At 51.3% G+C, this 70454-nt stretch overlaps 1 protein-coding gene and 1 long non-coding RNA gene across 5 annotated transcripts; both read left to right on the forward strand.

Moving 5' to 3' along the window:
* Positions 1-14743: 14743 nt before the first annotated feature.
* Kctd15 (potassium channel tetramerization domain containing 15) lies at positions 14744-29701 on the forward strand. Of its 4 annotated transcripts, none has more exons than XM_006984999.4 (7): positions 14744-14889; positions 16406-16504; positions 18086-18187; positions 18809-18984; positions 24145-24289; positions 26888-27193; positions 28296-29701. In XM_006984999.4, exons 3-7 carry the CDS (start codon positions 18113-18115, stop codon positions 28452-28454), a joined length of 861 nt encoding a protein of 286 aa, XP_006985061.1. In that variant the 5' UTR covers positions 14744-14889; positions 16406-16504; positions 18086-18112; the 3' UTR covers positions 28455-29701. The 4 variants fall into 4 exon arrangements, with proteins under 4 accessions (XP_006985061.1, XP_006985062.1, XP_006985063.1 ...); XM_006985000.4 differs by having other exon boundaries at positions 16409-16504; XM_006985001.4 differs by lacking the exon at positions 14744-14889 and adding an exon at positions 15812-16155 and having other exon boundaries at positions 16409-16504.
* Positions 29702-36999: 7298 nt separating this feature from the next.
* On the forward strand, positions 37000-44357 carry LOC143272022 (uncharacterized). Its single transcript, XR_013049397.1, has 3 exons — positions 37000-37056; positions 41145-41197; positions 44034-44357. It is a non-coding gene; the product is annotated as an uncharacterized LOC143272022 (long non-coding RNA).
* Positions 44358-70454: the final 26097 nt, after the last annotated feature.

A 70454-nucleotide genomic window follows, 5' to 3' on the forward strand; every position in this document is an offset into this window, starting at 1 on the left:
GCGGTCCCGCTGCCCCAGAGACCCTGCTTGTCCCACCACTGTGGGAAGGAACAGGGCAGTCAAATCCAGGCCAAGAACAGAAGCTGGGGGATCAGAGTTTTATTCTCCAAACCCATGCGCAGATTTTTACTTTGCCTTTTATTTATTTCTTCTTAAATCCTGTTTCTCTCCCTGAGGCATCTAATCTATTATTTAACATCGGATTGTACGATTGAAACTCCCAGGCAAATTGAAAATTATTTGTGTTGGAGGTTTCAGGCAGGATGCTAAGACTACCATTTCTGGGGGACTCTGAGATCCAAGCAAAGGCAAAGACCGGAGCATGCAGCTCTGATCCAGGAAGGGGTCGGGCAGAGCAGGGTGGTGGGCAGATCCCAGGGCCTCAGGCGCCTGGGGCCAGCTGCACTCAAGCCTAGCACACCCTCTACTTCACACAGCTCAGGGCCGTTAATCTCCATGCAGCATTTCACTCGGGAAATTCTGTGGATGCCTCCCACTGGTCAAAGTCCTCAAGAGGCCAAGCAGGTGCGATCAGTCACCTGGCTCCACGTCCACCTCAGGGGAAAAGCCTCCATCGCAGGAGAATGGATGACATGGAGACAGGAGCGCACCATCATTTTTCAGAAGTTAGCTCTCCATGGATTGGCAGCCAGGTAGGCTAGCCTCAGGGATTTGGCTTAGAACAAACGGTGACCACTGGAAGGTGACCGAGGGGCAGGGCTTGGGGTGGCCTAGAGAGGGCAATGATTAGGGTTGCTGAACCCCAAAGATGGACAAGTCATGTGACATCATAGTGCTGTATTCAAAACCAAACATCTAGGGGCTGGGGAGAGAGCTGCATAAGTTCAAGGACCTGAGTTCAGACCCCCAGCAGCCATGTGCAAAGCCAGGCACAGTGAAGGATGCCTGTCATCCTGGCACTGGGGGTGTGGAGATAAGCAGACTCCCAGAGCTGACCCGCCAGCAGCCAGCCTAAAGGCCTCAGGCTCAGTGAGAGACTTTGTCTCAAAAAATAAACTGGAGAGGAATTGAGGAAGAAGCCAGATGTCAACCTCTGACCGTGTGGATGGGTTTGGACCCACAGGAACAGCACAATGGCGGAGGGCCCCTTCCCTGGGCAATGGAACGGCATGTACAGGGAAGGAGGGAGGCTGCCGGGGAGGGCTGACCCCAGCTCCCCAGTTAACTGTTGTTAGGTCCTGATAAGGAGATGAGACTCTGTGCTGCCACTAGGAGGTGGTAAAGAGCTTCGAGGAGCACCATGATACAGCTTCCCTATCCCAAAGAGTCAGAGTGGAACCTGAGCCTGGCCTGACACTGCAGGTCTAGCCTCCAGCTGCCCTACTTGAACTCGAAGCAGGAGGATGGTCAGTTTAAGGCCTGCCTGAGCAACACTGAGAGATTCTATCCTAAAATTAAAGAGAGAAAGATGGAGATGTCCCTCAAAGGTAGACTAGTTGCCTGGAATGTGTTAGGTCCTGGGCTCCATTTGCAGAACCTCGAGGTTCTAGAATCCAAGATCAAGATGGCAGTAGCTGGCTTACACAGAGCCATCTCGCTGCCGTGTCCTCACGGAAGGCTAGCAACAGGAGAGCAGCCTTGCGAGGTTTTCATAAGGATGTTCTTGCCATTCCTGAGAGTTCTACACTCATGACCTCAGCCTTCTCAAAGGGCTCATCATGGCAGTGAGGTTTTTAACCCAGTGCCTCATGTTGGGGAGGGGCAAGTGTTCAGCCCACACCACGATCACTTGTGGCAGACACTGTGTTAAGCATTGCACTAACCCGGTGAGGGCATCTGAGTTGGGACCCAGGGCATCCAGATCTCACGGTGAAGCGTAGAGATTTCCCCCATGGCCCTTTGCCACCCAAATGGCCACTAGGGACTTCACTGTCCCTTTAGAAACATGGGTCCTCTCCCTGTCTTTGGGGATGTGAAAGAAAACAGCCTCATAGGCTCATTTGTTGAACTTGTTTGAATGGTTGGTGCCCAGTTCATAAAACTGTTCAGGAAGGATTAGGGGGTGTGGCCTTGACGGAGGAGGTTGTCTCTGGGAGTGGGCTTTGAAGTTTCAAAAGCCCATACCATGCCCAGTCAGCTCTCTCCCTCTCTGCCGACTGTTTGTGGGTCAACTAAGCTCTCAGCTACTGCTCCAGTGCCAAGCCTGCCTACTGCCATGTTCCCTACCATAACGGTGGACCCTCGGACACTGTAAGCAAATCCCCTATAAACTCTTTCTTCTGAAAGGAACCTTGGTCATGGTGTGTCTCCACAGCAACAGAAAAGTAGCCAGGACCCTGTCCCAGCCACGCTTCCAGGCAGCTGTGCAGACCCTGAAGCCATGACTCCACCCCTTTGATGCAATGACATCCTACCCTACCCCAGCCTACCTAGGGAATGCTGGGCTAACAGGCTGTGCCCACCAGCCTCTCAGGGCTCTGTACACCATGTTTGGCCCCAGGATGCAACCATCAGGCATATTCACCCCCTTCAGTGCACCCCTGCAGGGAGCTGAATAGAGTTCAAACGGATGTGAGTGCACTGGGCAAGTGTGTGTGTGTGTGTGTGTGTGTGTGTGTGTGTGTGTGTGTAACACTATTCAGAATCATCCTTGTGAATACATGCAACTTTGTCACAGACCACAAGGACACACCATGCGCACACACCTCAATAAATTCCCAAGGAGAGGGAAACGGTAGCCCCATCTTTCGATAAAAATGGTAAGAATCAGCCATTGTTCCAGCTGGCATGTAGTAGTGACCGATAGAGGCTTAAGGCCACCAACTTCACACGGAAAGGACCTGACCAAGCGCTCAGATGATGGCTGGAACCCAAGGCCTGGGACCTTGCATACAGGGGCTCTTTCTACAGGAGACCCCCCCATCCATCTAAGGGCTCTTTTGTGCCTCTCCCATTTTGGATCTACTTCCTCTGCTATTTCCACAGTCAGAAGCTTGGGCTCTGGGCCTGCTGCTCAGAAGATAAGTGGTCTCACCTTGATTCTTTATCCCAGCCTTGGAGAGACTCATGAGCCCAGATGCTCCAGATCTGGAGATCTGTCCTACAGAGGCTGCCAGGCAGGGACCACGCTAAGAAGGAAAATGGCCCTTGGAGCTTTGTATGAGTTATTCTCTCAAAGGTTCAGAAACAGCGGACAACAGCAAATGTTGGTGCTAGCCTTTAAGACCCAAAGAACCCAGGGCTGCAGGCTCGACGTATGCCTTCATCGAGTGGCGCGGTTTGCTGCTTGAAAAGCCAGACAGATCCCAGCTAGCAGTGAACTTCTGAACCACACTACCTGTTTAGGAGAATGTAACCTTCCACCCAAGATCAAAGAATGCCTTCACATGGCTTGAAGCAAGCACTCCTGGGATTTCTTGACCCTGGCTTACACAGAGGGGATCTAAAGAGGGAATCTGAGGCAGTAAACACAGAAGATTACCTTACTGCTGTGAGTACCCAGATGAGGGTTGGTGGCACCAGGCTCAGTGAGAGGTAATGATGGAGTCGTGCTTAGGTTTGCGGAGTGCCTCCCCTGACCTTAGTGACAGGCTTTCAGATGACCTCCAGCTTCTAGCCTACAGAGCTGAGTAATGGGTGAGATGGGAAGCCTGTGGTGGAGTCCAGGTTGGGAATCCAGCAAGACAGAATGCTGAGTCTGCACCAGGATCTAGTGAGTCTAAGGAATGTTTGGATATCCCAGACAAGGCTGCATCAAGTGGGCAGTGGGCTCTGCTGGTGGGAGGAAGCATGGATCTGTGCAGGGTCTAGACAGATCCAGAATGGGCAAACAGGTTGTGCAAATGCCTACACATGAGACCACCCCAACATCCCCGCAGTGACTGATGAAGCCAGGTGTAGTGACGGGGACAGCTAGCTGATCCCGAGTCACCACATTCAGGCATGCGGGACCAAGGAATGGAGAATTCCAGAGTGAACTGGATGTTCCGGGTCATTACGTCAGGTGGGAGGATGTTTGTGCTTAGCTCTGTTCACAACATTTAAATAATTAGACAATTGAATCTGCTGGTGCACACCTATAAACTGGGCTGAAGCAGGAGGGTAACAAGTTCAAGGCCTGCCTAGGCTACAGAGACAGACCCTATCTCAACAACAAAACTAAACAATTATAAAACATGCTTAAAGCTGGGAGAGAGGTTGTGGCGCACGCCTCTGATCCCAGCACTCAGGAGGCAGAGCCAGGCAGATTTCTGAGTTCCAGGCCAGCCTTGTCTAGAGAACAAGTTTCAGGATAGCCAGAGTTGGGGATTTAGCTCAGTGGTAGAGCACTTGCCTAGCAAGCACAAGGCCCTGGGTTCGGTCCTCATAATATCTGAAGAGAGAGAGAGAGAGAGAGAGAGAGAGAGAGAGAGAGAGAGAGAGAGAGAAACCCTGTCCCAGAAAAAAGAAGAAAGAAAAGAGAGAGAGAGAAAGAGAGAAAGAAAGAAGAAAATGCAACCTGGATCCTGATTTACCCTCTCAGGCTGGGCCCCAAATGTTAAGATTGGGCCAGATGGCCCTGCTGTAAAGGCATCTGCCACCCAGCCTGAACATCTAAGTTCGGTCTCCAGACCCCACACGGTGCTGAAGGAGAGAAAAGTTGTCTCCGACCTTTACACATGCACCCTGACACACATTTAAAAAAAAAAGTCAGCCGGGCGGTGGTGGCACACGCCTTTAATCCCAGCACTCAGGAGGCAGAGCCAGGCAGATCTCTGTGAGATCGAGGCCAGCCTGGGCTACAGAGCGAGATCCAGGACAGGCACCAAAGCTACACAGAGAAACCCTGTCTCAGAAAACAAACAAACAAACAAACAAACAAAAAGTCAGGCATGGTGGCATACACCTTTAATCCCAGCACTTGGGAAGCAGAGGCAGGAGGATCTCTGTGAGTTCTAGGCCAGACTGGTCTACAGAGTGAGTTACAGAACAGCCAGAGTTACATATTAAGACCCTGTCTCCAAATAAAATAAGATAAAATAATTAATTAATTAAATTTTTAAAATAAAAAAGTTTGGGTAGTGACAAGATATGAACTAACACTCATAATTTTATGTAATATCTATAGTATATAGAATTATACACAGTACAATATATAATTAAGTCATTCAGTCATAGCCTAGTATGTATACTGTTCTCATGGAATTTGTATATATTTGTGTGTCCACGAGCACACACACACACACACACACACACACACACGGCACAGTTTAGAGTCCTCCACTATTGACACATGATAAACACAGAATTCTGGAGGCTCCCAGAGGCCTTCATTTCTCCTGCACGGGCCAGTGACAGGCCCAGCCCCACCCTATACAGTCCATTCCTGGGCCTGGCCTGCAGCTGCGGCCTGTAGCGTTCTGACTTGCTGGCTGCAGCCGTCAGGAAGAAGCCCTGCAGCTGGAGGACACATCCCTATTTCCAGTCTCCGTTGGCGCCATTCCTTCCCTGTAGTGACACTGTTACGGGGTCTGAAGTCCTTTCTGCCCACCACAAAGCCAGTGGCGTGGCGGGCACAGACCGCGCTAGGTACTACAGGGCAGGGGAAATCGGAATCAATAATTTAGCCTCCTATACATCCAAACCCAGCTTCCCTACGAAGAAGAAAATGAGATTGCCAGGGTGTGGGGGATTCATTTGTAATTAGTTCTAATTACTAAAGGAATCGATGTTTTAATTTTTTACAACCTATTTGAACTCTCCAGGTCCTTCCATGATAAAGCAAAACATAAGACGCTTCCGTTCCCCTAGTTCCAGCTAAACACCGTGTGTGTGTGTGTGTGTGTGTGAGAGAGAGAGAGAGAGAGAGAGAGAGAGAGAGAGAGAGCTCTTTTATCAGTTAGCTCGTCTGAAAGACTAGCTAGCTGTTTTGAAAATTACATTTTTTTTTTCTTTTTTTAGCTCAAGGCCTCAAACTATAGGCAAAAGTTAATTCTGGAAAAGATGGGAGTCTTAAATGTAAAGACAATGGATTTTTAAAAATGTACAGAGAGATACTGTTGTGAAATGTGTCTGGATGCCTTTTCTCTCTGTACTTCCTTGGGTGACCTTCCAGGTTTTCTGCTAGAGGCTTGAATGCCCTACAGGAAAAAGAGGAGAGAGGAAGAGAGAAGTGGAGGAGGGGAGGACCTGCAGGGAGGAGGGGAGGAGGGGAGGACCTGCAGGGAGGAGGGAGAGAAGTGGAGGAGGGGAGGACCTGCAGGGAGGAGGGAGAGAAGTGGAGGAGGGGAGGACCTGCAGGGAGGAGGGGAGGAGGGGAGGACCTGCAGGGAGGAGGGGAGGAGGGGAGGACCTGCAGGGAGGAGGGGAGGAGGGGAGGACCTGCAGGGAGGAGGGGAGGAGGGGAGGACCTGCAGGGAGGAGGGGAGGAGGGGAGGACCTGCAGGGAGGAGGGGAGGAGGGGAGGACCTGCAGGGAGGAGGGGAGGAGGGGAGGACCTGCAGGGAGGAGGGGAGGAGGGGAGGACCTGCAGGGAGGAGGGGAGGAGGGGAGGACCTGCAGGGAGGAGGGGAGGAGGGGAGGACCTGCAGGGAGGAGGGGAGGAGGGGAGGACCTGCAGGGAGGAGGGGAGGAGGGGAGGACCTGCAGGGAGGAGGGGAGGAGGGGAGGGGATGCCAGTGGAGGGAGGGGGTTCAAGGCCTGAGCTGTGGAGTCCCCACAGATCAAGGGAGAGACAGGGAGGGGGTCTGCCATGCCGAGTGATGTGAGCAAAGCAAGTGGTATGTACACACACACACACACACACACACACACACACACACACACGATGCCAGAGAAGGCACATTTCCACCATTTAGATAAACCCCCTCGCTCGTGAATCCATTCTCATGTTACCCACAGAGGAGTACAACGTACGCCGCAAAGGCTGGGTTTTAACTGATTTGTATTATTACCTTTGTTTTGTACAATATCGTTACATTTCGGTGGGGGCCGACTGCCTACCTGTGATATCGTTTTCTATATCGATATCAACAAGATGGGGGGACTCTGGGGTCTAGCTCAGCAGCAGCGCTCTGTTTCCATGGTCCACACTTCAAGGGACAAGAAGAAAACAATACACAGGGGAGGAAATAGTCTGGGGTTAGACAAATGGCCTAATCCCTTATTTGATTTTATTTTTGCGTGCCGGGCCTCGAGCCAGCCAGATCGTCTGCCGCTGAGCCATGCCTCCTGCCTCTGATTCCATATTTGAAAATCACAAGTGTGTGTCTCTGCATGTGTGGGTGGTACACACTCATAAATGTGTTTGTCCCATGTGTAAGTACACGGGCATCTATTACACACATGTACAAACTGGAATCCCACTTGCCATTCTGTGTTCAGTACTGTGAATGTCTGTGTCTGTCCATGGCACTGTGCCCAGAGTTTTAATCCTCTGTGCCTTTGAGCACGTGTATTCATGCGTGTGTATCTGTGTGAGTCTAGGTGACATGAGCACACTGTGTAACGAATAAGAAAAGGCTGGGCAGACAGACTGAAGGGTTCACACCATACTTGTAGGAAGAGGAATCAGGCTGTGTCGTCTTTTTGTGCATTTCACTGAGGCTTATTGTATTTGCTTACAATAATAATGTATTAAGGGAACTGGAGGGATGGCTCAGCGGCTAAGAGCACTGTCTGCTCTTCTTGAGGTCCTGAGTTCAATTCCCAGCAACCACATGGTGGCTCACAACCATCCAGAATGAGGTCTGGTGCCCTCTTCTGGCCTGTAAGCATACATGCAGACAGAACATTGTATATATAATAAATAAATAAATCTTTAAAAATCTTTAAAAAAAACTGGGTGGTGGTGGCGCACGCCTTTAATCCCAGCACTCGGGAGGCAGAGCCAGGCAGATCTCTGTGAGTTCGAGGCCAGCCTTGGCTACAGAGTGAGTTCCAGGAAAGGTGCAAAGCTACACAGAGAAACCGTCTTGAAAAAAAAAAAAAACTTAAAAAAAACTTTAAAAAAATTATATATATTAATATTATTAATATATATATCAAAAGGGGTTTTGTTAAACTGGGCGGTGGTGGCACACACCCTTAATCCCAGCACTCCAGAGGCAGAGGGAGAAGGATCTCTGTGAGTCTGAGACCAGTTTGATCTACAGAGTGAGTTCCAGGACAGCCAGGGCTACACAGAGAAACCTTGTCTGGAAAAACCAAAAAGAAAAAAACAAAACAAAACAAATCCCCCAAATAGTTTTGTGACCTCTAAGGCTTGTACGTGACAATGGGGTTCTGGGTGAAATGTCAGCACCTGTTGTCTGCCCTCGCCCCTTCCAATATTTTTAAAGACAGTAAAGTGTTTCCGGGTTTGGAAACAGAAAAAAATAAGAACTTCCCAGAAGACGCTTAGGAACTCCTCCCTGGAGCTACGCTGCCCTTTGTCTCCTGGGCCCTGAGGACAGAACCCCAGGACACTTCCTAATCTTGCCTCAAAGATAGCGCCCAAAGCACACAGGACATTTTTCTGAAGTCCTGTATTTTATCTTTAAACCTCAGGCAAATTCTACAGTCTCCCCCTCAAGGTATACATGTTTGTCTTAATTATACAGTCACACAGCTTTAAGCCCCAACTCTAGAATCCAGGGGCTGCCCTAGTGATCTCCACCCAACCTTCCCATGATCCACTCTGTCTCTTGCAGGTAGGCAGAAGGGGTGAGGGTACAACCCAGGCTTCACCAGAGCTGGTCCAAGGGTCTTTGGAAAGGGCCGCCGCCGCCGCCGCCGCCGCCGCCGCCGCCGCCGCTGCCACCACCACCATCCCTTTTGGTGCTGGGAAGGAAAGCCAGAGCTTAGCCCACGCTGAGTGGCGCTCCACCACTTCCCAGCACTCTGTCTATCATCATTTTAAGAACTACGCGCATTCTAAGCATTCAGCCTGGGACTGGCCAAGTTCTCTGCTGTCTGTCCTTGCCTTTAATTTTCTCAGCATTCCCATTAGCTAAGGTCTTTCACCATCCCCACATCGCATGTGAAGACAGACAGCTACTCAGGTAGACACGCATTCCCCACGCAGGCTCCAAAACAAACCCAAGGAGAAGAAATTGTCTGGGAAGGGACAGAGGGCCATCCTGGGAAAAGAGCCCCGGGACTGGACTGAGAGAGCAAAGGTCACTTTCCTCATGGCCTGTAATTCTTCCTGGGAAAAATTCCCTGGAACTGGTGCAAACGTGTCTACAGAACCCTGTGTCTTATGAGACCAGATGGTCACCTGAAGACACAGAAAGTCACTCAGCAACAGGACCCAAGTGTTGGGCCTGTGTTGTCCTAACAGGAGGATCCCAAAAGAGCCTCGCCCCCTCCCTCCCCCCACAGACACACACACACACACACACACACACACACACACACACACACACACACACACAGAGTTTTACTACACGCTTGACTCTGGAGGTGGCCCCTGGGTTTCCCACCAACGCCAGGCCTGAGCTTTAGTAGAAATCCACTAGCCTGTTTTCCACTAGCAGCCCCATCCCCCATGCCTGGAGGCATTGCTGGGAGCTACTCCAGGCTCCACTGAGGCAGTTCCCTAGAGAGGTGTGAGCCTTGAGAGGAGCCCAGGTGGCGGCCTGGGGCCAGTGGCCTGGTTTGGTTGCCTGGAAGTAGCCACATTCTGCCTGTCCACCCACCCCCACCTCTGAGCATCATCACCGGAGGGTGTAGGTGAAAGGCCTGTTAAGCCATCTCTGTCTTGGACTCGAGGAACTTCTTTAGAATTAAATATGATCCTGGGCTCGGTGAAGCACGCCTTTAATCCTAGCACATCGGAGGCAGGTGGATTTCTGTAGCTTGGTCTACAAAGGGAATCCCAGGCCAGCCAAAGCTACATTAAGAGACCCTGCCCTGCCCCCCCCCCACACACACACACAAAATGTTCAAATTGTATGTATAGACACACATCTGACTTGCTTTTTAAATTTTTACTTCATGTGCATTGGTGTTTTGCCTGTGTGTATATCTGTGTGAGGTGTCAGAAGCCCTGGAACTGGAGTTACAGACAGCTGTGAATTGCCATGTGGATTCTGGGAACTGAACCTGGGTCCTCTGGAAGAGCAGACAGTGCTCTTAACTGCTGAGCCCTCTCTCCAGCCCCTGACTTACTTTTAGTGTTTTTAAATTACGTGTATATGTGTATGTGGGGGAAGTACATACATCGGAGGGCTCGTGGCCCCAAGAGTCCAGTAGAAGGTGTTCATTTCCTTAGGTGTCAAACTCCCAAGCCGTCCCTCCAGCCCTAAAGTTTTCAATATTCCCTAAGACAGGGCTTCATTATGCAGCCCAAGCTGGCTTCAACCCCCTGGTAGTTGAGGCATGTGCCACTGTGCTGGGCGTGGGCAAGGGTCCTGGAAACACCTCACAAACTGTCTGGGCTCTAAGCCTGAACACAAAGCCTATCTCCTTTGCCTTTCCCCAGGCCCAGTCCATCTTGGCCCAATGTTCAGTTCACTCTCAAGGAAATCTCCGAGCCAGGAGATAAGTCTGATTGTTCAAAGTCTGTTGGCATGAAACCCAGTTTGGGGCAGTAGGGTGTGGCGGGGGAGGCCGTGGGGCCAGTAAGATAATTTCCCTTCTGTCTAACCGTGTCTAGGTAGGTGTGAAGCTTTTGTGTTTCGGCATTTTTGTTTGGCATTTTGTCTTATGTAGCCCAGCCTAGCCTCAAATCTATGATGTAGCCAAGGCTGGCCTTATGATGTAGCCAAGGCTGGCCTTGAACTCTTGATCATCCTACCTCTGCCTCCGAAGTGCTGAAATTACAAATATGGGTTGCCACACCTAGCATATTGGAGACGGGAGCCCAGGCTAGCCTTAAATTCTTGATCCTTCTGCCTCTACTTCCCCAGTGCTGGGATTGCAGACATGGGCCACCAGCTCATTATCTCGGTCTCCATTTTCATTGCTCACATTGGTCTCCAAGTTCTCTAGAATCTTCTAAAGAAAATTCAAGCCAGGCAGTGGTGGCACACGCCTTTAATCCCAGCACTCTGGAGGCAGAGGCAGGCGGATCTCTGAGTTCAAGGCCAGCCTGGTTTATATAGTGAGTTCCAACACAACCAGGGCTACACAGAGAAACCCTGTCTCAAAAAAAAAACCAAAATAAAAATAAAAAAAAGTTTAAAGAAAAAAATTCAGGGGTCTACAAGGTGGAGTTGGGGCCAAATGAAGATCAATCTGTGAGCGCTGGGCCAGCCTGCATACCTGTTCCTCCTTCCACCAGGATGAAGGACCCTCAGTCTATCCATCTGTCGATCCAGTCCTAACAATCCTCAGGATCCACCTCCCTCAGGCCCCTGAGTGCTGGGATTACAGGCTTGCTTGCGCCCCAACACTTCACTAGTTGGATTTGCACCCTGCCGATAACAGGACTCCCCTGGCTGGTGCTCTGTGTGGAAACTTAAAGGGGGAATCAAAGCAGAGGACAGATCTGCCTTGCTCTGCAGACTGTGGAGACTTCAGCACTAGTCAAATCTAAATGACACAAGTTCTGCTTGGATTCACCCAGTTTCATCTCTTGGATTGTAGTCATGAAAGACAGAGTCCACAAGATGTCCCAAAGTGTTTCCAGTCCTGACTATACACCCTCGATCTACCAATGTACCCCTATTGCAGTAAATCCCACAGATCACTAAGCACCTGTCATGGGCTGTCTGCTTCTCCAGGTGTACGAGGTGGCTGACATTTAGCTAGCAACTTAAAAACATGCTTATTTTGTTTTAGATTATGTATTGGGGAAGCGGGGCATGTACAGGTGCCCTTAGAGGCCAGAAGAAGGGAGTTACAGGCAGTTGTAAGCTGCCACGTGGGTGCTGGGAACTGAACTCCTGTCCTCCGCAAGAGCAGCATATGGACCTAACTGCAGAGCTGTCTCCCCAGCCACTGAGCCAGGAACTTGTTACACTGGAAAGAAACTACGACCTAAGCTAATGCTCCTTAATGAGACACACACGGAGTTCAGCATTTCACTAAAAGGACTGGAGTATGGAAACAGAGCATCAAGGAAATAAAGGTCCTTCAAAATGGTCAGCCCCTGCTCTGATTAAATTGTGCATTTTTAATATAGTTGGTATCAAGTGAAACTTAAAAAAAAAAACATGTGGGAATTTAAAATAAAATGAAGCCTGCTATTTTTCGGGGTCAGCAGTACCATGGTGAGATGTGTCTCTTAAACAATGACACTTGCTATCTCTGGAGTTCTGTGAATACTTTTGAAGTGTCATATTAAAACCAATCTCGTGGCCTTGAGGCAAAGGGAAGCAATTAGTCGTGGAGTTGTGAATAAATAAAACTCCATTTATACACCCGTCCTTGACATGTGCCTTGTGAATCTTAGAAACTTCATCTAGAGGGAAAAGGAATGCTAAATCATGAATACCGGTCCTGATCACATTGCCATGTGGCTTCCTAAAACAGTTGAGTTAACGCCAATCTTTTGAGTTTGAATTTATATGTATGTATTCACCGGTACTGAACACAAAACAAAGACACAGCCACTCAGGTGAGGAGATGTGAGGGGTGCCGGGGGCCACTAGGGCCATGACAAATAGTTTTCAGAGGGTCCTTGGTCCTCACGTAAGCTTAGCGTACTTTCCTCCTCACTCTCCCCTCTTCAAAGACATGGGAAAGTTCTATTCCTGAAGCTGAGGGCCTTCGCTCTCCAGCCAGCTCCCGGGAGGACTCCAGACAGGGAGGAGTAAGGTCCTTGCAAAGTTGTTTTCACGTTGTTGTAGGGGTCAGCTTCTTCAACACTGGGGGATTTGGCTGTTTCTAAGCTCCACTACTGTCCAAAGATCGGGGAGGCCAGCCACAGAACCGAGCTGACCGTCCAGCTGGGGATCTGGACCTGCTCTGACGCTAGCTAGCCGCAAGAGTAGCACTGTTTGAAGCCAAGCTAGCAGCTAGAAGCCCAAGGGGTTCCAGAGCGTGAGAAGCAAATGTGGGCAGCCATGGCCCCCACAGCTCAGATCCCTGACCTACTTCCCGGGCCCCTTTCTGTTCTTGGAGCAGTTTAAAATCCATAAATTAAGGAAATTAACTGATGAGGCCCGCGGCATCTTTGTAAGCTATTTAAATCTATAAATTTACAACATCTTCTGCATATATCAAGTAATTGAACTAACTGCGGGGATGTAACTTTAATGAGAAAATTTCCCCCTTCTCCAGTAGTTTGAGATAATAAGTAAGTAAGTAAATAAATAAATAAATAAATAAATCCCTCAGGAGGAAAGTTTCCTATTCCCGCAAGTTACAGACGCGCGGTCGGGATGCTTTCTTGGCACTAGAGGTCCCCTGAATCAGGGGAGACTGGATCCTCTCCCTCCCCCCACATCATCTTTCCACAGTGCTCGGGTCTGGCCTCGAGAGCACCCCCAGGAGTTTGGCCAGTAGAGGGCGCCCAGGCCCGGCCGGAGCCAGTGAAGGGGACCGGGGCGCCGCTCCCAGCCGGAGCGCACCCGCCTTCCTAACCGAAAGCCTGGCTTTGGCCCGGGTGTCCCGGGAACCAGGCGGGGGCGCAGTATGGGCAAGGCGCACCGGCCACGATCTGTTTCCTAGGAGCCGGGAAATGGTCGAGGAGGAACGGGCGGGGGCGCAAGGGAAGGAGGAGAAGGAGGAAGGGGCAGCGGGGAGCAGCTAGGGGCGTCCTGGGCGCAGGCCCCGCGCCGCAGGGACCTTTGGCCGCCGCCGTCTCCATCGCGCCGCGCTCGTTCAGGAAATGGCGCGAGTGGCCCCGGGCGACCGGCCGGGTGCCCCGCGCCCCTCCCCCGCGGTGGTCACCGCGTGTCCGCAGACGTCACGGGCGGCGCTGCTCCCCGGGAGAGGGGTAGCCGGGGCCGAGACCCCGGGAAAGAGGGAGGGAGAGAGGGAGGTAAGCCGCCTGGCAGCCCAGTTTCTCTCCCCTCCCCACACCAAGTCCCGCCCTCAGCCCCGGGGCGCCGCGGCGGCGGCTGCTTCTCTCCTCTTTGTAACCGAGGAGTCGAGAAATGTGAGAAACGTGCCCTGTGTTACTTATTTGGGAGTCGAAAATTTATGCCCAGCTGAAAGCGCCCGGGGAAATATTACATCAGATGAAATGACAATGATTAAAATCAGCCTCTCCCCCGCCCCCTCCCCGAGCCCGGAGGAGGCCCGGGCGCCGCGTGGCCGGACGGCGGGGGGCTGGGGCGCAGAGGGCGCGGGGCCCGGGCGCAGCGCTCCCGGAAGGGTCCTGGCCGAGCCCCCCGGCACCCAGGCACCGGCCTCCAGGAACCACGGGTGGGGATCGTGAGGTGGAAAGGAAGTGGTAGTGGTGGGGGAACGGTGCATTTTTGTCGCCGAGCGCGGCAGGCGCGGGCGCGCGGAGCTAATTGCGACTCTAATCCTCTGCCCCGAGGCGCAGCTGAGCCCGGAGCCAGGAGTCGCCCGCGCGCGCCTGCTCGCGCTCGCCGCGCCGGGGTAATTTGGAACCGGATCGCTGCCCTTTGCAATCCGGGCTGGGCCGCGGCGAGGCGCACAGGCTACCGGCTGGGTTTGGGGGGCTGTTTTTTTTTTTTTTTTCCCCCAGCCATCGGGGGAGGCCGCTGGAGAGAGAGGGAGGAGAGGTGGTGGGAGCGGCGGGAGGGCAGCCGAAGAGCGGCGCGAAGAGGAGGCGGCGGCGGCCGCGGCGAGGAGGGAGGAGGCGAGGGGAGGGCGGGGAGGGGAGGCCCCGGCGCGGCGCGCCGCGAGGGGCCGCGCGGAGCGGGGGCCGGGGCGGGAGGGGTGGGTGGGGGGAGGGTTGGGGGCGAGAGAGAAAGTAACTCCAGGACGAGACCGGAGCGACCCGCGCGCATCGAGCACTAGGCGACGAGGCTGCGCCGGGCGCCCGACACCGGCGGCTGCGGGGGGCGGGGGCTGCGCCGGAGCCCGATCCGCCGCTCCGGCTCCAAGGTAAGCAAGCCCAGCGCGGGCGGCCACCGCTCAGCGCCGCACACCCCTGGTTCCCAAAGTGGCAGCAATGCCGAGAAAGTCACTCGGCCCGGGGCCGGGACCTGGGCTGGGAGTTGGGGTGGGGGGGCAGGCTGCTTTGTCCCTCTGCTGAGCGCAGGGGCTGGCGGCGTGGGGGCGCCCAGCACAAAGGCCTGGCGCGCACGGGGCGGGGGGTGCCCACGTGGGCTGGTCCTGGCCGCGGGTGGACCCTCCCCACTCTGCCCGGCTCGGATCTTCCTGCCGCGCGGTGTATGCGTCCAGGTCCTCCGCACTCTGGTTCCAATACCAGCTGGAGTGACCTGCAGAGCCGGTGACTTTCCTGAGTCTGAAACCGGCTCCATGTAGCTTGGATTTCGGGTTGGCGCCCAAATCGGAGAAAAGAAAAAAAAGTCTCTAACGGGACAGATGTGCGTCCTCTGACGCCCACCCCACGAGTCCCATGCTAGACGCACTGGTGGTGGTCCCAAGACCGGACCTCGGCCTCCATCTCTCCGCTGCCCACACGCACCCCTTGACCTGGATGCGGACACCCTCATTCTCCCACTCCGCGCTACTGTAGCGCCTCTCTGCCCTCCCTCTAGAAACCCCGGGCTGCAGGAAGATAAAACCTTCAAGTTTTCACTCCGTGTCTCAAATGTGCATGAAGGAATTTAACTGCACGAGTGAATAACAGCATTAGTTTCAATTAATTTTTTTAAATCCCGGCAACAATAAACTTTGAGAACAAAAGCGCTTTTACGTCCTTAATTAGACGAGCTTCCCATCTGTGGTCTTGAAGTGTCTGCCTCTTGATTTAACTTTGTCCCCGCCCCCACGGTACTCCCACCCCTTCCTCGCTGGGCCCTTAGGGTACCTTGGCCACCCCGCCCCGCGGGGCCGGAGGTTCGGCCCAGCCGGCTCCTGTAGCCCCGAAGTTCACACGGGCCGGCGGGCTCTGCGGCGGGGCTGTCGCGCACCAGGTGGCCCGCCGCGTTCCTCCCAGTCCACCCCCTGGACAGTCCTGCAGGCCCCTGGCACTGTCGCTCCGGGCAGGCGCCCAGGGCGGAGAGCTGAAGGGAACTCAGAGGCGCCTTCTGTTTACCTTTTATGGTTAAAATAACAGCTTAGCAAAGAAGCGACTTCACGAAGAAGCGATTTAGTGAAATCTCAAGCTGCCGCAGCTCAGCCAGTTTAATCACCCCCAGAGAGCTGAACAACTGCGAGCACAATGGGACACAAAATCATTTTGTGTGTAAATGAGCGTGGCATTCTGCTCACTTCCCTCTGCTCAGGCGGGCGGGGCTCGGCTGCGGGTGGGCGCGGGACCGGGGTCTCCCACCACAGCTTGGAGAAGCGGGTCAATGCTGGGCCAGTTTGCAAACCGCCGAGGTCCCTGCAACAGGCGGCTTGGCCAAGCCTCAGCCGCGTCTGGGTCGTGGTGTTTGGTGCAGTGAACTTGTGTCTCCTATCAAATTCACTTTTGTGCTTGTGATCTCAGCAGCGGTCTCGGGAGAAGGGTCGTGGTCCGCCGCAGATGCGTTTGTCGGAGGGAGCAGAGGAGATTCGGGTCAAGGCGTAAGGCCTGGGGCTTCCAATGGTGAGTTTCTGGTTTGTGCTGTGGGAAACACGCTCGCTCGGGCAGCTTGGGAGATTGGGTGCTTGATGCTACTTGTCACTTACGAGTTGGGCCCCGGTAGTGGGGAAAACATGGTGCTTTGGTGGAATTTGGGTGGGAATTCCTTCTAGTTCTATTGACCCTTAGTGCATCTTCCCTCATCCCCACCCCCTCCCAGGGCTGGATAAGCCATCGGGTCTGTTTTGGTTTCTCATAAGCTTCCTCGAGATAAGTGACCTGGAATGCCCAAAACAGGGGACTGGACAGCCACCCGCCCCCTGGGGACAGAACACCTTCCCTTCACCCCAGTTTAGGTCAGAGAACTTCCCAGGGCACTGGGGGTAGAGAACAAATCGTAGGAGGGGAGGAGCCTTTCTTACATTTGAGGGTTTGAGTCCAGTGTTTTATCATTGGATGCCGAATTTTAAGGTATAGATCCGGAAGAGAGGGTCTAATTAATAGAAAACCCAGGATACCATGTAGTTGGCCTGTAAGAGTTAAATATATGTCAGAGAAGTCTAGGTTATGTTTGTGGAAACCCCCTCCCGTGTGTGTGTGTGTGTGTGTGTGTGTGTGTGTGTGTGTGTGTGTGTGTGTGTGTGTGTGTCCCTATCTCCCTTTGAGACCGCCCAAGCCAGTGGAAGTGGTAGCTAGAAGCCAGAAACCTGCGCTTTTCCACCCTCTGCGAGGGTCCCATAAAAAGCCCCTGGGGGAGCTTCTGGGGACTGAGGCACAGTTTTATTTCAGGTGTCTGTGGCACATAGGAAAGTCTCTGAGTAGCTCTGGGGAGGAGGGGAGAAAGCCCATTTGCTGATTGCTGTCTGGCCTGCTCTGAATGCCTCAAGGGCCCGTGATCCTGAGGGGGTCTGGAATACATTAGGCTCCGGCAGGGCAGCACCATTCCAGGGGTCTGTGGAGAAGCAGGGAGGTGCGGAGTAGGCAAACAAAGACAGGTTCTGTCGGCTTTGGGAGCTCTAGGTGATTGGTGGCTTCCCCAGTGACTCGTCCGCATCTCTGTGCCCAGGCTTCTTACCAAAGAGGTGTCCTATCCAAACTGCATCTTAACTGGGTGGTAAGAGGTCCTGGGCTCCCCAGTCAGCTGAGGGGAGCTGCATTCCCCCAAGGTTCTCTCCACTGATGCAAGAGGAGACACGCTTGATAACACGGCTCTAACTCAAAATACCAAAGAAATCAGATTTGTTCTGAAACATTGCAGGGCAATAATGGCGAGCATATGTTTTAGGCTGTCATTAGCCGAATTAGCAGACATGGAGCTGCCTAGAAAACGTGTGTGAGTGAGTGAGTGAGTGTGTGTGTGTGTGTGTGTGTGTGTGTGAGAGAGAGAGAGAGAGAGAGAGAGAGAGAGAGAGAGAGAGAGAGAGAGAGAGAGAGACAGGCAGAGAGGCTATAGCCTGGAGGTCTGCTTTGGGGTATAGAGTGTTGGGAGGGCTTCCTGGGGTATATGGGATCCCAGACAGCATCTTTGTGAAAAGCACTGACCCCAGGGAAGATCCAGTGCCCATGGCTCCTGAAGGATAAGCCCCCTGTCACTGCTTCCCACAGATACTCTGGGCAGGGATGGAAGCCTAGATGCCTCACCGCAAGGAGCGGCCGAGCGGGTCCTCGCTTAACGCACACGGCAGCAGCGGCGGCGGCGCCACAGCGGTGAGCTTGCAGGGTGGGCTGGGTCAGCCCCTCGGCCCTCTGCTCTTTTCTAGGGAACCTGCTCACTAGCTGCCGGTCTTCTGGGACCCAGCACTTAGGAGATAGATATCGACTGACTGTACGATTATGTATTTTTTTTTAAACGAAAATGCTCTTAATTTGATGTGAAATTTACTACATGTATAAAGCTTGGCGCCTTAGGTGCTGAGGAAGTCACTAATTTAGAGGTGTCTCGTTACTGAGACAAACTTGCAAAAAACCCCTGAATCCCAATTCACAAATTGGTGATTCGTTTGTCAGGGGATATTTCACATCTAACACATAAGCCCGCGACCTTTAATTAGAATTTTGCAGTTTGTTTTATGCCCCTGGAGGCTGACACCTTGAAAAAAATTTTTTTTCTTGATTTCTTATTGCTAATAAGCATCCTTCTCCCCACCCCCCCACCCCCAGTACTTTGAAGAAAATGATGCAAATACACTTAATTACAGTGGTGGCCGTAATTTGTCAGCTGAATATGTGATCAGGCACAAGCAGCAGTGATCTGATTAAATCTGTGATCACATTCGAAATAAAGGGAGGTTTAGCAACCCTTGTTTTTCCATTTATTTCTATCTCTAGGAGGGAGGAAATATGTCCCGGCTGTCACTTACCCGGTCGCCCGTGTCTCCCCTGGCTGCCCAGGGGATTCCACTGCCAGCTCAGCTCACCAAAGCCAACGCACCTGTGCACATCGATGTGGGCGGTCACATGTATACCAGCAGCTTGGCCACACTCACCAAGTACCCCGACTCCAGGTAAGAGCTCCACTGCCAGGGTCAGGCCTGTGGTGCAGACCCCGGGCATTCACAGCGTACTGCACCCAGGCCAGTCGCTCCTCCTGATGATGATGCTCCTGATGGTTTGAGAGATGGCTTGTTTGTTGAAGACCACATCTGACTGGGGCTTTTGACCCTGAACTAGTAGCCTTTGTGGTATAACATGGAGTTCCTGACCTTAAAGGGCCAGTCCCACATGAGCCTGGCCAGCAGCTGGCTGGTGAGTCTCACAGAGTGACACTCAGGAGTCAGGTGTGGGTGGACATGTTTCCCATGGGAAAAGGCACGGAGCGCCAGCTGCGGTTATACCCTCCTTTGTTTAGGTGGTCACAGTTTGACCCTGAGTGCTAGGAACAATCTTTCCTTTTGGAGATGGAGGGTGTAGCAATGAGTTAGAGACTGCAGGACAGTCGGGAGTCTTTTTAACAGTGGCTGAGCATGAGTTTAACACCTTGTAATGTATGGAACTATCTGTGACCAAGGACCCTGACTGGGGACTTTCAGACCCCTCCCTGGAGGGACGGACCCTTAGCAGCATGATGCTGAGTGCCGCCAACTTGCTTGCTCTTACTTCTCGTGGATTTACTTCCCAAGGACACACCTGGGCCTGGCAGCTGGTGGCAAGACTAGTGGGGGGGGGGGGGGGCTGTGTCTCTGTGAGCATCTCCTACAGGTGACACTGTGCAGCTTGCTGGGCCCACGCTGCTTGCTCCCGGCACAGCAGCAAGCACCATCGGCCGGTGGGAGGGCAGCCTGTCAGGCATCACCACTCTTTTATACATTTAAAATAAGAAGAGAATTAATTAATCCCCTAGACACTGAGGGCTCATCACCAGGGTGGATGCTCAGAGCCGAGAGGGTTTCAGTGCACAGAGACAGAACCCTCGTCGTTACAGGACTGCCCCTGGAGAAGGGGATGCAGGAAGTAGATTTTGTGTCTGGTCCAGACAGTGGCAACACAGACTAGGCATGAGGTCCTTATGAACTTGGAGCTTGGGCAGGGCAGGAGCCATGAGGCTGTACAGTGCGTTGGTCCTTATGAACTTGGAGCTTGGGCAGGGCAGGGCCGTGAAGCTGTGTAGTACACTGGTCCTTATGAACTTGGAGCTTGGGCAGGGCTGGGGCCGTGAGGCTGTGTAGTGCATTGGTCCTTATGAACTTGGAGCTTGGGCAGGGCAGGAGCTGTGAGGCTGTGTAGTGCACTGGTCCTTATGAACTTGGAGCTTGGGCAGGGCTGGGGCCGTGAGGCTGTGTAGTACACTGGTCCTTATGAACTTGGAGCTTGGGCAGGGCAGGAGCCATGAGGCTGTGTAGTGCATTGGTCCTTATGAACTTGGAGCTTGGGCAGGGCAGGAGCCGTGAGGCTGTGTAGTGCACTGGTCCTTATGAACTTGGAGCTTGGGCAGGGCAGGGCCGTGAAGCTGTATAGAACATCGGCCACGTGCCTGCTTGCAGAGCCCTGTCGAGACTCCGAGATGAATTCCGTTCATCTCAGTTCTGCCTTCTGCGGCATTCCTCAGTTGTGTGAGATACATCAACCCTTAATCGACTGATGGTGTTTGTGAGTGAGATTCGTAAAAATCTTTGCCCACAAAGACTCTTGGCAGGGTGTTTTCTGAAACCCGACATTGGCCTTCCTGCAGCCATCTCTCCCCAGGCCTGGTGGGCAGGGAGAGAGCTCTCTTCACTTTTGTCTCCAGTGGCTTGTGGGGACTGAGGAGCGTTTCCCCGTCCCTGTCCCAGGGTGTCGCTTGCCAAGCTTATCGACTTGCTGTGCAGGGAGGCGTGTTTTCTCTCTGGGGAGCTGAGGACTTGGACCTGTGATGTGGCCTGTGGGACCCTCCACTGCCTGGGTATGCCCAGAGGGGATTCTTTACCAGAGCTGAGCTCAGGGTGCATCTGTCCTTCTGCCTAGATAATCCTGGTTCAGCAGAGCTGTTCGCTAGGCCTGAGGATGAGGCCTAGAGCAAAGACTAACGTGACCTATGAGACAGTGAAGGCAGTGGGTCACGGAGAGCTACAGAGCTATTGTGTGTGGAAGATGCCCCTTCAGATCCCCTCGTTTTTAAAAAGTGGATTATTGCAGTCCTGGAAGAGATGATTGGGCAGGTGGAGACGGAGAATTGGCGATTGCTGAGGTCGCCCTTGGAGGCAGCTCCAGATGCCAACAGTGTCCCCTCCCACCCCGCCCCCCGGGAAGCACCGCAAGAGTCGGGGACCCTGGCCTCCTGACTCTGAGCTCATGGCATTGCACCCCCGCCTCGGCTGTTGGTTGATCTGGCCCCTGTGGGCATGGTGCTTGATGCCTCCTCTGGTTCAGCCTGAGCACATGGGCTGAGGTTGAGTGGTCTGGTGGTCTGCCTCTCCCCGTGCCCTACCCACTGGGTGTCACTTAGCGGCATGTGAGGGTGGCCGGGAGCTTTGGAACTAATACCATTGCGCACTAACCCTTCCAGGCAGCCAGAGTGGGCACTTTAAAAGGACAGCTAAGAGGAAGATGAAGTCAGTATGATGGTGCCTTTATAATCAGGGCACGTGGCTGGATAGTGCAGGTCCCAGCCACCAAAGTGAGTGCACCAGCTTATTTCACAGAGGACCTGCGAAGTCGCACCCTCAGAGACCTGGTATAGGGATGCTTCCCACAGGGACATATGGAGCCACCGACAGAACTCAGGAGGTCACATGGGAGCTTGCTCATGAGGCCCTGTGAAGTGATAGGTGTTTCCTGGTGGTCACTGTGCCCCACATCCACTGTAAGGCTTGGTTGCTAGGGCCATGAAGGGCCTCTGTCTTAAGAGGAGGTATCCTGCGCCCATTAGTCCCAGAACAGACACTGAACCATGGAAAGATCTAGAACCTGCTTGTCTTGGCTCAGTAGACAGCCTAGAACCCTGCCAGCCTTGGACTGTGGGTGGACTGGGAATCCTCTAGACCGACAGGACACTCCGGAGCCTCCGCCAACTCCGACGTCAGAGCAGCTTGGCACCTAGCCAGACCCAGCATTTTGCTTGCTACACAGAACATTTGAACTCAGCCTGGGGAGGGTGGAAAGAGTTCCCAGGAAGGCTGAGGTGTCGAATTTGCTGGCTCACCTGTGCACATGCCTCTGCCCTCTTCCTTGCTGGAGCCTGGTGTGGACCCTCAGCTATCTGCCCTAGCACTGGATATCGTGGCTTAGTCACGTCTATATCCAGGGATTTTGGGTGCCCCCCTCCCCATCCCTACCCCACAGCTAAATGTTCAAGTTTTGCAGGGCCAGGTCTCAAATGAGCTATGGAACTCACAGGGGTGTCCAGCGGGGTCACCAGGCACTGGAATCCTGAATTACTGACTCGTCAGGGTGGCCTGCATTCAGGGGAGCTAGTGTCAAGAGTCTCATGTACCCCCTCCAGAGAGAGAGAGCCAGACACAGCCGCCTGGGTGTGGGCCCTCGCCTCTGCCCTTCCCTGTGTCCTGGGGAGGACATTGTCACCAGCAGCCTCTGGAACCCTAAGGAGTTATATTTGCCAGTCGTACCTCTGGTTCTTCAAGCTCAGGCCTCCACACCTCTAACCCACAGGTTCTGGCCTGCTCACTCCCACCTGCCAGGCAGCCTTACCCTTTATACTGCCCGCCTGGGACAGGCTGGGCTGTGTCCCGTCCCCAGAATGAGAACAAGTGATTACATGGCCCCCAGAACTTAGGGCTATGTGGATTGGGGGTACCTAAGAAGGGCATGGGGGCTCTGAGCTCTCAGCTCTGGCAGCAGGCATGCTCTGGGTACACATGGCTGTGACTGGGAGTGGCTGACTTGGACTAAGCAGGGAGTGGGTGGCAGGAGCGACAGGACAGAGAGGATTCTTGGAAGGGGCAGGGTGGTTGGTGCAGGTGTGAAGCGGCTAGGGCCCCAGCTTGTGCAGGCCAAGCCAAGAAGTCCCCCTAATCCCTAATTCCCTGTTCTCCAAGGCTTTTTTTTTTTTTTTTTGAGACAGGGTTTCTCTGTGTAGCCTTGGCTGTCCTGGAACTCACTCTATAGACCAGGCTGGCCTTGAACTCACAGAGATCCACCTGCCTCTGCCTCCCGAGGGCTGGGATTAAAGGTGTGTGCCACCACCGCCCAGCCTCCAAGACTTTCTTAGGAACAACTCTCCCAGGATCAAAGTCAGCCGGCTGCTGAAGGACACTGCCCACCTCCCTTCTGCTCCCAAGAGTTCTGAGCTGACCCAACCCACTTTGGGGCTTCTGATTGTCTAGCTTAGCCTTTGAGATCTGCAGAGCAGTTAGTTAGCCAGGCCAGACTCTGCCACTGTGTGCATTAGGGAGGTACTAGCCGGGGCTTCAGGGGCTCCCCCAAGTCCTCCCACAGGCCCTGTGTCTGAGGCACTCTCCTAGGCACCTCTCTTCCAATCCCAGCCTCTCACCAGATGGCACGTGCTGTGATATATATGGATACCTGTCCAGAGCCTAGACCGCATGCTCACGCGCTTTGGGGGTAGTCCACATGCAGACACACACTCCCTCTTGTCCGTGGCTCTTTATGTGAGCAGTTATGGGACACTTGAGACTTCGTATCTCTGAGTCACTTGTGTTAGCTGGTGAGTGTCACTGCCTGAGACTGTGATCCTGTGCCTGTTGTCTGAGTGTGCTGTTATCTGATGTTGGTTGGTGTGGCTTGGGTGTGTGTCCCCAGAGACTTGGCTGGTTGACAGACATTTAGCAGGTGTGTGGCTGGGAGCTGGAGTGCCGGGTGGTCAACGCATGTTTTCTGGGCACATCTTTCTGTCGTGTGTGTGTGTGTGTGTGTGTGTGTGTGTGTGTGTGTTCAGCTCAGACCAGCTGGTTTATGTGGCTGTCTGTGTCTTGCTGTGGTTGTCTAGGTTGCCTGTAATCTGTGTCAGTGGGCCATCAGACAGAGCTGGGTTTGTCCCTTAGCTGCCTATAGCTCGTGAATGTGGCTGGAGTATGTGACATGGCTGCCCTAGTGTTTGTGTGGAGGTATCTGTCTGCCTCACGTGTATGTGCTGACAGTTGTCAGGACTGGCAAGGTCTCTAAGGGTGAGCTCTTGCTGCTCCAGCTGAGTGAGCTCTGAGGGCTGGGGGTGGGGGGCAGGTGATCTCAGCCCTCCCCTCCCCATATCCCATCTTGCCCGTCTCTCCCAGAATAAGCCGCCTCTTCAACGGCACGGAGCCCATTGTCCTAGACAGTCTCAAGCAACATTATTTCATCGACCGGGATGGGGAGATTTTCCGCTACATCCTGAGTTTCCTGCGGACGTCAAAACTGCTGCTTCCAGATGACTTCAAGGTAAGTCCGCAGCCGGCGGCACCCTTGCCCTGCCTGTGTCATGGCATTACACAGGGGACGCTGTGACTTAATAAATGGACCCACAGTTGTCATGGCAACCACAAAAAGTTAACCGATGAAGCCGAGGGCTAAATCAGTTTTTCTAAACTCATTTTGCTTTCTCACATCTTCAGCGTATTTATCAGGGTGTAACAACAATTAAGCTTTGGCACTTACCCCAGGTTAGTTAGCTGTGCTTAAGGACTGCTGTGCATTGGGAGAGAGGAGTTAGAGGTCCGTGTGTCTGTTCCTTGTTGGCAATTTGGAATGGAGAAAACCCCTAAGAGCCAGGTGGTCACCCTTTAAACAGACATTACTCCCAGGACTCGGGATGAGCTGTGTTAGGTGGCTGATCTGGTTCCCGTGGTCCTGCCTCAGTGCTGAGCCCCTCTGAAGTCCTGGCAATCATGGAGGAAGGAAACCCAGGCCTGGCTGTTGCTGGCAAATGTCTCAGTCTCTGTGCTTCCTTGCTTTGGGGCTTCCTGCGGAGACCACTGTACCAGCAGCCCCGGGGCCCTGTCTCATCCAGCCTGCTTACTCAGTGGCAGCAACTGAATTTGATCTGAAAATAGAGCTACACCGAAGGAAGAAAATGATCGAGAAAATAGAGGATGAGTCTCAAATACGTGGGGCCAGTGCTTCAGAAGTGGTTGTGGTGGATCCCACCAGGCACACACTTCATTCCAGGCCTTCCAAGACAGAGGCAGGGGGGTTGCTGAAAGTTCTAGGCTAACTTGGCCTACAGAGTAAGACACTATCTTAAAAAAAAAAAAAAAGTCAGCAGGAGTGAACACGCATGCCTTTAACCTCAGCACTCGGGAGGTAAAGGCTGGCTAGTCTTTGAGTTCCAGGTCAGCCAGGGATTCATAGTGAGACCACATCTCAAAACAAATAAACAAAATAGAGCGCTAGTCAAATGATGGGGAAACCTGACCCGGATGGGTTGGAAGGAAAGTGTTGAGCTAGGAGGTGAAGGATGAGGGTAGGAAGAGAGGTGTGAGGACCCTGGTGAGGGTCTGGGATGGCACTGGAGGGAAAGTCTGGGGCTTTGTGCACCCGGGAGGGGAGGCCGCCGGTGATGCCTGGCTCTCGGTGGGTAGCTCCGCACTTGGCACAGCTGAGAGTTGGGAAGAATGACCAGGTTTGCAAACTAGGAGGGACCACACCAGCCCTGATGTAGAGATGCAGGGAACAGGCTCGTTACTAGCTAGGCCAGTGTGTTTCTGGGTTTGCTGGGAGTCGGGGAGAGTGGCATTGAGGGAGAGGGTGCAGTCTGTGAGTGTGGCTTACTGTGTCAGGAGGTGCCAGAGGGTGTGCCCAGCTCACACCTGCAGCCCTGAGTCAGTGAGTGAAAGTCTACGCATGGAACATTCTAGGCTTGGGGAAAGAGTTGGCATAAAGGTGTCAGATAAAACTCTAGAAGCTGGTGAGAGCTGGGAGAACAGAGACCTGGGGTGGAGCCCCAGGGAGTCTTTTATGGAAAGCAGGCAGGGTCACAGCTCACGGTGGGCCCAGGTGATGGGATTCTAGGCCTTTGGAGCCTTCGGGGCGGGCTGTGCTGAGGGCTGACCGCCCTTGCTTTCCCCTGGTTCCCTCAGTCACCACCTATGATCTGAGCCCCACTGAGTGGCGTGAGTCATGGGAAGAGGCCACTCGAGAATTGGTGACCACAGGGCTAGTGGCAGGGTCTGAGGTGACGGTTCTTGTGAGTGGGCTGCTTGGCGAGCACCTTGTCCCGGGACCTTCCTTCCCAGGGACCTTGTCATATTCTCCACCTGCTTGGGCAGGGACAGGCACTCACCCGATCTTTGCCCTTTCATCTCACTCTGCCTCTCAGGGTCCAGTGCTTATATTCATTGTAAAGAGGGGAAGCTGGCTGGGGGAGGGTCAGTATCAGGTTCATAGGCCTTGTGGCTGATGGGTGACCAGGCTGAAATGCATTCCATGAAGGTCTGCGTGGGAGCTGGGCAAGGGCACAATGCCCTAGGTCCAGGGTGGATTTCCAGGAAGGCAGCACAAACCCAGACCCCACCCTCTAGTTTAGCTTCCAGCTTGCTCTTTCCTTTCCTCCCTCCCTTTCCCCTTCCTTTTGTTTTTGGTTTTTTTTTTTTTTTTTTTTTTTTTTTTTTTTTTTTTTTTTTGGTTTTTCTAGGCAGGGTTTCTCTGTGTAGTTTGGAGCCTGTTCTAGAACTCATTCTGTAGATCAGGCTGGCCTTGAACTCACAGAGATCCTCTTACCTCTGCCTCCCGAGTGCTGGGATTAAAGGTGTGCGCACCAGCAGCAGCTTCCAGCTCTGTCTGTGCCACTTCTGTTTGTCCTCCAGTTGAAGGTCCGGGAGGAGTCTCACCAGGTGCGCCCCGGTCTGCTCTTAGATTCTTGGTGTTTGGGGCATTGGAGTCTTCGGTCACCTCTACAGTGGAAATGACGCCCATCCTAGTCCACGCTGTGACCTGGGGGTTAAGATCTCTGTGAAGAGGGAGAGGACCCCACTGGGGACAGGATGAGCCACCCAGACGGCACGGCCTCCTGCTTCCCTGACGCAGTGTGCTTGTTCGCAGGACTTCAACCTGCTGTATGAGGAGGCCCGCTACTACCAGCTGCAGCCCATGGTCCGTGAGCTGGAGCGCTGGCAGCAGGAACAAGAGCAGCGACGCCGGAGCCGGGCCTGCGACTGCCTGGTGGTGCGAGTCACCCCCGACCTGGGCGAACGCATCGCCCTCAGCGGCGAGAAGGCCCTCATCGAGGAGGTCTTCCCCGAGACGGGGGATGTCATGTGCAATTCTGTCAACGCTGGCTGGAACCAGGACCCCACGCACGTCATCCGTTTCCCTCTCAATGGCTACTGTCGACTCAACTCTGTGCAGGTGAGGGCCGTGGGTGCCCCCCAGGGGCCCCAGGACGCAGAGAGAGATGGAGGGAGACACGGCCCCAGAACGGAATGGACGAACCCCCCGTACAGAAAAGGCAACAATGTGCCGATGCATAATTTATGCCTTGCTCATAATTAAATGATGGTGCCTGGGGGATGGACTTAAAAAAATTGATCTGTACTTTTCTTTTTCCCCTAAAAGGATGTTCTATAAAAAAAAAGAAAAGAAAAAAAGGCCCAGAGTATTTTCAACGGAACATGCTTCATTTAACATGCAGAGGCTGACTTTGGATTCAAATTAAACCCAGGCACCAGGAAAGGCAGGGAGCCTTCCCATGAGGCTGGCCCTGGGGCCACTGGCAGGCGGCAGCTGCCTCAAGCGCTTCTTTCTTTTGAGACAGGATCTTCTGTGTAACCCAGACCTGGTGCACACCTCAGCCCCTCCTGCCTCAGCTCCCTGTTTCTGAGAGCTTTTTCCTGACTCACAGACACTTAGATTTGGGGGTTAGGACAGAAAGGACCCTTTGGGGAAAGCCCCTCACTTCCTGCAGGCTCTGGACACAGATGTAAGACCTGCCCCCACCTTCCCAGAGACATAGACCCAGGAGGCCAAGTAGGCCTCCAGAGACTCTCACACCGAAAGGACTCCCCCTCTTTCCCTCCACCTAGAACTCTTAGAGCTGATGAGCCCTCAGGCCTCAAACCATCTGGGACTCAGCTCCAGGAAGCAGGTGGCTACCCTGAGGCTAGGGGGCGGGGGCTTTCCATTATTGGAGCAGGAGATTGAGAGAAGGGGTGCCTGGGGCCGTGTGTGTGTGGAGATGGGGTAGGGCACACTCTAGATAACAGGGAAGGGACCCAAAAGCCCCCTTTGCTCCCCTAGTTCCTGGCTATCCACCCCTGAGAGCTGGAAGGAGCAGCCTGGGTGGGAGAGCACAGCCACCCTGGTTGGATAAGTTGAGGGGCCCCCGGACCTGACTGCACCTGCCCTTCGTAGGGCAGGACCCAACTGCTTGCTTTGCCTGGCACCCACCTGCCCGCGTGGCCAAGCAAGCTCCGGCAGCCGGCACTGCTGACCCCTTTTTCTTCCCCTGCAGGTCCTGGAAAGGCTGTTCCAGAGGGGGTTCAGCGTGGCTGCATCCTGCGGGGGTGGTGTGGACTCCTCCCAGTTCAGCGAGTATGTGCTTTGCCGGGAGGAGCGGCGACCGCAGCCCACCCCAACTGCTGTCCGGATAAAACAAGAACCCCTGGACTAGGCCCTGCCTCAGGGCCCACCTGAGACCCCCTCAGTCCTGGGGCAACCCCAGAGACATGGAAATAGTGCTGAGGAGTCCTGCCTCTTTGTGCTTCACCCTGGCACAAGACTGAGGGTGGGAATAGCAGCCGATTGAGGGGTACCAGAGGCATCCCCATGGGAGGACTGTTGATGTGACCCAGAGATACTGTGGTGCGACGATGCTGCCAGCCTCCAGCCCTTCTGCTCCTCAGTCTGGTACAGCGTCCTCTGCTGGCTCACTTCAGAGCAGCTGTTTATTCTTCTCCACGCTTGGTGGACGTCGCAGGCCTCCTCTCATTGGAGATGGCTTATTTTTCTACAGTATTTAAAACACAGCTGTCGCTGCACAGGTCGGTAAGGCCAACAAGGACCGCCGCCGCTGTTTTTACCTGGTGCTCAGTTCTCAGTCCAACGTTCAGCAAGCCTTGCAAAGGATGGGCTGCCTGCATTCAGGCCCAGGTGCCTGCTGAGCTGGGGCTGTGGGGACAGATGTGACAGTGGGGTGCTGCCAGAGATGGAGCGGGCCCCCAGGGGCAGGGCGGCTGGGAGGAGGAGGGCTGTGGGGGCTAAGTGACTGTGACTTTTATCTGAGACACTCTGCTGCCCCCTGCCTCCCAGGCTGTACTTGGTGCACACCTGACCTGCTAATGCCCAGGAGCTTCCAATCCCAACTGACTGTGCTCACATCTGGGTTCTTGGAGAAGTCTCCACCCATCCAGTCAGCATGGGGCCACAGCTTATCTCAGGAATGGACCCTTCTACCAAGGGACCCATCTGTCACCATCAATCTCTGGGTCCCCAGCTCAGGGAGCCACCCTCTGCCCCAGCTCCAGTTTTCCCACACTCATCTGCACATCAAGTTTTGATTAAATGTACTAAACTAGCCTGTCAGTAAGGTACAGACCCAAGCTTACCCAGTGCTCTTAGCCCCACATTCCAACAAGGACTGGCCCTGAGAGGTCCTCACAGACCTGCTGTCTCCCAGACGACAGGCCCAAAAGATGGACACCCTGGCCTTGTCACATCTCCCCTAGCTCCTCCCAAGTGGAGGGACTGCAGAGAACTGATGGATGGGGTGCCCTGGCCGGCTCCCCGTTTGTGTATAATGCCTGTAGACTTGTATATGACTCCTTTAATATTGTAAAGATGCTGATGTACAATTGTTTTGTGTTTGTGTAAACACATTGCGTTCGTGGTTCATGCCATAAAGAACGCTACAAAGCAAAAGACTGAGGCTCCGTCCTGAGTAAAAGTTGCAGGTTCCCACACGTGACTGGGGGGGGAGGGGGCAGTTTCCTTCCCAGGTTCAAATTGAGGAAGGAGCAGCCGTCGGTGGGAGGTGCATGGTCACAGCCTTGCTGTTGCTTATTGCGTTAGGGTGTTTTAGTTACTTATGGGTCCCCCTGGGCCACACAGATTCTGCATTCTGATTCTTAGCCCCTAACCAGATGCAAAACAGGTTTCTGAGGGGTTTGAGACCAGACTTTGGGGTTTGGGGTTTTCTGGTATTTAGTTGGAGCTAAGCTGATGTTCCTCCTCCGCCCCATCTTTTTTTTACTTAGGAGAACTTACTGTGTATCCGGGCTGGCCTAGAACTCACTGTGTACTCCAGACTCGCCTGAGAGCCCCAAATCCTAAGACGGCAGCTTTTTGCTACGTCCAGCTCGTTCTCTTTAAACCCCGACACACAATGGTAGGAGAAGGTGACACAGAATGTCTCAGGCCAGCCAAGGGGCAGAGGCTAAGCAACCAGCATGCAAACTGGATTCCATTATGTCCCTTCCCAGGGAAAGAGTCTGAACATGTCACACAGGCCTCTAATTTTAATGAGCTTTTTAAATTTTTACTCAAATCCCTGTATGGTCAAACCCACGAGGACCCATTTTATGTGCTTGCCCAGGGCCACCAGCCTCCATCTGCCTTGGAGCTTGGGAGTACAGGCCAGCACCTTCAGTCTGAGGCCGCAGAGACGCCATCCCAGCATACAGGCTAATTTGCTGGACAAACTTGTTAGGCTTCTCTGCTTAGCAACATGCCTACAGCTGGCACATCTGCATTTTGGCATCAGGCAGGCCTCTGAGAGGAGGAAACGGGTTGTATTTGTTGCAAGGAAGTCTTGTGGAAACACCTAATGCTGTGTTTACGGATTTTTTCCCTGGCATAATAGCTGGTGTGGGTCCTAACGGGTAGAGATTCTCTAGTACTTTCAGACACTCCTTTTGTGCAAGAAGCCTTGCACGGCAGGGCATGGTGGGCATTCCTGAAATCCCAGCAGTTGGAAGGTGGAGGCAGGAAGATCAGGAGTTCAAGACCACCCTCTGCTACCTAGTCAAGAAGTGTAATTTTACACAGGCCTGTAACTCTAGCTACTTGGGAGCCTAGGGCAGGAGGATTCCAAGTTCAAGGCCAACCCAGGCAACTTAGTAAGACCCTGTCTTAAAGGTAAAAGAGGGCTGGGTGTGCCCCAGGCCCTAGGTTCAATCCTACCTCCTTCCTCCCTCCTCAAACAAAATAACACATCAGTTTTACAATTGAAGAGTTTCTGAATTTGCAGGGAAGTACTGTGCTCCCATGGTGATCTTGTCATAATCATCTTCCTGCCAGGCGGTGGTGGTGCACACCTTTAATCTCAGCATTCGGGAAGCAGAGGCAGGTGAATCTAGCCTGGTCTACGGAATGAGTTCCAGGATAGCCAGAGCTGTTATATAAAAAACCTCTGTCTTGAAAAACCAAAAAAAAAAAAAAAAAAAAGGAAAGGAAAAAATTCATCTTCCTGATGATCAACATGCACCCTTTCCTTAAAGCACAAAGCGGACGTCTTACATCTTTCCATGAAATACCAGCACTATTTTTACCGCTCTGTAAACTTCAGAACTAATCATTCTTTTTTTTTTTTTTTTTTTTTTTTTTTTTTTGGTTTTTCGAGACAGGGTTTCTCTGTGTAGCTTTGCGCCTTTCCTGGAACTCACTTGGTAGCCCAGGCTGGCCTCGAACTCACAAAGATCCGCCTGCCTCTGCCTCCCGAGTGCTGGGATTAAAGGCGTGCGCCACCACCGCCCGGCAGAACTAATCATTCTTCATAAGCAAATGGACAGAGAGAGCTGGGACAGCGCTGCCTCCCAGACCCCTGCCAGTCTAGTGCCAGGGAAAGCTGCCGAAGGTGGCCCCGCCCCTGTCCCGTTCATGAGCTCAAAGCCACTTCACAACATTAATGATATCTTTTGGAAAGTGTGGGATTTTTCTTAAAAGCTATTGATTGTGTTCCCTAGAAACAAAAAAGGGTATTTTGTAAGTGACAACCGCAATGCATGTTTTCAGCACTCCGAGGCAGCTGTTAGAAGACTCGGGTTCCGCAGAACCTTGAATACAGATTCCGTGTTCAAATGCCGGGATTCCTGACCTGAGGATCCGGGTGAGAGTCAGGCCCATGGAAGCTTTGTAGTCTGCCAACACCCAGTGTGTGTCCTGCTGGCAGATGTTACTGTGAGTGGATCCCAGGCCTGGTCTCGGTACGGGGACTGTTAGGGTGTGAATGTGAAGGGTCTCCCACAAACATTCGAATGCTTGATCCCACTGGCTGCGGTTTGGGAAGGCCAGAAAACTTTAAGGACATGGTCCTAGCCACATGGGCCACTGCCACTGCCCCGCTGCCGTGCCTTTCTGGCCATGATGGACTGGACCGTGCCCACTGGGAGCCCAAATCAGTCCTTCCTCCTTGAAGCTGATGAGTAAAGTAATAGCACGTGTGAGCCAGGCCAAAAGGACTGAGAACAAGCCTTTGAGAACCAAGGATCCAGACCCCACTAAGCTCCCCCCCCCCCAATCAAGAAAAGACTGGAACTTGGCCCTCCACAGAGCCTTTGTCCTTCCCTGTGTTCTTTGGAGATGTCTCAACTCATCACACTCCTTACTCTGGAGACAGGTAAACAGTTGTAGTGGCCCCGAAGGATACTCCAGGCCACACAAGAGGGAAGAGACCCCAGACAAGTCTCCCTCAGTACCTGTGGCTGCTCCAGCACTCCTCACCCCGCCCCTACCCTAAACCTCTCCCCCCAGGGGCGGGGCTTCCACTTCCCTTCCCCCAACCCTGATCCCTAAGTAACTCAGCCATTTTGACTACAGCAGTCTCTTGGTCAGCGGTTCCTCTCTCCTCTCCCTCCCCTCTCTCCTCTCTTGGTTTAGTCTGCCAGCCACGTTCAGCCCAGACTCTCCCCTCTGCCTGCTTCTCCCTTACCTTTTTTTTGTTTTCTTTTGTTTTTGTTTTTGTTTTTTCGAGACAGGATTTCTCTGTGTAGCTTTGGAGTCTGTTCTGGAACTCACTCTGTAGACCAGGCTGGCCTTGAACTCACAGAGATCTGCTTGCCTCTGCCTCCCGAGTGCTGGGATTAAAGGCGTGCGCCACCACCACAGCCCAGGTTTCTCCTCCTTTTTATTTCATTTTTATCCACTAATCCTCATCGGAGGATTATCAGGACACTGGGAACCAAATAATGCAGGGTTCTGACCAGAGCCAGAGGTCCAACTGATGGCTGGGGGGGGGGGGGGGGGAGTTGGCTACAGGTCTGGACCCTGACATGGGCAAAGCCTTTGGCTACACGGCTCCAGCTGCCACATGATACCAACTGTCACAAGTGTCCTTTCCTGTTGCGATGATAAAACACTCTTGACAAATGTGACTTAGTAGAGAAACCATTTATTTGGCTCTCAGTTCAAGATTACAGCCCATTATGGTGGGGAAGCCAAGGCAGCCAGAACTTAGGTGTGGGGGAGGGGAGATAAACCCATAATCGCGAAGATATCAATGAATGCCTGCATGGCCACTCAGCTCACGCCTTTTTCCTTCAGACCAGGGCCCAGCCCTAGAAATAGTGCCTCCCGACACATAGAAGATGGGTCTCCCCACTTCAATTAACCTAATTAAGAAAGTCTTTCATAGGCATGGCCGCGGGACAACCCAATCTAGAATATTCCTCATTGAGATTCCCTTCCCACATGATTCCAGACTGTGTCAAGTTGACAATGAAAATAATCACACCAGTCTTGTGCCCCGCGTGACAAGGACATGGCAACCTTTCTTTCTGCCCCTCAACCTGCAAAGCAAGTGGTTCCTAGTAGAGAGGGCTTGTCCCCTACTCCCCTCTGAGCATGGGCAGAGGCTCAGTGACATTGAGAGGTCTGAGTTACTACACAGGGTCAAAGCTGAAACTGTCCACTGCCGCAAGTTATCTGCAAAAGGATGTCTTTAAAAGTAGTCGTTAAAAAGGGCCAGGTATGATGGCACACACCTTTAATCCCAGCACCCAGAGGCAGAGGCAGGCAGATCTTTGTGAGTTCCGGCCAGCCTTGTCTATCAAGTTCTAGGCCAGACTTGCTTAGAGAGAGGGGTGGGGGCGAGAAAGAATTGTAGCAATTGTTAACAGCAGAAGGATGATCTCAGTGTAGCTGCCCACGCCTTTAGTCTCAGTGCTCAGGGAGTAAAGGCAGGCAGATCTCCGAGTTCGAAGCCAGCCTGGTCTACATTAAAATATAAAAACCAGCCGGGGCGGTGGTGGTGCACGCCTTTAATCCCAGCACTTGGGAGGCAGAGCCAGGCGGATCTTTTTGAGTTCGAGGCCAGCCTGGTCTACAGAGCAAGATCCAGGAAAGGCGCAAAGCTACACAGAGAAACCCTGTCTTGAAAAAAATATAGAATATATATATATATATATATAATCTTTTTAAGATATATATATCTTAAAAAAATAAAGAAAAGAAAGTTGTTTTTCCCCTTGAGATAGGGTCTCTCACTCAGTAGCCCAGGTTAGCCTCAAACTCTTTAGCCTCTTCCCTCCTTAGCCCCCTAAGTGCTGGGATTATAGATGTGTGCCACCGCTCCTGGTGAGGAATGGTTTTAATGTCTGTTCATCAAAGGCAGCTCTGCCTTTACGGACGAAAGGTTTCTCACTAGCCAGCGCAGGCTTGTTGTTAGTATCCAAGGAAACCTTCAAAGATAAAGCTTTAACGTCCAATGGGAACCCCAAGACAATTTCCCTGCTGTATTTCATAACTTCACCTGGATCTGAGGGAGAGAGTCAAGGGCACCTATTCACAGAAAACTCTACAGTATCGGCTGCATTTAGATTAAAATTGTTAAACTCACCAGCCGGGGCTGAGAGGCCTAGAAAAACGCTTCCGCCGGAATCCCTTTTTGCTAGAAGGACATCCTGACAATGCACTATGGTGACTCGGCTGATCTCAGGAGCACTAAGGAGATGCCCTGAGTGGACCAAGACAAAGATAAAGGTGTTGTTGACATCTCAGGGTCGCTTCCTGCCAGGAGCAAGGTTGGTACTGCTGTTCTCTAGGAAGCATCAGCATTTTTGGTGGTGGCCCAAAAGGGACACAAGCCCAAAGAAAGAGAGCTGACTGGGCACCCCCCCCTCAGGATCTTACAATTTGGTGGCTCAGTCATCACCCTCAGGACCCTGTGAGCTTTCAGCAAAAGTGAGACTCGAACCCAGTGCAGCCCGGGTGTCTCCTAATGTATGATTTGGATGTGAAATGACTCCCACAGGCTCATGTGTCTGAATGCTTGGTTCCCACCTGGTGATGATATTTGGGGAGGCTGTGAAACTTTTAGGAGGTGTGGGGGGCTAGCTGGAAGAAGAGGGTCACTGGAGAGGGCATGGTGGAGCGTGGTGGTTATAGGCAAACTCTTGCTTGCAGCCAAACTCCCTCTGTCCCCTGGTGCACCTCGATGTGAGAAGAAGGGACTCAAGCACCCCGGCCATCATGCCTTTCTTGCTGTGATGAGAACCTCCCCGTTTTATGTCCCTGCCTCGGCTACCTTCATCCTAAACTAACCCTTAGAGGTGGGAGCCCTGCAGACTGGCTCTTTTCCCACAAGCCTCAAAGCTGAGCAAACGGGGTCACCAGTCTGATCCACAGTGGGATCCCCCAAACCTCAGAGCCTCACTCCTAAGAAGGGGATACTCTTGGGATGTGAGTCCAGGTGTGGCTGTCCATCAGTCACTGTTTATCTACCGAAAACACAGGCCTGTCTCCAGTGTGCCTGTCTCCAGCCCTTGCCCCAGAGGAAGGATGTGCTAGAATTTACGCTGTTCGAGGGCTAGCCCGTTCAACCATAACTTGAAAAGGTGGTGTTGGGCATGAGTTACCAGAAGGGTCTCTGCTCCAACACAGACCTTCATAACTTCTGTTATGGTTTGGATAGGAAGTCTCCCCAGAAGGTTCGCGTGTCAAAGACCGATAGCACCGTGCTCCAAAAACACAATCACCAGAGCTCCAACTTGATCGACAGGTCAGCCCACCGGTGGACTCCTAGATGGACAGGTGGGGCTTAGAGGTAATAGGTCCCTGTAGACGTGACTTTGAACGCCATGTCTTGTTCCTGGACCCCCCCCCCCCCCCCACACACACACACCTCTGCTCACTAGTTGTTGATTGGGGAGCAACTCTGCTCTATCATGTATGCCTCACCACAGGCCCGCAGCCTCGGAGGTCAGGCTCACCACAGGCCCGCAGCCTTGGAAGTCAAGCTCACCACAGGCCTGCAGCCGCCGAGGTCAAGCAGCTAAGGGGAGCCAAGTCTGAAACTGTCAGGGAAAGGCCAGCCACTGCAGACAGGTACACGAGAAATGATAGCCCATGAGGCCAAGACATCTGTTTATCCACATGGGTTATTCACGTTCCATCCTTTATCAGAGGTGCTGTCAGATTATGCAGAAGAGAAACCATATTAGAGTTTATAAATTCATCGTGTCACCAAACACAGGTGTATGACCCCAGATCGCATGTGTGTGTGAATGAACAATCTCACAGGCTGGCGGGGGGGGGGGGGGGGCAGTAACACACAAGGAGAGGGACTCCAGATGGGCTCCATTTTAGAATGTTGTCTTTATTTCCATCAGGACAGCCAGGTCTGGCAGCTTTGTGATCCCTGGCGCTGTGGGGTACACTTCCTGACCCAAAGCCATGGCTGAAGAATAATAGTTGGTCATGGGGGGCTGACTCCTAGGACCCACCTTAAACAAAAATTACAAGCCTGGCCGGAGTGGTAGTTCACACCTGACATCCTTGCACTTGGAAGGACGAGTCAGGGTTGCCATGAGTTTGAGGCCAGCCTGGGCTACATAGTGAGTTTCAGACCAGCTTGGGCTACAGAGTGAGACCTCCACTCCACTAAGGAAAACATGCCAAACCAAAACAAAAGTCACAAACCAGGACAAAAACTCCAGGACAAAGTCAGAGCCTGCACGGGCAAAGACCTGCACTCCAGGCTGAGGCTTCCGAGGATGCCGATCCTGCTCACAGGAGAGGACACGGGCCATGTAGGTCGAAGCCTGTGTCCAGGATGTCACCAGGGCTTCCTCATCTGGGCCCTGGACGGGGTCCAGGGCTCCCGAAGTGGCTGTGGTTTGGGACGAAATAGGCTGCAAGGACTGGGCTGGGCGCAGGGCTGGGCGGCTGCCCCCGCGGCGGACGCGGGCCACGCCCTCTTGGACGCGAACACACCCCCCATTTCCCCGGGCCCAAGGAGACACGCCTGGCCCTGCAGACAAACAGGAGGCAGATTTGTACGAGTAAGTACAAGGTCCTGGAATGCTCGCCCTGTTACCACACACTATACAGAGAATAATTGGGAGAAGATTGTGCAAGAAGCTGGGGCGTGCAGCGAGATCTCCAAGTTCCCATCCCCAGGGTCGGGGGAGGGGGCGGGGACCGGACAGGAAGGGGGCAGCTTGGAACAGAGGAGGGCGCCACCTTCAGGTGGCATGGGTGCCTCGCTCTGGCAGGGGGGCAGTGTGGCTCTGCAGAGGGCTATGCAGCCCAGGTCCCTGCTGAGGGTTGGTAGAGGGGACCACGCCCATAGCCCCCGGGTGGCTGCGGCTTCAGTAGTGGCATGGGGCCCCGCCTGGCTGTGCCTAATGAGGCACAAAACCGTCGCCAAGGCCCCCAGGCTGGACGCACACCAGGTCCTGGGGGCGGCGGGGAGAGCTGGGGAAAACCCCACCCAACCAACTCCAAAGACAACCCCTGCCGCACCCCAGGGTCTGTGCCTGGCCAGCTGGGCTGCATTTTCAATCCCACGGAGCCCCCAGAGGTGGGTCCAAGCCGGAGGCCCAGTGACTCACTTCCCCGGGCCCTGAGGCCTCAGTGGAAGGTGCCTCCCTCTCTTCTCAGGCAAAGCCTCCTTTGTTCTCTTGCTGGCTTCTCTTCACAAGCCCTCTCCCTCCTCTGCCTTGCAAACTCGAGTCCTGCGGTGTTTCAGTGGTACCCGCTGTGATCGGGGAGGAGCGGGCACAGGCAGGCACCTCTAGAGTGGTCGGGCTTTGCAGAAGGCTTGCCTATGGCCCCTGTCCCCCTGGCTCTCCCACTGCCCTCGACACCAGGGAAAGCCCCCACCTCCATGTACAGGTTGTGCGGCTTCCTGGGGTGCAGGGCTGCTGGATGGGGACCAGAAGGAGGGTGGTTTGGATAGCTCATCCTGATGGGCACCACCCCGAGCCGAGCCGCTGAACTAGCCTTGGCACTAATCTTACATCAGGGAGAAGTTTCGAGCGACACCTCACTCTGCTGCCCCCCCCCACTCCCGTGGGCCTCCCCTAGTTCCCATGTCCTGCTGGAGGGACCACGTGGAAAGCCAAGCCCAAGGAGGGAATTCATTAAGCCACCTCCAGACACAGCCTCTCCTGGGCTAAGGTCTAAGTTGCCTTCACTCTCACCTTCCAGCCCCATCTCCCCTCCAGGCAATGTGCTCGCTACCATGAGGCGGGGCCAGCTGTCGTCAGCTGACCAGCTCGGCATTGAGAAGCTGCCAGAGCCTTGCAGCCTGCCTGGTCCATTTTGAAGAAATATAAGACAATTCCTATTTATTGTTGTTGTTGTTATTATTTAGTTGGGTTTTTTTTTTTTTTTTAGGATTTCATATATGGTTTTTGTATCTACATTTCCATCCTCTTACTCCTCCTCTAGTTTCTCCCATGTCCTTCCCACCACTCAAAATGATGACCTCTTTTTATTTTATTTCATGTGCCACCATGTTCTGTCTGCATGTGTGGATGTGTATCACCTGTGTGCAGCGTCCATGGAGGCCAGAAGAGAGTGGTGAATTCCCCTGGGACTGGAATTACAGGCAATTGTGAGGCAAAATGTAGGTGCTGGGAATCGAACCTAGGTCCTCTGGAAGAACAACCAGTGCTCTTGACCACTGAGCCATCTCTCCAGCCCACATGACCTCTTCGTTAATCATTATTGTTACATATATACACACAAACTACTGAGTCCGTTCCTGAGTTTAGGGCTGACCACTTGTGGGCTCATCCTTAGAGAAAACGGACTCCCTCTCTCAGCAGCCATGGATCTTGAGTAGCTCCTCACTTAAGAGTGCAGCCTGTGACCTTTCTCCTTCCCCATCAGCATGCTGAGGGGCTGCCATTATGTAGGTCTTGTCTGGGCAGCCATATTGCTGAGATTCTGTAAGTACAGCTTCCCTGTCCTGTCTAGAAGAAGACAATGTGTCACAGCAGCGCCCTGGTCCCTGTCCTGTCTAGAAGACACTGTGTCACAGCAGCACCCTGGTCCCTGTCCTGTCTAGAAGACACTGTGTCACAGCAGCGCCCTGGTCCCTGTCCTGTCTAGAAGAAGACACTGTGTCACAGCAGCGCCCTGGTCCCTGTCCTGTCTAGAAGAAGACGCTGTGTCACAGCAGCACCCTGGTCCCTGTCCTGTCTAGAAGACACTGTCACAGCAGCGCCCCGGTCCCTGTCCTGTCTAGAAGAAGACGCCGTCTCACAGCAGCGCCCCAGTCCTCTGGTGTTTTCCCTTCCTCTTTGATGTTCCTGGAGCCGTAGGTGTGGGGTTTATGTTGTAGATCTACCAGCGGAGGCTGGGCACCCAATGGTAGAGGACTAATTAAAAAAAATCCCTATATACATAAGTTCTCAGTTTTATTTATAAAAGTCAAAAATGGGGGAGGGAGTCCCTGATGTCCTATAAACAGGAGAGACAAAATTTTGTTTATGAATTAGAAGTTGCTGGGGGAGTGTTCACTCATCAGGTGTATTTAGTGTCTGCATCAGCCAGGCAGGCACAGGGCCAGTGGCCTAGAAGAGACCCTGCTGGAGGCTAGGATCTGAGCCATCTGGATGACATGAACGGCCCGCTCATTCGGTCCGTACACCTACCGCACATGGGGACAGAGCATTTCATAGTCTCATTTGGCTGGGCATGGTGGGGCACACCTGTGTCCCAGAATTCAGTGGGGTGAGGCTGCAGGAGCACAAGTTTAAGGTTAGCTTGGGCTACAGAGGGAATTTGAGGCTAGCCTGGGCTACAGAGGGAGTCTGAGGCTAGGTTAGACCACAGAGGGAGTTTAAGACCAGTCTGAGCTACACAGTAGGACCCAAAATCAAACAACAAATGTAAAGCCAGAAGAGAAAAGGCCCACTTACTCAGGAAACGGGGATCTGGAACGGCTGTAGCGGGCTGTGAGAGGGCTCAGCAGGTAAAGGTGCTTGCAGCTAATCCTGACGACCAGAGTTCAACCCCCGGGACCCATCTAGTCAGAGAAGAGCGCCAACCCCTGCAAGTTGTCCTCTGACTTCTATATGTACACTGTGGCACCTGTACAAACCCACCCACCTACCCACCCCACGCAAAAACAGAACCTGCTTTTGCAAAAGCCTGTATATGGCTTTCATGTGTTGCCTCTGACAGACCGCCATAAGCCCTGTGGCACAAAACAGTGTTAAATTTGAGATGCAATAATTTTTGTCCTGCTCTAGAGGCCAGAGTGAAACGGGACTCGTGGGATTATGAGCTGTGCTCTCTCCTAGTGACCCTAGGGTCACAGCCTTTCTTTTATTTCTAGCTTCTGGAGGCAGCAGCCTGCATTCTTGGCTTGTGGTTTCTTGCTCCAGCCTCAAAGCCAACGGCCCAGCATCCTTAAATCTCTCTGGCTCTCTCTTCTGAGCTCCTGTCATTACACTGCATCCACAGATAATCCAGCCTAACCTCCCTACCCTAAGGTCAATGGATCAACCTTAATTCCGTTTGGAAACTTGATTGTTCTGTACCACACAGCCTTACCTGTATTGGGATACCCGTTGAGGGTCTGTGGATATTTAGGAGGATTCTTGTGCTTACCACAGCTGAGTAGTAACTTTACTCAAGAAATCTCAGCTGGATGTAGCTCAATGGTTGAGTGCTTGCACATGCAAGGTTCTAGGTACCATCCCAGCATCACAAAATAGTGACTGTGATGATGATGATGAAGATGGTAGTGATGGGAGTGGTGATGAATGTGATGATGATGATAATGGTGGTGGTGATAGTAATGATGGTGGTGGTGTTGATGGTGGTGATGATGATGATAATGATGGTGGTGGTGATGATGATGGTGGTGGTGATAATGGTGGTGGTGATGATGATGGTGGTGGTGATGATGATGGTGGTGGTGATAATGATGGTGGTGGTGATGATGATGGTGGTGGTGGTGATGATGGTGGTGGTGGTGATAATGGTGGTGGTGGCTTCCCCAGCAGATGGCAGAGTGCTTGGGTACTATATGAAAGGCCCTGGGTTCCATCCCTAGTACTGAAAAGAAAAAGAAAACCTCTTTGAGATTTATTTTCATTTATGTGTTTCTGTGTATGTCACATGTGTGCAGGTTCCCACAGAGGCCAGAAGATAGCACCGGATGTCCCAGAGCTGGAGTGACAGGTAGCTGAGAGCCCCCTGACAGAGGTTCTGGGAAGCAAACTCAGATTCTGTGTAAGAATGGGGTACACTCATAGCCACCGAGCCAGTCCCCATTCCCCAGTGGAAATGTTAAGGTGTAGGGTTTTTTGTTTTTGTTTTTGTTTTCACTCTTTGGGGGCCTGCCACCCAGCTCCCAAATAAATACACAGAGACTTATTCTTACTTATGAATGTGGGGCCTTGGCTTGACTTGTTTCTAGCCAGCTTTTCTAACTTAAACTATCCTGTTTTCTCTTTAACTATATTTTGCCTCTGAGCCTTTTACCTTTCTTTATTCTAAATATCTTTTTGTTGTTGTTGTTGTTTTTGAGACAGGGTTTCTCTGTGTAGCTTTGGAGCCTGTCCTGGATCTCACTCTGCAGACCAGGCTGGCCTCGAACTCACAGAGTTCCACCTGGCTCTGCCTCCTGAGTGCTGGGATTAAAGGTGTGTGCCACCACCACCTAGCTATTCTAAATATCTTTCTTTCCTTCTTATTCTGTGTGGCTGTGTGGCTGTGTGGCTGGCCCCTGGTGTCCTCCTTCCCTCCTTTTCTTGTTCCTTCCCCTTCACTCTCAAGTCTAGATTTCCCCTCCTATTTATTCTCTCTGCCTGGCAGCCCCAGATTTCTCTCTCCTACCTAGCCATTGGCCATTCAGCTCTTTACTAAACCAATTAGGTATTTTAGACAGGCAAAGTACAAGTAACAAGGAAGTAACAAGGCTTCATAGAGTTAAGCAAATGCAACATGAAAGAATGCAACACATCTTTGCATCATTAAACAAATATTCCACCGCATAAACAAATGTAATGCATCTTCAACTAATATTCCCCAACATTAAGGGGCTGGAGATATGATTCAGCAGTAAAGAGCACATGCCGCTTGTAGAAAGAACCAAAGTTCAGTTCCCAGTACCCACATATCAGCTTACAACCACCTGTAGCTCTAATTCCATAGGATCTAATATCTTCTGGCTTCTCCAGGCACCCGCATGAATGTGGTGCACATAAATGCACATAGGCCTGCAGGCATACACGTAAATTTTAAACTAAATAAATATATATTTAAAAAAGAAGAAAATCTTAGTTGTGCATATGCTAAGTTCAGAGTACTCTTTTAGGATATAGTAGTGAGTAAAAACAAGACCAACAAACAAAAATATCCCCAACCTTGCAACGCTGACACCTTGTGAGTCAAGATGGGAATTAAACAGAAGAACCGTAGGCGCCATCATGCTGTCTGCTCAGGGTAAAGATGAAGCGGGAAGGTGGACAGGAATGCTTGTGTGTATTACTATTTCGGCGTGTGGCGGGGATCATCCACCACTCGCCCTTGCTTCCTGCCTCGTGCCTGGAGGCTGACAGCGCAAACAGGGTAAAGGGGCTTCCTTCCCCTCTGGCTTCTTGCTTCCTTGCCTTCTGGCTTCTCCTTGGCTGTGGCTGTTGGAAAGCACACTTGGGAGACTGGAGGGCAGAAGACAGTGAGGTCAGCATCTCTCATCCCTTCTCCAAAGGCCTCAGCTCGGCAGGCGGCTTTTCCACGGGGCTGGGGCTGGGGCCGCATCTTTCTTCACTCTTACCATCTAGAGGTGGCAACTGTGGCTGGAGCAGAGGGCTCTCATCTCTCTGGTTGCCCTGTGCCTTTACAAATACTCCTTGTCCTTTAAATAGTATTTTTTGTATTGTATGTGTGTGTGCATGTGATGTATGTGTGATAATATCTGTGTGTTCATGTTCATGTGTGTAAGTGCTGGCATGTGTGTAGAGGTCAATGGACAGTCTCATGTCTTGGTCTCTGCTTTGAGTCTTGTTTGAGACATTGTCTCTCTGTTATTCACTGCTTTGTTCTCGGCCTAGGTGGCCCTCTAGCTTCCAGGGATTCTCCTGTCTCCACCTTCCACCTTGCCTAGGGACACTCAGAATGCAGATACATGCTGCTACACTAAGCTTTATGTAGGTCGTGAGGATTCGAACTCAAAACTCCGTGCTTGCATAGCAAGTGCTTTACCCACTCAGCCATCTCCCCAACTGTAAATAGTACCTCACTAAAGTGTTTAGATTGTCCTTATTGGGAGGCGTCATGTTCTTTTCACCAAGCAGGCCTTACTGAAATGGTAACATTTAAAGAGAGATCCCAAGAAGTCGAGGCTGGTGGGCTGGTTACACTTTGTGTCCCTCTGACCACTTTGTGTACTTGAGAGGACAACTTGAAGAGAAGAAGGTTTTGGGGGGTTGTGGTTTCAGGGGCTTTGATCTGTGGTCGCTCAGCCCTTTGTGTTTAGGCAGGACATCACAGAAGTGGGAGAGACTGTGAGCATGGGGCAGGCGAGGGACTTAGAGTCCCTGGAAATGTCATGCTCAACCAGTGTGGAGTTAGGATAGGGGAGGACGGCCCAGACATCTCCTTGCCTTTTGCATTTGACAGTGGGAGGCTCGTTCTCAGCATCTCTCAGGTGGCCCCCGTGGGGAACTCAGGCTCCAGCTGCCCACATGGTACCTCACTTAAACATGCCTTGTGTCGGCTCCATTCTTTGTACCTCTCCAGCACACAGCCAGGAAGTACCTCAAAGGAACTGCTTGCGTTCAAGGGCTTGGCTAACTTTGGCCTTTGGCTCCTGCAGAGTCCTAATCTAAGACACTTCTTTGAGCTGCTGCTGAGTGACAGGCGGGAAATGATAGACTGAAGGACAAGGGGAGAGGGGTGGGGGCCCAGTGGATGCTGCTATGAGGGCCCAGGGGAGAGCTGAAGGTGTCTGGGAGGAGAGGAGAGGCTGGAGAGGTGGTGAGAGGAGGTTCCTGTGTGGATATATACTCTGCAGAAAGAAGCCAGCACGTCCAGATGTGAGATGTGAGGACCACAGAGGTGTCCATGGTGACTTTGAGCTTCCAGCTCCAACGAAGCAAGGATGGAGTTGCCTATTGCTGGGATGAGAAGGCCTGCAGAGGAAGATCAAGAGGGGCGGGCCCGGGGACTCGGGTGGGAGCATGTTGGTTTGAGATGCCAGTTAGACACAACACTGAGAAGCAGTGTTCACCCAGGGAGGAGACGGGGAGACAAGATGGAACTTCATTGGCAGATCATGACATTTCAAGCCAAGACTGACGAGGTCATCAAAGGAATGAATGGCAGCGGCGGCGGCGGCGGCGGCGGCGGCGGCGGTGGGGGCTGGGGGGGGTAGTGGGGGGGCGTGGAGGCGCTCTGGGCACTCGGTACTGAGAAGTCAGTGCAGAGAGGGCTGGGGAGGGTGCTCAGTTGGCAAAACGCTTGAGTAGCAGGCATGAAGCCCTGCATTCTGTCCCAAGCATCCTATGAAACTAGATATGGTAAGACAGGCATGTAACCCTAGAACTCAGGAGGTAAGGTCACAAGTTCAAGACCATCCTCTGCTACACAGACTTCGTGGATAGCCTGGGCTCCAGGGAGATGTTGTCCCATAAATAGATAGATAGATAGATAGATAGATAGATAGATAGATAGATAGATAGATAGATAGATAGATAGATAGATAGATAACGAATGTCAGGGGAGCTTAGAAGGACCAACAAAAATGTCCCGAAGGAACAGTCAGTGAGGCTGGGAACAACAAGGAGAGAGGACAGGAAAGGACTGGAAACACACGTGGATGGAAAATGACCTGATGAACTATTCTAATTTTTTACTTTTATTTTAATAGACACGTAAAAACATACAAAAGTTGCACATATTAGTGAGGCACCATTTTGAATTTATTTTTATTTATATGTTCAGTGTATGTCTGAATGCAGGTGCGAATGTTGCCCTGGCACACCGTGGAGACCAGGGATGACCCTTCCACCTTGCTGTTTTTTTTTTTTTTTTAGACAGTTGATGTTCATATTGTTCTACACACTGCTGCAGGCTGGCCCACAGACTTCCCGCTGCTGAACTGTCTGTCCCGTCTCACCGTAGGGCTGAGGCTGCAGAGGCAGGATCCAGAGGCAGGCCACTGTGGCTGGTTTTCCTCCTGGGTTCTAGGAATGTGCTTTACCCACTGAGCCGTCTCTTCCCAGGTTTGGGTTTCTCTGTGTAGCCTTGGCTGTCCTTGAACTCACTCTGTAGGCCAGGCTGGCCTCGAACTCAGAGATCTGCCTGCCTCTGCCTCCTGAGTGCTGGCATCAAAGGTGTGCATCACCACCATCTGGCTGGTTTGGGTTATTTTTTGGTGTTTGTAGATATGATCCTGATATGTATCCCAGGCTACCCCTTTGTTGTTGATGGTGGTGGTGGTATTTTGAGAAAACAGAGTCTCACTCTGTAGCCAAAGCGATAGCCAAGACATGCCTTGAGCTTGTGTCTATCCTCCTGCCTCAGCTTCCTAGTGTTAGGATGACAGGCATGAGCCACCATGCCCAACTGTGTCTTGTTCCTGATGTCTACGGCTGGATGTGGTTTAACTGTGACCCCATCCAAGAGCTCACTGGGCTGTAGTCCTGGGGTGGATGGAATCTTTCAGAGATGGTGACTAGGGGGCTGGAGAGCACTGTGGTTAAGAGCACTGGCTGCTCTTCCAGAGGACCCGGGTTCAATTCCCAGCACCCACATGGCAGCTCACACCTGACTGTAACTCCAGTTCCAGGGGATCTGACGCCCTCACACAGACATACCTGCAGGCAGAACACCAATGCACATGAGAGAGAGAGAGACAAACAGACCAAGAGACTAGTGAATGACTGGTCACCGATGACGTGCTCTGGGAGGGGGTTAGGTACTGACTGATCTTGAGATCCTGGAGTGAGAAGAGGGTCTCTACAAAAGGAGTGTTACCTGTGCCACATGATGACACAGTCCACACCGTGCCGTTTGGCGCATTCCAGCATGTGATCGAAATAAACCCTGCTGTCTTCATAAGTAGCCCGCCTCCAGTCTTCTGTTACAGTGCCGGAAAGCTGACTAAGGCAGCCACTGTGTCCAGTTGATGACAAGACTGGGATGCTATGTGCTGGGCTTGTCTCCAAAGAGAGACTCCTTTTCTCTCTGAGTCATAAGGACTCGGTGGGCAGCTGCTTAGAAACTATGTCAAGACCCTGCTCACAGAATTTCCCATCTGTTCATTTATCTGTTGATATTCTAGTCTTTCATTTATTTATATTCTTTTACTGCTCATTAGTGCCCATTCTCTCCAATAGGAGATCATCTGCTGTTTTATTCTGAGGCTTCCCTCGCCCCACATTTGGCTGGAGGGAGCCCCTTGATTGTTGTGTAATCATGTCCCTTAGGCTAGCCTTGAACTCCTGATCCTGCAGCTTCTGCCTCTGTAGTTATTACACCCGGCTTTGCTTTGACAGCCTTTGGACATGCCTCTGCTCTGTTTTAAAAAAAAGCTTATTTAATTTTTTATTTATATGTCTGTGAATGTATATGTCAGAGAGGGTGTTGGGTCCCCTGGAGCTGGAGTTATAGATGGTTGTGAGCCACCCGATGGGTGTGCTGGGAACCAAGCTTGGGTCCTCTGTAGCAGCAGGGGCCCTTAGCCAGGGACGGAGCCTCCTCTGCAGCCCCCTCCCCCGTTCTGACCACCTCCTTGCTTCCTGGCACACGCCATTTCTATCTCAGTTTGTGTTGTCTCTATCAGCCTCAGAGGCACTTCCGACAACTCCGTTCTGTTTGCTGGAAAACACTATTTAGACACCAAGAGACTGGCTCACTGCTGTCAGGGTATCGGTTCCCAGTGGGCACTTCTATGAATATCCCAGTGCGTGTACACATATGCTTGGGATTTGAATGTGTTTAATTTCTGTTTTTGTTTTTGTTTTAAGTTTTTTGTTTGTTTGTTTTAACTTTTTAAGACAGGATTTCCCTGTGTAGCCCTGGCTGCCCTGGAACTCACTCTGTAGACCAGGCTGGCCTAGAACTCAGAGACCCACTTGCTTCTGCCTCCCGAGTGCTAGGATTAAAGGCGTGCTGTATTTTGATGTTTACAGAAAATGATGGAACCATACTGGTGCTTCTGATTCTAATCTGACACCTCACAGCACAGTCCAGTGTCCTTCCTGGTTGTATCTCAGCAACCTGTGAGAAACATGACCCCTGAATCCTTAAAATATCTGTGCGCTGCCCTTCTCTAGGAACCTCAGCCACCTCCCTCACCCTGCGTGGCTCTGACACAGACTCAGCCAGCATGCTGGGTAATAGCTCCCCCACCCCTGCCACCCTGGTCTAGCCTCCCCTACCCTGTGCTCCATCCTCTCAGGTTGCAAGCTCTACTCTGGACCAACCCCAGCTGTGGCTCCCCGCCCCCACTCAGCCCCATAAACAAGCCCGCACAGAAGTGTTCAGGAGGGAAAGAGGAAGAACCCTGAGAGGACAGCAAGCATAAGTTGGACCTGGCTTGTCATCCATCTACTTGGGACACTGAAGCAGGAGGACTTCGAGTCCTGGCCTGCCTGGCCTGCAGAGTTAGTTCAAGGCCAGCCTGAGCAACCGAGTGAGTCCTTGGCTCAAAATAAAAAGTAAAAAGAAGACTGGTGATGTAGTTTACCACTAGAGCACTGCCTAGAACCCCCCAGTGAGGGGCTGGGGTGTGGCTCAGTGGTAGAGCCCCTGCCTAGAATCCCCCAGTGAGGGGCTGGGTTGTGGCTCAGTGGTAGAGCACCTGCCTAGAACCCCCCAGTGAGGGGCTGGGGTGTGGCTCAGTGGTAGAGCCCCTGCCTAGAATCCCCCAGTGAGGGGCTGGGGTGTGGCTCAGTGGTAGAGCCCCTGCCTAGAGTCCCCCAGTGAGGGGCTGGGGTGTGGCTCAGTGGTGGAGCCCCTGCCTAGAATCCCCCAGTGAGGGGCTGGGGTGTGGCTCAGTGGTAGAGCCCCTGCCTAGAGTCCCCCAGTGAGGGGCTGGGGTGTGGCTCAGTGGTGGAGCCCCTGCCTAGAATCCCCCAGTGAGGGGCTGGGGTGTGGCTCAGTGGTAGAGCCCCTGCCTAGAGTCCCCCAGTGAGGGGCTGGGGGTGTGGCTCAGTGGTGGAGCCCCTGCCTAGAATCCCCCAGTGAGGGGCTGGGGTGTGGCTCAGTGGTAGAGCCCCTGCCTAGAATCCCCCAGTGAGGGGCTGGGGTGTGGCTCAGTGGTAGAGCCCCTGCCTGTCATCCACCAGGGAGGGGCTGGGAGAGTTGGTTCATCAGTACAACTTCTGTCTAAGAGGAATACAGCTCTGGGTTTGAGCCGCAGCACTCACCACCACCAGCACCAACAACAAAGAGACACATTTTTTTTTTTTTTTTGGCTGAGTGTATCACATCTCCAGTACATGGAGGGAGGAGATGGGAGCAGAGCTACGGTCCTGGAGAAGTGGAGGTCAGTGAGACACACTCATGAAGAGGTGTTTAGAGTTTGCTGAGCAGGAGTGAGGGCAGGCAGGCGGGGCTGGGAGGCAGGGGCTCTCCCAGCTCTCAGCGTTACTGCCATGGCCACTATCCCCAGGGAGGGCAGCTTTCTGGCTTCTAGTCCCCCATGTTTCTAGGGGCTTTTAGCCAGACTGGGGGCCACAGGGAGAGCTCCCAGGCTCTTTCTTCCTCACCACAGAAATGCCTTTTCCTCTCCTCTCCATCATATAAAGGGCTTCGGCGCACTGCACTTGCTGCAAGGAGATGTGGAGGGGCCAGAGCAGAGGGATTCTGATGGGCTCAGAAGTTCCCACAAAGGGGCTGGGAACTCGACTTGGTTGGCTATGCAAGCCAGAAGACCCGAGTTTGGATCCCAGTATCCATGTGAGAAGCCATGCTCTGAGAACCTCCACGAGAACATCGTGGGGCACACTTAGAAACCTAGGCAGGCGACAGTGGCAGTCTGAATGTCATTGGTCCCCATAGGCTCATAGGGAGTGGCACTATTAGGAGGTGTGGCTTCCTTGGAGTCGGTGTGGCCTTGTGGGAGGAAGTGTGTCACTGTGGATAGCAGGACTTTCTTTGGACCGCCAGCTCCCAAATAATGACACAGAGACTCATTATTAAGTATGAAAGCTTGCCCTCAGCTCAGTATTGTTCCCAGGTAGCTTTTAAAACTTAAATTAACACACTTACATTAACCTACCAAGTGGCTCGTTACCTCTCCTCCATACTCTATGTCCGACTCCCTCCTCTGGCAAATCCTCTGCCCCTCACATTCTTCTCAGAGTTCCTATCTCTGCCTGGAAATCCCGCCTATCCTCTCCTGCCTAGCTATTGGACATTCAGTCTTTATTAAGCCAATCAGAAGGCGTCTTGGCAGAGACACATCTTCACAGTGTACAAAAAGATTATCCCAGGACAACTGTGGGGGCGGGCTTTGAAGTTTCCTATGTTCAAGGTATTGTCCAGTGTCACTGTCCTTCCTGTTGCCTTCTGATCAGGATGTAGCCAGCACCAGGGCTGCATGCACACCGCCATGCTCTCCGCCATGATGACAATGGACAGAACCTCTGAGCTGTAAGCCGCCACCTCAGTGAAATGTTTTCCCTTATAAGAGTTGCTGTGGTCATGGTGTCTCTTCACAGCAATAGAAACCCCAATTAGGACATCAGTGAAGCCGGTATAAGGCAAGTCTCTGGCCCAGCCTACTGCTCCTAGGCTGTGAACACACACGGCTGTCCCTGAGCTGGCTGAAATACAGGGGCAAATCTCTGTGCGTCTGGACACCTCTGAACAGCCTCATCCCAATGCCGATAGGCTGCACTAGGTGTCGGGATGGTTACAGGGCCATCAGGTGGTAGGAGTTGTCGGTCTCCATTACGTCCATGCAGGACCACAGTGGTGTGTATGCTGTGTTGCTGGCTACAGTATTCTAAAGTAGAGCCTGACTGTATTTACTCACATAAGAGACAAGCTCAGAGAAGGCTGCTTCATGCGTGACTGGAGGCAGCAGAGCATGTCACTTGGGCCCCACCCCCTTCTTCTGCCAGCTCTCAGCTCCCTCTCTGGGGTTTCTCTTTCCTTTCAGTTTATGCCAGAGACTATCCTGGTACCTGCCCAGTTAACATGCTTCTCAGCTCCCCGGATAAGACTGTGCTTGTGACCCTACACAAGATGGCCTTGGTTGGCAAGGGCCTCAATCTTGGCAGCTTGCTGCCCTTCCAAAGAGATCTTTTACCTTAACCCACCCAGTTTATTCTCAAGCCTTTGCCTGTTAAAGTGAATTGATGGTCGCATACATATGAAGTTAGACTCTGTGTAGAAATATCGGGATCATTGAAAATCATCTGAGTTGGGCTAGAGAGACGGCTCAGCGGCTAAGTGATTAATGGTCACGTGATCGCTGTTCTTGCAGAGGATGGGAGTTCAGTTCCTAGCATCCATGTCTGGTGACTCTGGTGACAACCACCTCTAACTCCAGCTCCAGGAGATTTGATGCCCTCTTCTGGCCTCTGTGGTCATCTGCACCCAGGTGCATATACCCCCACACAGACACAGATGCATAATTAAAAATAAAACAAATCTGAAAAAAAAAAGTCAGAAAAGAGCAGGGAGCCTTCAGTGCCATCACCACACTGGCCTGAGGAGGCGGAACTCTGTGCCCATAACGAATGCACAGAAGCAGTGGATGAAACCGAGCGACAACTAATCTTTGCAGTTCACAAAACCCTTTGACTGCATTGCATGGTGCAAGGTGTGAGAATAAAAGAAAACGTGAGTCCTGGAGACGAGGAAAAGGAGGAGAAGCCGGGGCAGAGCGGTCGGCTCAGGGTGGAGGCCGCTGCCGATTGTGTCTGGAGCTGCAGGCAGAGGCCAGCGCTAACATCTGTCTGAAGTAACTGCTGTGGCCTTGGGTGGCCCGAGCTGAGGACCCAGGACTCAGATCCTTGCATGAACCCGGGGCCCTAGAAAGTCTGTCCACTCTTGTGAAGAGGAATTCTGAAAGGGAAGAGACTGCTCAGGGGAACGTCGGAAAGTGCATTCCTACTCGTGTGTGCAGATGAGAACACATCCACATCACAACAGAAAGCTCCCCAGCCTTCCTCCACAGAGCCAGAGCGAGGAGTGCGGACATACATGTGAGCAGCACATCCAGATCATACCACACACATGGCAACGGCCTGAGGCAAAGAGATATAAGAACTGAGTGAAGGAACTTCAGGGCTTTCTAGTGTTAAAAAACCACAGTTCTGGGCGACGGAGATGGTTCAGCTGGTAGAGTGGTTAACGTATGAACTCAGGGACCAGTGCTCCACCCCAGAGCCCATACAAAAGAGCTGCACATGCCTATAACCTCAGCATGGCAAGTGTAAAACAGGCAGATCCCTAGGACCTGCTGACAGACAGACAAACAGACAGACAGACAGACAGACGGCTAGTCAAGTTAGTGAGGGCCCCGGCCTCAAAAAATGATGTGGAGAGTGATTAAGGAAGACACACATGTACACACACCTGAATGCACAGGTACACACACACACACACACACACACACACACACACACACACACACACACACTTCTGTGGAAATACTGCCATAACTCAGAGTATATGGGTTGTGGGGCAAGGGTGTGATGCAGCTCTCTGTTGAAAATAAACTGACAATGAAAAGTTCATGCACAAAAAGATAGGGACAATAACACACACCTGTTTTTCCCTGGTACTGGGGAGGCTGAGGCAGGGGGATAGCTTGAGCCCAGGAGATACAGAAGGAAAAGCAAGGAGGGATGTTTTCCAGGAAATATCAGTTCATATCTTCCTTGAATTGATAACAAATTTCCACTCACAGTTCAAAGACCCTCAGCAACAGGTGCTGAGGAGACAGAAAATTGAGGTTAAGGTTCAGGTGAGTTTATTGTCCAAATAGCATAACCTAATGTGTCTCAAATCATTTTATTATTTTATTTTATTTTTTGAGACAGGGATTCTCTGTGTAGCCCTGGCTGTCCTGGAACTCACTCTGTAGACCAGGCTGGCCTGAACTCAGAGGTCCACCTGCCTCTGCCTCCCGAGTGCTGGGATTAAAGGCTGTGCCACCATGCCCAGCTTCATTTTCTTTTTTAAAAAAATGATTTTTTTATTTTATGTGCATTGGTGTTTTGCCTACATGTATGTCTATTTGAGGGTGTCTGGTCCCCTGGAACTGGAGTTACAAACAGTTGTGAGCTGCCATGTGGGTGCTGGGAATTGAACCTGGGTCCTCTGGAAGAGCAGTCAGGGCTCTTAACTGCTGAGCCATCTCTCCAGCCCCATAATTCATTTTCAAATGCATTTTAAACTAGTCAGTTGATGAGGCTGGGGTGACAGCCCAGTGGTTAAGAACATTTGCTGCCCTTGTGGAGGACCTAAGTTTGATTCCCAGCACCCACATCGGGCTGCTCACAACCAGCGGTCACCCCAGCTCCAGGGGATCTGGTGCTGCCTCCTAGCCAATGCCAGGACCTTCGCTCATGTACACACGCACACATTCAAGACACACGCACGTGGACATAACTAACATAAAATAAACCTTTAAACTCTTCTGGTTATTATTTTAACTTATATCCCACTAAAGATGGAACCCGGGACCTCTGACGTGCTAGGCAAGTGCTCTGCCGCTGAGAGGTGTCCCCAACAAATTAGGGGTCTTTTTTCTAAGTCACCGAACAGAGAAGTCCTCAGAGGAGGTAGCTGGCTACAGCGTGTCACCATCCTGAACTATACTTTAAAGGCACATCATGTGACAGGGGTTACAGAGACAAGCTAATGCCCACTTGCTGGGGATAATGTGATGAGGAGAATGGGGGCTGGGAAAGGTTCAGGAGGTGTGAGTGCCGCTGCTCCTGCTTGATAGCAGACACCCACAATAGGTGGCTCACAACCAGCTGTCACTCCAGCTCCAGGGGATCTGACACCCTCAAACTCCCCAGGACACACACACACACACACACACACACACACACACACACACACACACACACACACACACACTGCACATTCACACTAAAAAAATTAACAAGAAGAAAAACAACCGTTAAGCTCTGTCTGAAGGAAGAAAAGGTTACCATTGCTGGGTATAGAACAATGGGGCTTTCATCACCTCAAGAAATGGTAGAAGAAGAAAGAGGAAAGAAAGAAATGGTAGAGGAATCAAGTGGAGTCCATGAATGCTTCACAGCACGGATTCCTTTCTCCTGTGTGGTTTCTATCAAAGAAACACGAATAGACGGTAGAGGAAGTGCTCCAGGATGAAGGAATATAAAATCGAATGCAAACAGATCAGCACAAAGGAAATGGTAGGTAGGTGGATGTTATAAGCACTTCCTTCTTCCTCTTTCTTTTCTCATTTGTTTGATTGTTTTGAGACAGGATCTGAGATCGCCCTGCCTCAGCTTCCTGTGACAGGGAAGCGTGGCTACAGCAGCGCCTCCTGATGGTAGGACTGTGTAGCGACAAACCAGGGACCGAAGTAGATGCAGGAACCATTCAGAGGGACCTACTTTTGCCAGCCAGATCCCACCTCCACTTCCCCACCCCCAACCCCCCCACCCGTTTCCAAAGACTCCACAACCTTCAAAACCGGCACAAACTAGCTGGAGACCAAGAGTTCAAAACATGCACTTGTGAGGGATATTTAAAATTCAATCCAAACTCATTCATGCATGCATATACACAAGTGTGTAATACACATACAGCTGGTTTTCCTATTCACTCCGCATACATACCTTCAACCTACTCCACATCAAAAATATTTGTAAAAACTGTACTGACTTTTTTCTTATCTTTTTCTCCTAATCAGTCCAGCGGACCAGCTATGAACAAGGTATTGTGCTAGAGACACAAATTATTTAGAGATGGTTTAAAGCTTTTGGGAACGTATGGGTGCTTTACATGCAAATATTATTCCATTGCATATGAAAGACTTGAACATCCTCAGATTTCAGCATCCACAGGGGTTCTAAACCAATCCCCCATAGATACTGTAGGACAACTACATGTATATGGGAAGGAAGAAAGACCGGGAGAGGAATGGGGGGGGGGGAGAGAAGGGGGGCACTGGGAAGGAGAGAAGAGGGTGGGAGATCTAAAAAGTTTAAGGCCCAGAAAGGAAAGTGTGGCACAGTACCCCTTAGAAGAGGTTCTGCCCACTGCAGCTCCCCGGAAGTGGAAGCTCTCAAGGTTGGTGAAGGCAGACCGCTGAGGCGGCCTTCCCAGCCCTAGGGCACCCCCACAGATACCCCACCCCCACCCCAGCTCTCCATCAGCCAGACGGCTCCTTGTTCTGTGTGGGCTGCAAGTGGCCTGCGCCTCACCCGTGGAAACAGACTAGGAGCCAGCGCTGCGCTCCCGCACGGCACGCCTGAGGAAGGCGGGACGAGCCTCCAGGGTCTCCGGCACTCTTCTTCCCTCCTGCCCTCTCGCTTACCTGGGCTCCACACACTTCCCTGGAGGTTCCTCAGTGTCACATTTTGAAATACAAACGCAGATTTTAAAACAGCAGCAGCAAGTCCCAACATAAACAACCCAACTAAATAATCTGACTTCCTAACTCTCCCCCTGTGCAAGTGGTTTATAGGTTGACACTTGTTCTTCCTAAGTGAGAAAAAGGAAGCCTGCTCCTCCATTCCCGGGCAGTCACACCCGTCATTGTGGACCCGTTCAGAGATGGACCAGTTCACGGCTGTGGTTTTACACGCCTGTCTTCTGATGATCCTCTCAGACTGGGTTGTCAGAAGAGACAGGCAGATCTGAAGGTGGCCTCTGACCAGTCCCCTCCTGGTGGCCTTTGCTGGTCTTTTGAAGGGAAGTTAAAAAGCCTCAATTGAGCTTAGTGTGGCAGTGCATACGGGCATTTCAGCACTCAGAAGACACCCCACCCCCCACCCCCACCCCCGCTCCCCGAACTGGAGTTACAGGTGGTTGTGAGCAGCCATGTGGGTGCTGGGAACCAAACCCCGGTCCTCAGCAAGAGAAACAAATGCGCTTAACTATTGTGAAATATTTGATTACATTGTGTAAAGATATGTCACTGTGACTGGTTTAATAAAAAGCTGAACTGCCAAACGGATCCGACCATTCTGCCTGGGGCCAACCCAGGGCCCAGCTGCCGATCCTGCGAAACCCAGCAACTTGGAGGTGTTGGTGAGATTGCCCTTCTAAACAACCTGCTTAGCTGAGATCCATTCAGGAGAGGATTCAGAATCCTACAATTTGCAGTCCGAGGAAACAAGATCAGCTAAGGAGTTGACGAATGAGCAAAATGTGACCTGAGAACACAAAAGAAGGCGCCGCCCAGCCACCGAGCCAGATCACCAGAATCATAAGCCCCCGGCTACACCGACAGGTAAGCCCCCATCTCCGCACCTGCAGATCAGGTCTCTAGCCCCTAGGCCCTACCCATCGGAGTCCCAGGGACCAGACAGCTACCCTTGCCTGCTCCCCCCCCCAAAGCTGAACTGCCAATAGGTAGGCAGGAGAGATGGACAGGACTTCTAGACAGAGAGAGCTCTGGGAAGAAGAAAAGAGGGGCCACCAGCCAGATTCGGAGGATGCAGGATGGGCAGTACAGAGATGAACCACATGCCAGAATGTAGATTTTAAAATGTGGATTAATTTAAGTTATAAGAACTAGTTAGGAACAATCCTAAGCTATGGCCAAGCTTTCATAATTAGTAAGAATTCTCCGTGTCATTACTTGGGAGCTGACAGTCCTGATGAGAAGCTCGTCTACACTTAACCTCTAAGTCCTGATGTCTGCCACTTTGTAAACTAATTAAAAATAACAGAAAGGAACCAGGCAGTGGGGGCGCACACCTTTAATCCCAGCACTCGGGAGGTGGATCTCTGTGAGTTCAAGGCCAGCCTGGTCTACAGAGTGAGATCCAGTACAGGCACCAAAACTATAGATAGATAGATAGATAGATAGATAGATAGATAGATAGATAGATAGATAGATAAATTGATAAATAAATAAATAACAAAAGGGATGGGTGCCGGCTCCGTAGGGAAGAGAGAAGCAGCTCCTATAAGCTGTTTTCTGAACCGCACACGTGTGCTATGGCACACATGAGTGCACATGCACGGATAACCCCGCCCCTCCACATACACACAAAATATAGAAACTAATGTAAAATAATACTTTATAAAAAAGAACAACGATATTAATATGAAAAAGTAAAATGAAAAGAAAACACAGTTAACAAACTCATAGGATTGGGTGGGGAGTTTTTTAAGTTACAGTCAGATACCTAATAACCAGGAATGAGGAAGTGATAATAAGGCAAGATCACTGTGCTGGATGGTCTTTTTCAACCTGTCACAAGCTAGAGTCAGCTGACAGGAAGGAACCTCCATTGAGAAACACCTCCATGAGATCCGGCTGTAGGGCATTCTCATTTAGTGACCAATGGGGGAGGGCCCAGCCCGTGGTGGGTGGGGCCATCCCCGGGCTGCTGGACCTGGGTGCTATAAGAAAGCAAGCTGTGAGGAGCAAGCCAGTAAGCAGCACCCATCTATGGCCTCTGTGACCTGCCTCCAGGTTCCTGCTCTGCTTGAGTCCCTGTCCTGACTTTCTTCAGTGCTGTGGAAGCAGAAGCCAAATAAACCCTTTCCTCCCCAACTTACTTTTGGTCATGGTGGTTCATCACAGCAATAGTGACCTGGTTTCTTTCTTTCTTTCTTTCTTTCTTTCTTTCTTTCTTTCTTTCTTTCTTTCTTTCTTTCTTTCTTTCTTTCTTTTTTTTTTTTTTTTTTGGTTTTTCGAGACAGGGCTTTCTTTCTTTCTTTCTTTCTTTCTTTCTTTCTTTCTTTCTTTCTTTCTTTCTTTCTTTCTTTCTTTCTTTCTTTCTTTCTTTGTTTTTGTGTTGTTGTTTATGAAAGAGCCCGGATCGGGAAGATGGCAAATTCGAGGAAAGCCTGGGCTACTTAGTGAGACTTTGTCACAATAAGTAAAAATAAAATATGTAAGAATAAAATGTAAAACCTCAGCGTCGGGGATGAAAGGATCCGTCCTGTTCCCTGGAAACCGCTAGGACGCGGGCTTCCTAACTTCCCTCTGCCCTCTGCAGCCGCTCCGAGCCCACTGGCTGCTGAGATGCTGCTCCATCCACTAAGGCTGAAGGCACTCCTGTGTCCCAGGCCTTCAGATGGCCCACACCCTGGGATGCTTTGACCTGACAAGGAAATGAGAGAGGAGAGTGGGGGGGACACATTGCTTCCCTTCAGGGATGCCCTCATCCAAGGTCCCTCCCCAAAGGGGCTCTTACATGGCCCTTGTTTTCTTTGTACGCAACACAACCAGTTTCCTATGACAGCAGCCTACAAGGAAAAAACAAAAACAAAAACAAAAACCCATGTTGCTGTTTTCTTAGCAACTTCTATCTTCCTTGCTTGTTTTACAGATTCACTCACAGCATCTGCTTATGCAGCGGGCTACTCTGCGCTAGGTCCTGGCAGGTGAGGGAAGAGATGCTCTGCCTTTGAGGGGATCTTTGAGTCCAGAGCCGTAATGGGCTGCCAAGACAGAGGGCATCAGACATGGAAGCATTTGAAAGGTGCCCCCCGCCCCCGGCCCCAAAAGAGAGTGCCTGCTCCCGGACAGGGCCCAAACACCTGGGGGTTGGGAGCAGTACTAAAGTTGGATCACAGCCTTTCCTTACACTTCAGAGTATCTAATTCTTGGGGAAGGTTGTGTCAGTAATCAATCAAGCTGTTGAGAGGTTTTGGGGGGAGGAAGTAGCCACTGGGCACTGGAAATGCAGGGAAGGTTCTGGAAGAGATGGATTCCAGTGAGACTCGTCTCACACCTTTAACAGAGTCCAGAAAAGTATTTACGGAAGAAAGCGGAATAACAGTAAGCCATCTAATGACTGTTAGTTTCTGACCGTGAGTGGGAAGTAAGCACCCGGAAGTTCTCAGCCATATATACACACACACACACACACACACACACACACACACACACACACACACACACACCAACAGCCTTTATTTTCCCAGGGGACCAGGTTTGCAGATCAATGCAGAGAGTAGCCCCAGGAGTGATTTTCAATTTCTAAAAAGTGATTTTCTTTTTTTTCTTTAAAAAGTTTATTATTATTCATTTTTTAAAGATTTGTTTTTATTTGTGTGTCTTTTGTGTGTGCATGTGAGTGCATGTGTGTGCGGGTGCCCAAAGAAGCCAGAAAAATGGGTGATCCCTGGGAGCCGGAGTTACAGGCAGCTTTGAGCTACCTGATGTGGGTGCTGGGAACCGAACTCTGGACCTTTGAAGAGCAGCAACTGTTGAACCATCTCTCAAGCCCGTGATTTTTCTCTTCTACATCACGACTATACAATTTTAATTTGTCAATGATATCCTGATAAATCTGGGAAGGGGAACTTGGGTACTATCCATAGGACATGGACAGTGACCTATGACCCAGGAACCCACTTCCAGCATTTTCTTATCAACGTCATTTGGTCTTTGCAACTGAGGAGTGATGGATACAGGCCACCTCTGTGGGGTGGGGGTGGGGGGCTCGTCCTGATTCTGTTAAAACAGCACCAGTTCAGGCATTCTAGTGCACACTCGTAATCTCAGCTCTCAGGTGTCAGAGACAGGAAGGTCATGAGTTTGAAGCCAGCCTGGACTACACAGCAAGACCCTTCCTCCAAATGAAATTAAATAAAATACCCCAACAGAGCAGCATCACAAGTCTAGCAGGCATCCACTGACCGCCTGCTGCCCTGACTTTGTGGACGGTCACTGCACCCTTCCAGGCGAGATGGGAGGAGGGTAGAGTCCTGGATGAGAAGAAACAACATCGAGCCCCCAGACCAGGTGGAATTTGGAGGGGTCATAAGGGATATTAATAACAACAATAAGGAGAAGGCACAAGCCAGTCTAGAAGCATCCTGTGTCTATATGAAAGCATCATGTGACGTGTCATACAGTGCTGGGCTGAGCCCCCTGAGGTAGCCTCCAAATGACATCCCTACTTAATGGGTGATGAGTGTGAGGTGGAAATGGATGAGTGACCGACTTATAGTGAAGTGACTCTAGCATGTGTTCTTCACCGGGTGCCAGAGGATGCCGAGCATACAGTGCTGGGCACACAAGGGGTACCACAGCAGGCTAGAGGCACAGGAGGTTTGTCAGGAGACGCTGTAGAGAGGCGGGCAGAGGGGGGGGGGCAGAGAAGCCTCGCCAGCCCTTCAGGCAGAGGTCGCCCTCCCACCAGCCCCCTTTCATTCACATAAAGCTGGGTTTGTTTCCATTTATCTGCTTGACTTTTCAGCTAAGACACTGTTAGAAAAACACACTGCTCTGATTCAAGCCACATGTGCATGCCGTGGACAGAATCGAAAAGGAAATGTCCAGGCCTGAGTTCTAGACTCCAGATTCTTGGACCCATCAGCCGAGAAGGGCTCTGGGGTGACCCTGAGCACCTTTCAAGGCTCTTCCTTGAAATCAGTGCCCTGGGTATGGGTTAGGGAGTGTGGACTGTGCATATTAGCGTCTGTGGCTCGTCCCTGCACCTGCTCACCCCTGCACCTGCTCACTGCCAGTCAAAGACTACAGGAGGACTCGGGTGCAGTACTCACTGCATCTTGACTTCTAATCATCTCCATCCCCTCTCCTGCTCAAAGTCAAAGTCTCCACTCTGAGTCTGCCAACACTGACACAAAGCAACATGTCCCAGCACGGGACAGAGCAGGTGCTTCTGTCTACACAGCTGAAGCGGCAGATCTCACCCTGATGCTTGGCCATGCATGGAATGAGGTTTAGGGAACTGCTACCACACCTCACTGATGCAAAAACCAACAGAGAACAGCGATGGTGTGCTCATCCCAAGATTGTTTTCAGGGCTGGAGATCCAGCTCCTCCTTCTGGCCTCCCAGGGCACTGCACACCTGTGGTGCACAGCCACACATGCAAGCAAAATACCCATACACATAAAGTGAAAACATTTAATAAAAGATTGGCTTCGGAGCTGGAGAGATGGCTCAGAGGTTAAGAGCACTGACTGTTCTTCCAGAGGTCCTGAGTTCAATTCCCAGCACCCACATGGTGGCTCACAACCATCTGTAATGAGATCTGGCGCCCTCTTCTGGTGTGCAGTTATACATGCTGTATACATAATAAATAAATAAATCTTTAAAAAAAAAAAAAAAAGATTGGCTTCACTCTTTGCCCCTGTAATAACTTGTTTGGAATTAGACTGTATTATTTGGATGAATTGGTTGGTACCTGTAAGTGAGAAAACTTCGAAGACCCACCTCATAGGTGTGTTGTTTATTTAGGACAATCACTGAACAACAGAACCAAAGAGTGTGATTTTGTTTTTGTTTTTGCTTTTGTTTTTTTTCGAGACAGGGTTTCTCTGTGTAACTTTGCGCCTTTCCTGGATCTTGCTCTGTAGACCAGGCTGGCCTCGAACTCACAAAGATCCGCCTGCCTCTACCTCCCGAGTGCTGGGATTAAAGGCGTGCACCACCACCACCTGGCTTTAAGGAGTGTGATTTTGATTCAAGATCCAAGACCCTTCTGATGTGCTCAAGCCTTTATCGTGAGGTAGCTTGTACAGCAACGGTCCTCCTTTCCTGGGTGCGCCAGCCCTAGGTTTACCCTCCACATGGCCTGGCCTACATTCTAAGCAAACTCATATTAAACTTTCCGGTAAGTGAAGTGACTGGTTGATAGATACCTGGGCCCTAGGAGGGTTCACCCTGTAGCTAGCTTACACCCAGGACCCTCAGGGATCCGTTGTCCCCTTGTGGCATCCAGGAGTTGAGCCCACAAATCTTTCAGCCAGTGAGGACCAGAAAGTGGCTGGCATAGGTGGGCCTCAAATGCTGTGGGGGAAATTTGGGGAGATTGTGGGGTTCACTTTTGTGTTGTTGTTTTTGAGATAGGGTCTTTTGTAGCCCAGGATAACCTCTGACTTCCTGTATAGTCAAAGGTGACCTTGAATTTCAGCTCCTCTCATCTCTGGCTCCCAAATGCTGGGGTTACAGGTATGATCCACCATGCCCACCTCTGTGCCAGACAAATTTTAGGGGCTTGGTTTGTTTGTTTGTTTTTTAAGATTTTTTAAAAAAATATTGTGAATGGAGAAAGAGAGACAGAGACAGACAGACAGAGATCATAAAGTTGGATGGGGAGGCAGGTGGGGAGGGGCCAGGAGGGGCTAGGGAGGGGAAAACATGATCAAAATATATTTTATGAAAAATTAATTTAAAAAGACTTACAAAACTTAAAAAATGTGTAAGTCTATGTCACATGTGTGTGGTGCCTAAGGAGGCCAGAGGCGCTGGATTCCCTGGAGGTGGAGTCGGGATTGTGCCGTCTGCTGTGGGTGCTGAGTATTGAACTTGGATCCTTGGGAATATGTGCTCTTAACCACTGAGCCAGCTCTCTAGACCAGGTTTTTCGGTTTGTTTTTTAAGATTTTATTTTTTAAGTGTGTGTGTGTGTGTGTGTGTGTGTGTGTGTGTGTGTGTGTACATACATATGTGCACTATGTGCATGAAGAGCCAGAAGAGGGTGTCGGGTCCCCCGGTGTTGGAGTTTCTGGCGGTTGTGAGCCGCCTGATGTGGGTGCTGGGAACTGAACCCCAGTCCTCTGCAACAGCAGCAGGCTCTTTGAACCACTGGGCCATCTCGGCAGCCCCAGATGGCAGGGGTTTAAATGGTGCTAAAACACACTTCTATCCCAACGGGCAAAGGAGAGCTGTGGGTGTGGCTCAGTGGTACAGCACTTGCCCAGCATGTACAAGGTCCAGGGCTTCATCCCTAGCGCTGATAAGAGAGGAAGAAAGGAGGGAAGGAGGAAGGGAGGGAGGGGAGGAGGGAGGGGGAATCGGTAAGGAAAATGGAAACAGTGTTGAGAGTGCCAGGATGCAGCCAGTCTCCATCTGCTGCCCAAGTCAGAGAATGCTCCTCACTCTCATCCGCATCCTTCGGTTTGCTCCATCGAGGGCAAAGTAAGGCTCTGGAGTCTCCCAGCCTGCCAGGAACTATTCTGGATCAGCTTACAGCCAGGATATAGCTACATGGATTTCCTCCAGGCTGGGAATGGCCTGGAAGGTTCTCCTGGGGCGTGTCCCATGTCCCTCTGGGTCTTCTCCCTCCAGATGGACAAAGGTAGGGAAGTCGTGATGACTCTTGCCAAGTCAAGCATCCAGGCAGATTTGGGCCGGGGGTGGTGGTGGGTGGTGGGGAGTGGGTGGGTGGGTGGGGTGGGGGGTAGGGGGTGGGGCTCTAGTTTTATGGGAGTAGGCTAGCTACACTGTGGCCAAAGCTTTGGGGGGATCCCATGTGGGGAAGCCAGCAGGCGACCACATAGCTGAGACACTTGGCATGAACCAATGCTGAGGGAGCAGACTGGGAACTGAGTGAGTGCTGGAATACCAGTCACAGATGTTCAGCCCTGACCTATGGATTCCAGAAGGATTGGAACTCTGCGGCTGAGGGTCTGATGGGAGGCAACGAGAAGGAAGGACCACCCCCACCTCCACCAGTGCGGCAGCAAGTCCCCTGATGGATACTAGTTGCTACACAAAGATTCCAGCAAGGAGATCTGGTCCACTGCAAAAGCAGTGTGCCCTTGGCCGGGGCTGGTCCTAAATCTGGGGTTATCAGATTGGTCATCTCAAGTTCCAGCAACCAATTACGATGAAACTGCTCACCACTAACCAGGTTGGTAATGGCTAGACAGCTGTGTGCCTGATTCAAACTCATAGACATCAAGGGTACTCTTGGCTGCCTCTCTTCCTCTGATGGAAAATTTCTTAGGGTTTAACAAGAATTTGATGTGATTTTTTTTCTTTCTCCTCCCACAAAAGCTTGGTCTCAAGACACCAAGCTGTACAGTAACCCTGTAATCTTGGGGCTTAATCAAAACATATTCCTACAACCTATTCTGGCGCTCCGAATGAATGTTTATTTTATAGCAATTTGCTATGGTTCTTTATTTTATTTCATTTTTAAGGGAGAGAAAGGAGAGAATTCCTTGGAGCTAGACTTTTCCCTGCCCCTAAGCAGGTCTTTCCACTCAGAGCCTGTGTCAGATGCTCAGCGCCTAATTAACCGCAGAGCCGTTTGAGGAGAAAGAGGGAAGGACAGGGCATGTGACAAAGAGTTAACAGATGTCATTTTCAGTGGCGGCTGGCCCACCGCTGCTGGGTCATTTGTTGGATGGAAGCCGATTCGACTGCTGTCGTAGACATAGAGTAGGAATAATTATATGCAGGCTGCATTAGCCATAACAGATTGGCTGTAGAGCATTCTATTAAAAAGCTGCCCTATGCTACTGCTCTCCAGAGTGAGTGGAAGTGACCCCTACCTCCTGGTTTTGAAAGTGCCTCCAAGGAGCCTCACAGACTATCCCGTAGGGAAGTAGGTTAAGTTCCACCCCCAGCAAATTCTGCCAAGGTCTGGAGATGGCCCGAGCGTCTTACCTAAACATACTTTAGTAAGCCAACCCCATGCCGAACCTCAGCAACTCCATATTTGCTACTTGAAAAATGAAAGAATTAAATTCAAAACAAACAACTTCAATTTAACACCAAACTACAGGATAACCAATCTTAAAAATGTCACAACGTAATGGATCTTAATACCCATTGAAAATACAGAAAAAACCACCACGGCACCATTGTTCCCAGCCATGCAGAGCAACCTCACAGAATCTCAGTGAAGGAGAAAGAAGGGAAAAACACCTTATTACTTCCAACCCCTGCGAGCCATTTTGGTCTCCAAAGGTTTTAGGCTGCCCGAGGCCGTGTGTCTGCAGCGTTTCGGGAAATGACTTGCCTTCGCACGAACGCTGCTCTGCTCTGCAGCGAGGCTGCCTGCCCTGGAGCAGCGCCGCTCCATTTCTGGTTAACTCTTCCTTCCCGGGCCTGCCTGGCGCTTGCAGGAACAAGGCCCAGGGACACCAAGGCCACTGCAGCCAGGCCTCCTGCAGGGCGGCAGGGGCTGCCGCTCCTAGGACCCAGCAACTTCTCAACGGAGGCAGCTTCAGCAGAACAGGCAGTTTGCTGTCTCTAAAACCACTGTCATCAACACACACACACACACACACACACACACACACACACACACACACACACACACACACACACACTGAAGCCAAGGGACAGAAGTGGAAATTTGGAGGATGAGGATGGGCAGTCCAATTTCTGGGGGCATTCAGCAGAAGGCAGCTCTTGTCTCCCACTCAAGTGAAAAACTCTTCCGGTTCGTAGCAAGCAAGAAGGGTCTAGCCTGTTACCAGGACACACCTCGAGCCTGAGGCTTTTGCTTTTGTGTGTTTGTCTGGGGTACTGAGGATTGAACCCAGGACCTTGCACGTACTAGACAATTGCTCTATGCCACCCCCCCAGTCCCTCTCTAGGGAGGATTCTACATGTGCTCCATGACTGAGCTGGGCCCTCAACCTCTCACTGGGAGATTTTTTGAGACAGGGCCTTGCTAAATTGACCAGGCTAGCCTCCAACTCCCTATGTATCCCAGGTTGACCTTAGCGTTATAATCCTCCTGCCACAGCCTCAGGCCTGAGGATTTTCATTTCCCCTGTGACCTGGATGAGGAAAGTCCCGTGAGGAAGCGTGTTTGAAGAGCTGAAAGACAGAAAACCACTTAGTACTGAAGAGGTTAATACGATTCCTAAGTGTTCGGCAATCACAGCGATTTAGTGCCATTTCGATTATTACACAATACACAGACCATGTTGTCTGGAAGCAAATTTTTATGAGTATAGCTGAAGGGCCTGCAACTTATTTAGCTGCTGAAACTCAGGGAAAGATCATTTCGGAGCGTGCACACCTCGGATCAGAAATACAGGTAAACGGAGAAGGGTGGGTCTTAGGTCACCACCCCTGCAGCCCCACACTATGACCTTTAAATCGAGGTTGTTGGTTTGGGGAAATAAGGTTCACCAAAGTGTGCGTGTGTTTACACAGGACCGTTTTTAATATAATATCACTGCATTCCAGAGTGAGGGATTTGGGAATTTCCAAGAACATGTTAAGTTCAGGAAAGAACAGCATGTTTAACACTGGCTGGGGATATGTGAACTGGTTTTGTCTGCCTTGGATATCCACCTCTCTCTCTCTTTCTCTCTCTCTCTCTCTCTCTCTCTCTCTCTCTCTCTCTCTCTCTCTCACACACACACACACACACACACACACACACACTCACAGACATTGGTAACTATTGTATTTTACATACCTTTGAGCTCAATGATCACAAAGTTAAACACATTCCTGATACAATAAGAAAATTGATGAGTCCAGTCGAAGAGAGAAGAGGGATTCTATGAGCAAGGGGCACCAAGATCATGATGGGGGAAATCTACAGAGACAACCAAACCAAACTAGTGGGAACTCAGGAACTTTAGACCAACAGCTGTGGAGCCTGCATGGAACTGGACTAGGCCCTCTGCATAAGCAAGACAGTTGTGTAGCTTGATCTGCTTAAGGGGCCCCTGGCACTGAGATCAGGATCCATCCCTGGTGCATGAGCTGGCTTTTTGGAGCCCACTACCTATGGTGGGACACCTTGCACAGCATTGTTGCATGGGGAGGGTCTTGTACCTGCCTCAACTGAATGTACCAGGTTCTGCTGACTCCTCATGGGAGGCCTTACCTTGTTGGAGGAGAGAATGGAGGGTGGGTTGAGGGGAGAAGGCTGGGGGGATGGAGGAGGGAAGAGAGGGGATCTGTGGTTGGTATGTAAAATGAATAAAAAATTTCTTAATGAAAAAAAGAAAACTGAACACTTAAGACTTGACAATGAGGGCTGGAGAGGTGGCTCAGTGGTTAAGAGCACTGCTTACTCCTCCAGAGGACTTGAGTTCGAGTCCCAGCTCCCATGTCAGGTGGCTCACATGCCTGTCACTCCAGCTCCAGGAATCTGACCCCTCTGGCCTCTACTCACTTGCACATACCCTTCCTACACACCTGTGCACACACCCCTCCACACCACATAGACACAAATTAAAAATAAATAAATAAAGCTTGACAACAAAAATGTGGAGGGAGAGGCCGCAACTTTCAAATCCTGTGTAAGATTTCACGGGTGCCCTAAACTCCGAGAGCCCCCACCCCAGCCCTTTAGGAAGATGAGCATTGTCCTGTCCCTCCCAACGAAGGAGGGAGGTGACCCCAAGTGGATAGCTTAGGGCTCAAGATTAAAATGAGCATGTGTGAGCCCAGCCTGGCTGGACAGGTTTGTCACTGCAGTTACTTAGGAGGCTGAGGCAGGAGGATGGAACAGTGAGGTCAAGGGTAACTGGGCAACTTACTTCAAGATAAAAAAAGATATTTTTAAAAAGGTTAGGGATTGTAGTTCAGGAGTTCAGTGATGGAGTGCTTGCCTTGCAGACTTGCCCTAAATTTAATCCCTAGTACCAAATCGAATGGACACAGAAGTTTTATGCTAAAAGGGGGCATGTAGAGATCTCTATCACAAGGCGTCTACACAATGAGACAAACCAGGTATCATTCTCACCCACACTTTACAGATGGAACAAGCGAGGCTGCCAACAACGTGGTAAGTCTACACCATTACTCCTATGGTGCAGGAGCTGCTTCTAGGAGGGGAGGACTGTGAGGAGAAAGGCTATTTAGACCTCCTTGAGAGAACCGGACTGTTTGGCCTAAATCTCATGCCTAAGCTGCAGGCCGAGGGGAGGAGAAGGAGACCTTTACTCTCAAGGGTCCCTAGGGACTATGCAGCTGGATTTGGGCAGCATGGGACCAAAACAAAGCCCCCAAAGTATGCCCCACTTCCCCGACAAAGAGTAAGGCTTCTGCTGAGAGAACTCTGTGGGGGGGGGCAGGGGGGGGGGGCGTGGTCTCCTCCTGTGGAGAGCTCAGCTGAGTGTGAGGGCCACCACAGAGAGCAGGAAAGAATCACTGTGACTAGGTAAGAGTGCCTTACCTCCAGCAGACCAGCCTGCCCGACTCTCCAGAGAGAATGCACATGAAGCTTCCAGGGCTACCTCTAAAAAAAAAAATAAAGCACATTACAGATTGAGTGCCTAGGTAGATCCTGAGGCTTGAGTGAATGGAACATTTGGGTGATTCTCAAAACAGGCAGACAGAAGAGCACATCTTGAAAAACCCTAATTTGGGGTCCTATTTCTTTGTGTAAAGCCTTTGTTTTTAGGTCTTTCAAAAATTCTGTGTCCCTTAGGGGGCTGTACTCACATGCGTTACAAGAGTTGCTTAACTATCACCCATCTATCCATCTTTCAGACTGTCCTTCTCTCTACCCACCCATCCCTCCATCTACCAACCCACCAATTGACCCGCCTATCTGTCTGTCTACCTATCTCTGTGTCTGTCTATCCATTCTTCCTTCTTTCTTTCCATCTCTCCACCCGCCTAACCTTTCTTTACACACACACACACACACACACACACACACACACACACACACACATACACACACACACTCCCCTTCGCAGATCTTTCCAGCACACCTATTTCATGGGAAGCCAGAGTGACGGTACCCAACAGGCACACGATGGCACATGCCTTAAGAGAGCTGGTGGCTCCAAAGGGGAACACCAGCGTGGGAAGCCCAAAGACAGTTGAGTCCACCACAGGTGGACACCGCTCAGCTGTGGCCTTGGCCTCGGGGTTCCAGAAGCCTGGGACATATAGCTGAAGGTATGGTTTGGGCCCCCAAATCTCCATCCATCTCAAGTGGTCAAATTTTCCCTCTCAGAAGGGAGCATGCAACCCATGATCACTGTGGGACAGAAAAGGACACATGGGCCTCAAAGAATAAGAACAAGGAAGGAAGGAGAGCAGCAGCTGCAGAGAAATTTCTGCACCTGAGGCTCCTGCGCAAACCAGGTAAGCCCTATTAGGAGCCCAGAAGCCACTGGGCTTAGAGTCTTCCCAACTGTATTCTGAATTCTCTTTGAAGTGTTTATAATTGGCCACTCAGAATAACCACAGTGCTTATATAGAGTCATCACGCATGGGGTCCTGTCTCAGGGCAGCATCACAGAGGAACACGGTTCATCAGTCTGAAAATCACTTCCAAGTGAGACAGGTTCAGCCCCGATCCTCTTGGAACATGCAGGACAGCCGTAGATAAAAACAAACTGCTCCTTACCCCTGCCCTGGCTGACCAGGTCCTTGTCTGGATCCTGCAGGGACCTGGTCTTTCCTGTGATTGACAGCACTCTTCTCCAGGCCCCGCCCTCGTTGTGTGCTATTGAGAAAGTCTCATCATGTGACCTGGCTTGGCATGGACCTTGCTGTATAACTGAGGCTGGTTTCACACTCACCATTCTCCTGCCTCAGTCCCCTAAGCATCCGAGAGTCAGGCCAGCACCACCAAGCCGGCTCCCTCCCCTTCTTCTCAAATCTGTGTCTCTCCCCTTTCTTTTCTGAGCCTGCCATGCCAGGAAGAGCACTTGCTGGTGTTTTGGGGTCCCTGGTATTCTTAATCTGGGAACACAAGACAAAGCTATGATCCTGTGGGTTTGTGGGAAGAGTTTAATGGAATATAAAGCATTTAATAAAATAATCAAATATTTTTTCATAGGAAAATCTAAATGTAAGGAGGAAAGACAATAACCACAGGTTTTATTGTTCATCCGAAAGGTTTGTTATTTCATGGGTTGAGGGATGGATTAGTGGGAGAATATGTGCCTCACACACTCAGGGCCCTAGGGTCAATTCCCAGCACTGCAAATACAAAAAGATGCATTATTTCATATAAAAAAATTCAGTTATAAAATGGCTTTCTGGTGGGCCTTGAGGGATGGCTCAGTGCTCAGGGGTGCTTTTTAATCTTGTAGAGAATGAGTCCGGTTCCCAGTACCCATACTGGGAGGCACACATCTATTTATGGCTCCAGCTCCAGAGAATCTGATGCCCCCTTCTGGCCTCTGTGGGCACTGCACTCATTCTCACAGACACATATACATATAACTAAAAATCAAAATTAAAATCATTAAAAGGATAAAACAAGATGGAATTCTAAATTTGGGGGTGGTGTTGCAATAATTTATGGCAAGGAGAACTAAAGAGAAAAAATAGCATTAGGCAGTGTCTTCCCCTGACGACTCCCAAATTGCTATTCCAAGGAAAATAGGCTCCCCCAAATTCTGCATTTTTATTATGTAGGTCTATGTTCGCATTTATGTTCTATTCTGAATTAGCAAACATCAAATGCTAAAAAATTACAAATGCATAAAAACAGAAAGAGAAATACACATCTTCTTTTTAAATCTCAGCGGAACCCACACAAACCTCTAGCCATACCACATATGCCTGGAATAAAACGCGTGGCAATTCTGAGACAGCCTGAACAGTGCTAAACAGAAACCCCTGAAAACCAGGCTGATCCCTCCAAAGGAACGGCATTCTCAATAAATGATCTCTGGCTTCTTGTTCTCTTTCTGTGTGTGGAAATAGATCTGGAGTCTTTTTATGGAACACAAACCCACAATAGAATAAAAAACAAGAAAACCCAAAGAACAAACTCTAAAACCCTGTATTGTTATTGTTGTTGTTGTTATTGCTAGTACTGTCGTCATATGCTACTCCTCACTTGTTAAAACTGATCAAATAGAAAGCTGTGGAAAGAGAAAAAAATTAAGCCAACGAAAAAAGTGTGACTTGGTTTTAATATTTTATAATTGCCAAGGGACATACGGAGATCAATGGATTTTTGCCCGAGATGAATGTCAGAAAGAGATGTACTTCAGTCTTTTAGGGAATATCGGGCTATTTAATTCTTGTGTCTGATGCATGTGAAATGGGCCTGCCTCGGCCTTCTTTCTTTGCCGAGGGCATGACCGGCGGCGGACATTACCAGTTTTAATAGGCCCAGTCCAAGGAGCGGCAAGGGACCTGATAACTCTCCACTCTAATGGATCTGCCTGTTTATTCACTTATACCTTCTTTCCCCTCCCTGGCTAATTTTAGGTTTGCACGCTGAGCTGTTTCACTTTGAATTAAATGAGTAGAAACAAAAGCAGAAAGGCCGCGCAGCTGGGAAACCAGCATTGCGTTCCGGATGGTGTAGTCCGGGTACCGGGTACCGACATCCCAGAACAGCATTGCTGCGGACAGGCACCCCACTTGCTAGAGATTTACATTTTACCCATGCTTGAGTTTTTATAGATAAGAAGAAAATGAGATGATTCAAACCGGTTTATATGTAATGTGCCCCCCTGTCTGTAGTAGATGTGAATCACTGGCCTCAGGCCCCAGACGTCCTCATCCTCCGATTTCAGACATTGGTCAGTGACTTTTCCAGCCCCTGGGGGTGCCACCCCAGAGCTCTCTTCAGGGTCACACAAATGCCGCCTCGCTTCGGTTTGTCTAACGAAAAATCAGAGAGACACAAGGAGGCTAC

The sequence above is a fragment of the Peromyscus maniculatus genome, chromosome 1 (assembly GCF_049852395.1).
Source record: "Peromyscus maniculatus bairdii isolate BWxNUB_F1_BW_parent chromosome 1, HU_Pman_BW_mat_3.1, whole genome shotgun sequence".
Taxonomy (NCBI): Eukaryota; Metazoa; Chordata; class Mammalia; order Rodentia; family Cricetidae; genus Peromyscus; species Peromyscus maniculatus.

Excerpts from the sequence above, each read along its gene's own strand:
- Kctd15 (XM_006984999.4), top strand. The coding sequence starts at position 18,113 with ATGCCTCACCGCAAGGAGCGGCCGAGCGGGTCCTCGCTTAACGCACAC. Across the intron at positions 18,188-18,808 it reads GCGGCGGCGGCGCCACAGCG|GAGGGAGGAAATATGTCCCG; the intron begins GTGAGCTTGCAG and ends TTCTATCTCTAG. Across the intron at positions 27,194-28,295 it reads GTCGACTCAACTCTGTGCAG|GTCCTGGAAAGGCTGTTCCA; the intron begins GTGAGGGCCGTG and ends CTTCCCCTGCAG.